This window comes from Vidua macroura, chromosome 6, assembly GCF_024509145.1.
Source record: "Vidua macroura isolate BioBank_ID:100142 chromosome 6, ASM2450914v1, whole genome shotgun sequence".
Classification (NCBI taxonomy): domain Eukaryota; kingdom Metazoa; phylum Chordata; class Aves; order Passeriformes; family Viduidae; genus Vidua; species Vidua macroura.
The window spans coordinates 24,795,439-24,867,527 of NC_071576.1; the positions used below are offsets into that span (position 1 = coordinate 24,795,439).

At 38.3% G+C, this 72,089-nt stretch overlaps 1 protein-coding gene across 2 annotated transcripts; it reads left to right on the top strand.

The window, feature by feature from the left end:
* The first annotated feature begins 25,123 nt into the window (after positions 1-25,123).
* On the top strand, positions 25,124-40,185 carry MBIP (MAP3K12 binding inhibitory protein 1). 2 transcript variants are annotated; one of them, XM_053980815.1, is made up of 9 exons: positions 25,124-25,267; positions 29,561-29,680; positions 31,350-31,562; positions 31,684-31,780; positions 33,236-33,301; positions 35,000-35,152; positions 36,699-36,796; positions 38,102-38,140; positions 39,244-40,185. In XM_053980815.1, exons 1-9 carry the CDS (start codon positions 25,145-25,147, stop codon positions 39,352-39,354), a joined length of 1,020 nt encoding a protein of 339 aa, XP_053836790.1. In that variant the 5' UTR covers positions 25,124-25,144; the 3' UTR covers positions 39,355-40,185. The 2 variants fall into 2 exon arrangements, with proteins under 2 accessions (XP_053836790.1, XP_053836791.1); XM_053980816.1 differs by having other exon boundaries at positions 39,247-40,185.
* The last annotated feature ends 31,904 nt before the right edge of the window (positions 40,186-72,089 follow it).

Consider the following 72,089-nt stretch of genomic DNA (forward strand, 5'->3'; position numbering starts at 1 on the left):
ATTATTTTCCCCCACATTTAATTAAAATAAAATTCTGTCTGGGTGGAATAGAAAGCCTATTCATGGCACAGAGGAGAATTCATTGTCCCTTACACTTAGGAGCAGTCAGCTTTTTCAGTGGTCACACATGTTCTAGCCAGCCAGTCAGCATGTCTGTGCCAGATGTGCTGGCTTTTCCCCAGCTGGCAGGATAAAATGCAGAGGTATAGAATATGGAAAGAAGAATACAGAGAGCAGGGAGTACATTGAGCTTTTGTTGTGCTGGACATTTTGTACTGGAGATGGAAAGGAGCTGGGGAGAAGGACTGTATCAGAAATCAAAGACACTGGAAGGAGTGCGCAACAGTGGTGTGGTGAGCTAGGTGATGTGATGGAGGAGAGCTATAAACACTGAGGGGATGACATGGTAGAACTGTTTTGGGAAAGATTTAGAGGATGTAGACAGAGTTGGGATGACAGCAGTAAGTGGGTGGAAGATAGAACTCCAAAGAAAATAATGTTTAATTATTTCTACTCCTCATGGAACAATCTTTTAAAAATATTGTAATGCTCTCAAAGTTTCAGTGACCTGGAAAACATCTAACACATTATCATTTTTCAAAAATTCCTACACATTACCAAAGTAAGTAAAGATCTAGTGACCTTATATTCGTTCCAGACAAAATACTGGGACACAGAACAGGATGGGACCTAAGCAGTAATGTTACAAAGACAGTAACATAATCCATTTCAGTGAATGAGTTTTCACGGAAAATTAATGGTAGAACTGATTATATCCTTAGATGAAATGAAAAGTTCTGTTGCTGAAGGAAGTTGCTCAGTATAACTGAGCTATTTTACCTTGTACTCTGACCTTCTGGTTAAATATGACACTACATAAAATCTGTGTAGCAAATTTTAACTGGCGTGAAAAGGCTGATACAGCCAAAAAGTAATTGCACAGAGGGCATCATTATATAATGGGGTTCCACATAGATCTATTCTTAGTTCAGTGCTATTCAATATCTTTATCAATGAGATGGAAGAAAATAGAAACTTGTTGTTGGTAAAGGCTGCAGATGCCATATTCATATATAAGAAGTTAGTACGTGACCTGATTTTTAGACGCACTAAACATATTTAGGCAATGAAAAAGGAAGATTTTGGCTGAGAAGCTAAAGCCACAAAATATGTGGCTATTGCAATGCAAGCTTTAAAGCACCTTTTGGGCTAAACCCATCTCAAAATGGACTTCATAACAGGTGGTAAGAGAGAAATGCCCCAACTAGCCAGTACAGAATGACTCTGTCCTTCAGTGCATAGCCACCGATTTCTGATCTGTCAGATGAGAAGGAAACTGCTTCATCTTAAAACCCTCACACAGAATTAAGCACTTAATTGTTCTTTCATACAACCAAGCTATCTAGAAGTGAGGGTGCTCACTTGGCCATGTGGACTGCCAGGGCTGGACATCCCTCTTTGGCGTCAGCAACTGTACAGATCACTTCTCAAGTTCTGGAAAGGTGTCTTTGCCTACAAGTTCATTTGGATGGAGATGCTTTCCAACTCTCCTATTTAAGCTTAGGCATTATATAGAAGTGCTAGAAAAACACCGCCTATGCTAAGACAAGCATTAGATAATGTAATAGCTACTGGCCCTTCTGCCCTCATCAGCTGATGGTGAGAAACAGATGACCCCAGTTTTAAAATAAAATTATTCCATGCCATCACACTTGTTTTTGAGACAAAATCTGGTGCAAGAGAAAAAATGTGAATAGATAAGCTGGTGCTGGCGATTTCTCTCTTTCTATGCATTTATAAGTATAAAAAAAATAACAAGCATCAGGATCCTGCACCTTTGTGGTCTGCATAGGAACATGACCAGAGTATCCTACCAGCACTGTTGGTTTTTCCATAAAACTTCACTTTCCATGGAGATCAACATAAAGAAGACGATAGACAAAAATGGCATGTCTCCACCTCAGGGACATCCCATACCTAGATCAGAAGATAGAGAAATATCCCCAGATCTTGCAGTTAAAACATGGCCTCAGAGAACAGAAGTTTTTACTCAACCTTCACTGCCTCTCTCTATCTTCTTACATGTTCTTATTTGTCCCCTCTTATTAATTTCCTCTTTTGGGTAATGAATGAAAGACTTTTCATTCATTCAAAATTTTGTTTAGGCCTAGGAGTAAAGAAAAGGCCTGGCATAGTCATTGCTGCAGACAGCAGATATAAATGTACTGGAGGAAAGCAGTGAAAGAAAAAATCCCAAGCATTGTTATTAGTTCTGATAATTAAATTGGTGATAATAACAAAGCATGTTAACTCCTTTGTCCAAACTACAGGTAGCTAGGGACAGGGGCTGTGCAGACCTTCCTGAGCCACAGGTTTATTATAGAGATCCTGGGCAGATCACTCTCCAGACGTACTCCATTTTTGCACTGCTGGAAGTACTAACAAGAGCGCTACATGCAGGTGTATTTTCTATAAAGTAGACCATTACCAGCAAAAAATAAAGTGTAACTATCAATTCACTTAATGCTGAATACCTGTGAGCATTCAGTTGCTGCCATTTCTGGGCACTGATGGCTACATTTGATTATCTGTAGATGCTTATGACCTGCATTGCGTGGTGTGACTACCTGATGAGCTGGCCTCCAAAGGGCTGGCTAAGCTCCTCTGTGGGCATTGCTGCAGTGCAGGACAGGGTCCCTCTGTGCTCCTTGGATGAGCCACCAAGAGCTGCATCTTATCCTGCCTCTCAGCTTTTGTAGAAGTTTTAGAATCTATAAAGTGATTTTAGATGTTGTTTTCAGGGCCATTTTATAGCCCTGTTGGACTGAAGAGCAAAAAGACCCTCTCCATGTTTAGAGTATGTTCCTTTATTTATACCCATCTTTATTTTTAATAACTTCTGAACCAAATTGTCTTAATGTCCTGCAATAACAAAATAGCACATAACTGTTTAGTTGAAGTGAGCCCTCATTGCATAGTGCATGCTGTGTCTGGGCTGTGGTGCTGGGTGAGATACCCGAACTGGCCTTAAACGACTTAGCTGCAGTCTAGCCATTCCAGCACAGCTGTCAGCTTGGATCAATTTTCCCTTCCAAAAAAATGCTGCCATCAGGAGGAACGCTTTGTGGCTGAGCTATCTTGATCCCCCACTACATTTGCAGCAGGGATCTAGACTATTTATATTCTTCAGAAAACAGCAAGGAAAGCGCACTCCTGAACCGGGAACCAGTGTGCACCCCATTTCTGTCGTAACTCTAATGTCAGGAGGAGTTGGCTAGTCCTCTGAAAGAGTTCCTCATCTAGATGACTGGCGTGGATGCACTGTGGCAAACAGCTGCAGTCTGGTTACCTGTACAGCTCCAGCAAAAGTCAGATATTTTATTAGAAATTGTGGAGTTTGAAATAAAATTGAAATAATTTTACCTTACATGATTTTCTGCCAGTTTATGTATTTAAATATTTCTTCAACAAAGGATAGAGTTCTCCCCAGAAAAGGTAATTAGTAGCTATCAGTGTGCAATAGAAAAATGTTTTTATCATTTTGCTCCTACAAAGAGCACCGCTGTGTATCACATTAACACTGTCTGATAGCAACAGCTGACAGCTATAAAAAAATCCAACAAGAAAATTAACAGTAATGCTTAAAAAATCATCACTAAAAACCTGATCTTGCTAATTGATATTTAGGATGAGCCATCAAATCAGTTCTTTGGAATAGGGCTGGCTGCTGTTCTTACATTATTGAGATTGCTATGTTGTAGACTTGTGATGGTATCAAGCTGTCAATAAATGCAAATTAATGGCCATTGACACACAGATGCAGAAACAACTACACCTATTCCAGGAGTGTCCCTACCATCTACACTGTCTAGTCACTATCCATCCCACTTTGAGCTCTTCAACTGATAGCAAGTGGGGCACCTCAGAGCACCCAGCTTTCAGAGTATTATGGATAGCTCAACGGTACATGGAAGCCTGACTTCATCCTGTCCTACAAAACCACAAGTTTGGCCCAAACTGCAGTTCACACTCCACCTCAGAGTGACTCTGCCTCAACACACAAAACAACACAGCAGAAATGTTTCATCTTAATAGTGTCAAATGGCTGAGATAGGGACACACAACTTCTCATCCCAGTAGGAGGCTCATCTGCTTCTTTTCAAATGGAAATTGGATGGAAGAGACTACTCATTTAAACCAGTTAGATCTGTGCAGAGATCACTGCCTGTTCTGGCAAGCTAGTGTGCAGGCCAGCCAGGGAAAATGCTGAGACATGCCTCAAGCAAGGCTAAAGATGGACAGTTTGTAGTTATGTACAAGAAGGTACAGCATCACCCACTGATGAAAGAGGAAAGCATCAGACTCGAACACAGGAATACTCTCAAAACAGCTGCAAATTAAATATTCAACCTATTCATCCTGTGCAGGCCCTATGGACTTACAGAAACCTCCACTGTAAAGAGTCACCACATAGCTACAGTGAGACATCTCATGCTGGGGACAGAGCATCAGATCACTGCCAGCAAGGGGTAACTATACAGCACTTGATAGCCACGGCCAAGAGCCACTCTGTCCCTAAAAAAAGATGGAAGAACAATGTTGAGTGGGGCCATGAGAGCAAATTCACGGGGGAAGGATGGGAGTAGACAGGAAACTAAGAAAAAATTGTTTTCCAGAGAGATGCTGGAAGCTCTCTGGCAGGTGGGGGGCAGGCAGTTGCATGCTTCCCCATACATTTTTTTTGTGCCCTTGTGAAGTGAATGACTGTTGCTTTAAATCCTCTTTGCTGTCTCCAAAAAAAAAAAAAAAAAAAAAAAAAAAAAAAAAAAAAAAAGAATTGAGAAAAAATGTGTATAATTATACACAGAATATTAATCTTCTTCCTGGTGATCTACAACTCTAGCATATTCATCACACTGGAACTGTGCTCAAAAGTATTTTCATCTGATTAAAACCGCTGATTCATCGATGCATGTAATCCTTTCCTAATAGTATGTATATAAATGGCTCTTAACAATTTGCACGTCAGTTTTTCCTCATTTTTCATTGTTATGTGATTTTTCTTAAACACTGAGTGCAATTCTGAACTTTTATGTTTTGATTGAGCTTTTTGGAGAAGTAAGGTGCAGTGATCTAGGCTACAGATTGAAGAAGCTTAAAAATCTAACATCTGATTTTAGCTCTGGCCACAAATTCTCTCTATAGCTTTGGATAATTCAGTCCAATCTTGCCTGCTCTGGGATTCTACAGTCGCCTTCAACTCTGGACCCCCAATTTTTTTAGGAATTGTGAATACTTAAACTTGATCACGAGCCATGTACCCCACTATTGCAACCTCTGCCACAGTTCAGGGTATGAAGCTCAATCTGACTCCCACTGTACCCTGCCTTTCTACACTTCCGCAGAAATTCACATCAGAAGATACTTATACACTCTCACCACAAATGTAGCCATTTCTATTCTTTACTTCTGAGTCCTTCTGTACCTCCTTCCTTTCTTTACTATTTATAGGTGGCAGCTTGCCTAGGAGATGAGACAAGGCTGCCAAATGATTTCAAAGCAGTATCCCACAAGGAAACTTGGGATAAATCGTACCTCTATGCTCATGAAATAGAAATCCAATGCTAACAACTTTTGTTTACAACAAACAGCCCATAGATACATGATGCAAACATGAAATAATGGCTCATGGGACTTCAAATGTCTGAGAATAACTATCATATCTTTAGGATGAATATTTGTAGCAGTCTCAACACCATTCCTGTCAAACCCTTCAAAGCTGGAACCCAGTCCTATAGGCCAGAGATACTACCAGTTAAAATCCTCTCTACTTAAACCTCTTTCCACACATGTTCACAAAGGCTCAGCAGCAGCCCACTTGCAGCAGCAGCAGCATGAGGCCCTCTCGTGCCCACTTTCTCTTGTTCACAGCAAGAAACTGGGTGCATCCCACCTACGCCTTTTCAGAAATCTGAAATAGTAGCTGTGTTCAGTGCATGTGAAGTGTGTACCTAGGAGACCGATTCTGTGTGCAAATTAATGTTTGATACTTATTTTATTAAAAACAATGACCTGCTTTTCATACCTTACCCTGGTGATCACAGCATTTCTCCCAAGTTCAGATCTCTCAAGCTGAGAGACAAAGCAAGGGCAAAACTACAGCTCCCAAGAGCTTCACTGTTTGGCTGAAATCTCTTCTTGGGACACAAATTCTACATTGACTGTCAGAGCTAAATGTGCACAGTCTTGTGAGTACTTGAGGAAATAGATCATACTCCATTCCCCAGTTCTCTCTATCTCCTTTTTCTTCAGAAATTACTTAAGCATTTCATGCCAGGAAAGGATGCAGAGTTCTTCAGCCCACGTGGAAAGATGTTTGTAAAGGGTTATTTATACAGCTGGAATTGTGAGAATCTGGAAATCAGTCTTTCTCTTGTGTTAGCTCAGGCAGCTTTGTGCTCACCTGCTGCAAACATTCTGAGTTAATGAACTCCTCCCATATCTTGATCCTGAGTAGTTAAAAACTTGTAATGCTCAGTAATATGATATCCAAGAGTCTTTATGAATTTAACTACTAGGACAAAAGTTTCCATTCTGAATATGCAAATGTCTTCAGTGCCTCTGAAAATTAGATCAAGTCTCTATCTAGTCAGTGCCTAATTTTACAGTTGATGTTCTGAAATGTTTGCCCAACCTCTGTATTTTCTGGTTTTTGTTTGTAAAAATGGAACATTAATACTTAATTGCTTCTCAAAACTTTGTGGGAATTAATGCTTCTAAAGCATTTCAAGAATGAAAAGGACCACATAAACTGACAACTACTGTAATTAAGTATGAATTATTTAAAATGAAAAATTTGTATTGCAAATGAAGTGCTGGAGGAATGTATTGAACAAACCACCAAAAACTTCACAAAAATTACTAATCAAAACACAAGGCTTAGACATCTTGCAGTACCACCTCTTAACAAAGTACTGAACATCAACTGAGCTGTAGCAGTTGACCATATATTGCACATAGTCTTATTTTGATGGAAAGCAGTTTCATGTGAAATATTTTACCTTGCATTTGGTTCAGCCAGGAGGATGCTTATGGTCACTCAGTTAGCACTGACTTAATGAGGAGCCCTCAAAAGTAGTTTCATAGCAACTGCTAGCAACTGACAGCCAGCTGTTGTATCCTCTTTTTGCAGTATCCAGACTTTTTTCCCTTTCAGTATTCCAAAAAATAGTTTCTATGGGGCAGTAACCACTATTTTATATGAACATAGAACAGTTAGGTTTAAACTCCTGTAGTGACATATGATCCAGTACAGAGAAATGCCAGTGTCACTACTGTCACTACTAAACTTATTTGAAAGGAATGTAACACTTCAGGGGCAGAGCTACCAAGCTTTTGGCTTTTGTCCTGTGTACATAGAGCATACAGACCATGACACTAGAAGCATTGTTAATATCCAGCTTTTCAAAGCAGTATTGTTGTACATGCCCTACATCTAATTTTTTTGCCCCACTCATTTAGTATCTTAGTTTTGAAGCACTTAGAATGAAAGGGATATAGAATAAATAGCAAGGATATCTCTTTAACTTTCTGCTAGTTTTCTTTCCAAAGTGGTTCTATGAACATTGTCTTTCAGTTTAAAAGACAATGCAGTAAACAAAGTGATTTAGCTATTTTACATTATTGTTAAATTTCTTATTGGATTTTTTAATAGCTCTTTTGCTATTTGTAAAGCAACACCTGTTTTAAAGAACATTTACTGTATGCAAATAGGATTTACATTAAATACCTCAAATGAGTATATTCAAGGTGAAACATAGATGGTTTTGGGAAAGGGAAATTAATAATTCATCTATAATATGACATAATATACTCACATTTAATAACAACATTCCACTAATAAACAGCTAACAATATTCAATATTTCTGAAACTCCTCACCTCCAAACAGGGGTGTTATTACTTCAAGTTTTGCAGACATTTTGCAAAGTTGTTCTAGTCAGAAAAAGGCCTGATGGCTGGAAAATAGCCAACCTAATGTCATTATTGAAGATGGACTCAGGGAACACTTCAGGAAATTATAGACCATTTAGTTTTGATGCCTTTTGGGAGGAGGGAATCTTAAAAAGCATTTTTGGACATTAAATGGGAACCATTTAGGAAAGCACAGCTTGATGAAGGATAGCTAGGATTGCCTCAGGAATGAAAGGTCATGCTTCACTACATTCTGAATTTCTTCCAGGTTATACATAATCAGGGGACAAAAAGGTACCATAGAATTTGTTTTCATTTTCAGAAAGAATTCAGAAAATTTTAAATCAAGGACTAATATATTGTACTATGATGTTTGTAAGGGAATAAAATAAGTAATTTTTTTAAGAGGAAAACTTTATTATTCTGAAACAAATAGTTGTAGAGAAACACAGGTATTAATAATAGGGGTTTGCATTTCCACTTTACATATATTTTGTGACAATGGAAATAACAACATTAGGCTATCCAAACCCACATCATTTAAGTCCCAATAGAGTACTTAAGCATGTATATAACTCTAAGCAGATGCTGGAGGAGTATTGTTAATATAAGTGGAATTACTCAGGTGCTTTAATGATTTACAGAGGTTCAGCCCCTTCGAATATAAGGTCCTAGAATCCAGATTAAAAATAGTATTTTTGTATGCAAAAATAAGTAATTCCTGCAACATGCTCACCAGGAAGCTAATCTGACAATTACAGCACACAGTTTCTTAACCTCTCCCTTCTCTTACCTTCTTAATGTCTACCACTAAGAATTCACTTACAGGTTTCTGATTCATCCAGCATCATGATGCTACCCTCTACAATCTGTTGTACCTCAGCTCAGAAAATTTTGTGTGCTTTAAAATATGAATATGTGGTATCATCAAGATTCTTCAGAAACAACTGAAAATTTTGAGTGTCTCTATGCTTGAACACCAGAGAAAGAAACCTTTAAAATATGTGCTGTACCAAAACCAGGTGAGTATTTCCACATCTGAAAATCAATCCCATTTTAAAGAAGACCCAAATTTAACTTGAAAAAATGGAGACACCCAAGACTGTGAGAAGTAACCATTCTTGAAATCCTTAACTAAGGTAAATGAATTAAAGGATCTAAGTTTAATTGTGCAGCACACACAATAGAAATATATTTCCATGATGTGAAATTATGAAATTTAGAATAATATAATATCTGTTCAGTAAGTTTCATTATTGGGTCAATTTTCATTAAACATATAACTACCAAAAGACCCAACTATATAATATACACTGAAGCAGATTTAGCTAAAAAACTTTCTTCTATTTCTTTCTCTAATCTTTTTCTATTCCCTCTCCAATATCAGTAACAGTTTGAGATTTCAGTTTGAATGTCAAGTTTCATGTTGAAAATTTATAGCTGACTGCAATCCCGGAAATATTAGGACAAAACAGAATTAGTTTGCACAGAAGCATTTTGTTTTTCATTTGTTTGAGGCCTATGCTATAGCTAACATGTTATAAATGTGTTAATGCCAAATTACCCTTCAAACTGTTATCTTTTTTTAAGTGTCAGATGAGAGAAATCCTAACCAGGATAAACAAGGGGAAGACTGACAGAATTAAAGGAATGTGAATATGCAGGAAGATTTTAAACAATTATTCTTGACATAGCCTTAATCTGAGAATTCAAACATTCTCCAAATCATGTGCAGCGGTCTGAAAATAAAGCACAAGAAGAATACCAGATAGACCTCTGTCTCACAGAAATCAGAGGAGGTGTTGCCTTTACAGGACAGAGTGGAAGACAAAACAAATGAGCCCTTACACAGTACAAAACACAGAGATGTTGGGAACAGGATCAAGACTTTGAAGAGGATGAAAAGAAAAAATTATGGAATTTCCGAGGCACCACTGCTAAAAGCCCAACTGAAAAAAATGGGGGGGGGGGGGCGGAAGGGGGGAGGGAAATAGCTCATTTGTGAGCCCAAAAATCAATCTCATTGGTATTAGCCTGCTCAGGCAAAAGAGCCTGAGAAGAAACCAGACACTGAGTCGCCTGCATTGTTTGGTAATAGGGTTCAAGCAAACAACATATGGGTTTATATGGCTTGGTTTGGCTATGGAACACGGAAGCTGAAAGGAATTCTCTCAATAGGATGCCCAGAATCAAAAATGGCAGAAATTCAGGTGACATTTCTCCCTGAAGCAGTGTGCTCAAGCTGAACTTGTAGCTCTTCAGTTTCTCCGTTTCAAGCATTTTTGAAGGATGCCTTAAGTTCAGATCAGGAGTTACATCAAGTTATTGATGTAATTAATATTTCTAGTTAAATGATTAAAAATCATGGTCAAGCATGTATTTTCCACCTTTAAGAATGCCTATCTTAGGAACAGCATATTTAGCTCAGCAGGGACTCTGTCCCACACCACCTGTAATTCATTTCAGCAGTGGTTTGGACAGACTCCTGAAATAATATGATCATGCTGGTAACACCAGCTGTCCAAATCAGTATTTTACAAAATTGAGTTGTTGAATCTTTCTAAAGGTTTGCTTCTTGGGGGGAGGGGGCCCTTGTCATCTCTGGTCTTCAGCAATAAAATACAGATTTTCAGTGTGGGACTGTGAGCTCCCCTCACCATGCAATTCCATTCAGTCACATGCCTGTCAGTAGTTCCATGGTCCATATCCATAGCCAAGCTACTAATTCTGTGCAACATGTCCCAAGAGACAAAATGATAGCAAGATTCCCTTGAAATTCTGCTGTACCTATATCTCTTAAACCTTTTCCTAGTTTCTAATCATTTCCTTGAAGGTGAGGATTCCATTGATGTCTTTCTATTAATAATGAAATGAAAAAGATCTTGGCATCAACTGTTTTCCTTCCCTGACAACTAATTCACTTGAAGTCAATACATAAGCTTTAGGAAGAAACCAAAGTACAGCTATAGCACATGTGCAATGCAGACTGTCACTCAAATGATACAATTCTGCTTCCTGACCAGACCAGATGGAAGTATAAACATACTGAATATTTCTGAGAATACAAGTTTAGCCTGGCCAGATGTGTATATGACACATCTAACTGTGGCCTCATGTGATCTGTATGCAGATGTATAAGAGGAGTATTGCATAATATTGAATGATATTGAATAATAGGGGAGAGCTTTTTCATGTGCTATTGTTTCAGCCTTTTCAGAGGTAATTTGTTAAATTTCAAAGATACATTAAAAAAATTCAAGACATTAAACTAGTCTTTAAGATGAAATAGTTTGTGTCTTGGCTACTTAAAGCTGATTGGATGGGTATGCCTGGCAAGCCAGAGCTCACGAGTTCAAGTACTGTAAATTTATATGCTTTTCTGTACACTACCTTCTTTCAGTAAAGAAGCCCAGAAAGCAAGTTAAAGAATGATTTGTCCAAGTTCTGTGAGGTTTTTACTAAAGAAAGATGAAGATTAATCAATGCCTCTATTTTGGGCAAATCAATGTGTAATGAGACTCAGCAGTTTAAACTAAACTCTACATAAATCCAAAGTAGAGGACACTTTTTTTTTTTTTTTTTTTCTGATAATAATTGAAACATCATACTCAGCATTTTGGTAGATTTTTTTATCTCTGGAAATTTTATAATCAAGACTACATTTTTTTCTCAAGTATACACTCTAACTTCCAAAGGAATTAATCCCAGGAAAATCTTAGATATATGTTATGTGGGAGGTCCAGCTAGAGAATTGTAATGGTTTCTGCTGGCTTTATACTATACAAACAAGCTAAGAACCTGTGACTGAATAGTTGTTGCTACACCACTCCTGTTTGGGGAACAAGCATTATGGTCACAATGCTCTTTCAGTGGCAAAGCTCTTTTTAACTGCAGGCTGAAGTATCAGAGCTTAAAAAGAGATTTCTAATTTGTCAGGATCACCCATTTTGGCTCTCCGTATTTCTTTAATAATTTCACATTTCTTTCTCATTTTCCTATATCTGTGTCACTGTATAAAATCACAAGAAAATATCAACACCTTGGTAAATTCACCAATTTATTTATTATCTAATATACTGATCTGTCATTTATAAATCAAGCTTTAATTTCTAGTAATTCAGGGATCAATATATGATTCATACGTTTGTCCAGGTAGTGAAACTGAAAAATAAACATTCAGTAATATATCTTGCCCAGTATTACAATTTGAAATAATACTGTGAGAAGCCTACAGTATGAAGAAGATTGACTATCACCTAAGATACAAATCAGGTGTCTTAGATGTCTTTTGATCACAGAAAAGTAATATTTAAAGCTAAGTTTCAGTAGTTAAAAACTGGAAAATGAGACTATTACAGTATTTTGTGGCTACAGAATAAGAAAGAGTGCTCAAGTATATCACTGTATGCAGTTTAAATATCAGTCTTCCACTTTTTGTTCCAAGACTGGTGCAATTTCACCTTGGAGACAGCTTTAAGATAAGGTTTATGCATTAAATCAGCTTTTCTACTTTTCAAAAGCACAGATGTGTCAGGATCTGTCACCCTTTTATCGTTGTGAAGAATGCTGTGCTAAACTGAGTCTGATTCTTGAGCAAATGTAAAAACTGATGAGGATGCAAGGGATCCCAACCTTTGTAAACACTGGCATAATCTGCAGAGGGACAAAGAGAGAGAGAAAGAGAATGTGAGACACTGGTGAAAGAATTCACAGTGCTTAGGAGCCCCAATTATGGACCAAGATCCTGTTTGCATTGTTTAATAACAAAAGATGGTTCTTGCCCCAAGGCACTTACAATAAATGTGGATTTGAAATTAATTTTCAAGGAATGCTAGGGTAATTGTGTATGCACTGTGTTTAACATATAAGGCAACACACTGTTGGAAATGGCATGTATTAGTGGAATAAAGGCAGACTGAGCCTGTGTATTGTTAAACTCCATTCAGAAGATACAAATTATTGTATGATATTGGGCAAAGACATAATCTTTCCATTAATAAATTCCAATTTTTAAATATCTTTCTATATTAGCTATAGAATTTATGCACCTAGCAGTATCTGAATGAGAAAAATAAAACATTTTGCATTCTGCCACTGAATGACCTTGATAACCAGAAGAGAAATTAGAAAATATGTTCTACATTTATTACTGCAAATGTATTCTCTAAAGTATTACAGTAATCATTTTTAAGATCACAGTAATTTAACAGTTCCTCAGTTGTTCAAGTACTCTGGCCTTGGATGATTGCTTGAACCTTCACATACCCATTACCTGCAAAGTCTTTTTAAACTCTTTATTTTCCTGAATATATGTTTAAAGGCAGTGTGGTTTATGAAAGGCCAGATGAAGATATTTCATGATCTTTCATCCAACAACTGAAGTAAAATGAAACTATGTCCAAAGACATAGTGTTTACTCTTCATTTTATGAAAATGCTTTTATTTTCTTCTTCAACAAAAGAAAAAAAGTGAGCTCTTACATTGAGCAGGAAGTACCATTGTTTCACTCATAGGCTTGAATCTAGGAAATAAATTCTCTGCCATTAGATCCCATAATTCTTCTCAGTGTTGGTAATGGATGAACATGTCTCTGTATCTCACTATAAATCATTACAAACAGTCTACATCACTCCTGGCACCCTTGGGATATTATCATTCCCCTGTGCACCAACGACCTTCCTGATAGCTGTAATGTTTGGCAGAATTCTTTGGGAATTTTCAGTTCTTCTTTCCCATGTGTTTTTCCCTCCCACTCTCTACCCCTTTCTGTAAGCTGATCTTGTGAAGCTGCTCAAAGAAATGTCATTCCTCCCCAGACCTCCCCAGCTTCTTTGACCTAGAGCATTGCAATCAGATCCAATGTTTCATGCAGATAATGAAATAATGTTACCTATAAAACTACTGGAGAAGCACAAAACCTTCTCAGACCTAAGGCTTTGGCTCCATTTCTGGTCCCTAAAAGTGTCAGTCACAGTAGACACCATGCCCAGAACTCCTTCTCACATTCCTACTTTCCTTTGCTCCCTGAGCTATTTCAAGTTCTTGGTCCTGTACCATGCAAACCTCTTCTTTCTAAAACTGTTTCTTATGTAAACCAATTCCTGGTTCCTTTCTTCCTCAGATTTCTTTCTCCCCTTCAGTCAAGGTTCCCAATCTCCCACCTCTTGCACCTGGCTGCACACAGAGACCAGCAGCATGAGGCTGGAAGGACTTGTATCTGCACTGTTTATGGGTGTGTATTTGCAATATCTACAGAAAAGTGCATCTCCCTGTGGGATAGTCACAGGATGGTGCATATATTGGATCACACCACTTCCCTCCTTGTGAGACCTAATTTGTGAACCTCAGCTATCAGAAAGGAGCTGTTGGACATATCTAGCTCTATCAAGAGGAAGACAGTTTCACAGAGCTCAGAATGACATAATACTGCACTCTCAAACGACAAAAGTCAGTTCTTCTCTCCTAGTTATTACAGGACTACAGGATTTCCTCCTTGGCTCTAAAGATTCATCTTCCTTTCTCTATTGGAGTCTGTCAGCAAACTTGAGCAGGTCTCCCACAGACTTTCTCTGAGTATAGGTGATTATTTATATATTTTTATATTTATAGGTGATATATAGAGTCTACACTTTCCCAGTGCCTTACATCCTTAAGCCCATTCTTTGCATCCACAGCAGAAAATGCAGGAAGTACTTCTTTCTTCTGAGCATTCACGATGAATTCAGAGCAAGACTTCCTCTGATTTCTGCCTGCCAAAGTATTGTGTACTTAAGTACACTCTAAAATTTCCCAGAAGTACTTCCAAAGGTTGTGCAAGGCTGTGATTCAGAGAAATGGTGCTGAACATCTATGTCAGAAAGTGAGCTGTGCTCAGCTGTGTACATTGGCTCAGCTGTTATGCAGACACCTGGCAGATAGAGACCTTCAGCTGCCATCTGTGCTGCTTGTATTGTGCAATCACATCTCTGTAATCTAAGAGTAAAAATGGAGGGGAAGGAGTAGCAATAACTGTGGAGAAAGGAGAGAGCAGTAAGTTTCATATAACCTCTAATATCAAGAAGTGTAGGTCACAGAGCAGCTGATTTTGCTTGCCACAAAAGCAATTTTCACAGCAGGTAACATACAAAATTATCCTAGACACATTCATTTTTTTAGAATAATCGAGGAGAATTACACACACATAAAACTCTTGTCATATATAGGGCAGTAACAGTCATTACCAGAGGAACTGTCAGAAGCCTTCTTCCAAAGAATCCTTAAGAGACATCACAAGGAGAAGTTGTTAGGTTTGTGTAATCTGTGGAGGGCAATAAATTTTGAGTGACACTATTGGTAGCTACTTTTTACAGCAGCACCTCTACTTGCTGATAACTATTCCTTACCTTCTCCCCTAAAATGAAAAAAAAAAAAAAAATTAGAATGTCTACTGGCAAGAGGAGGTTTTATTCTTTAACACCTAGCTCTGTATCACATGGACAGGGCACATTCCAACACCAGAAATGTAAGGCAAGGGAAAGCAATAGTGCAGAAGCAATGTAGTACAGTGGTGGTCTCCTCATGCTTTTGGGCTAAAAGGAGACAACCAAAGGCCCAACTAGACTGACAGTTCTTGCAGTTAACTTAACAGCTTCTTTACCTTCCCAGCCTTTCACAGAACTCCTCAGAGCTTTCCAAGTTGAGCTGGCTTCTCTCAATACTAAAAGGTTTCAGAAAGGGTCTATGTGGAATAAATGGGGTAAATTAGTAAATTAATTTATGCAATGGCAATCATGCCTTCAGCTTTTGTAATTGGGCTTTTGTTACCAGGCCTTTTCATATGTCTTTTCCTTAGAGGTAACCTGATGTCTGAGAGCTAAAGCAATTCTCCTATAGACAGCCCTCTGCTCCCCAGAGGCCAGGTACAGATTAGCTAAGAAATTATTTCTCCCTTAATTTTCATCTCTGTACCTTTGTGTCGGTTTCTGTACCTGGTTTTGACCAGGTTTAGATGGATTACATGTTTATTATTGTATTTAGAAACTTTTTTGAACAATATGTGTATGTTAACCCAGAAACCCATGTATACTAATATGAATATATAGATAATTTACTTTCACTTGTTTTTTACAAATTACTAGTCTTCAGACCAAAATCAAACCAAACTCTTCCTACATGTTAGTACATTGAGTCTGTAATGCAGTAAGATTATACTTTAAGATTATACTTCAACCTATTCTGTAGTTCTACAAAACATTAAATAATATTTCATAATCTGTAATGGTTTTGGGGTTTTTTTACATAGTTGCTAAGGTAACATGCTGGAGTTTGTGATTCAGCTTTATTCAGCTGACTTGTTATTACATTTTAAAAATAAAATACTTATAACATTAAGTTGTATTTATTATTTCTATAACCTCTGCAATTCTCCATGGACATCTGTGTAAGAGACAAAGGCAGCCTGGTGTTTTGGACTACTTTTTCTTGGAGGAGATGATGTAGAGGAAGGTAGATAGCACTAGACAGTAGTTCATTAAGTGTCTTATTGCTCTTCCAGAAGGCTCAGATATTGGGGGAATTTATCATCTGTCAAATTTCCTTTGTTTTGCTAGTAGTACATGCTTGTCCCTCCTGCATGATTAGCCCAACATTTGGCATCATTCTTTGCTGGCACCCCTCTCCTCATCCTACCCCATCAGGAGAAGCATCAAGCTCCCCATGGCCTGACCCTGCTGTTCTGTACTGAAGTGTCTCTCGTCTTACTGCTTCTCAGGCAAGCTTGGGAAGCATCTCTGTTGCATGCTGGGCCAAGCACAATCAGCCAGGAAGGTTTTTCTGCCTGTGCTTTTCACCCTGCCATTTGTGCCTTCAATTCCCTGTGTTCAAGGGTTTCTGTGTATGCAACACACATCAGTATTTATTCTAATGATTCATTAATATTTAAAAACACAAACCTCTTGTAATCACAGAATTCCATCATTTATTTAGGAAGACAGGTGAACATCAAATATCTACAGATTGTAGTTTCACCACAGGCAGGCTATTCTGAAGATGTAATTTTCAGGATACCTCAGTTTTGTGGCTTAGGAAAGACCCTTCTCACCAATCACTTCAGTAACTCAAACTTGCTGCTTCGATTTGAATTGGGAAAATAGTATGAAAGCATGAAGGGCTTATTAAGTTTAATGTTTTTGTTCACCTAGTTTACTGCTTCCCCATCTACCCTTTACTTGCAGAGGACTTAAAATAAGATAGAAGCTAAAGGAAGCACACTTATCCTGCTGTTGTCTATTTAGCTTTCATTAAGTAAGTTGGTGCACAGTTCACTCTCATTCTCAAAACCAGCCCATCATCTAAAAGTATTTATGTAAGACTCTTTGCATTTTATACCAACCTCTGCAACACTAGTATTAACTACTGACATCTGCCATGGCTGACTAGCAAGTGCTTTACAGTATCATTCATCCCAAGCAAAAAGCATGTTTGAGTGCTGCAGTGCTCTTGTTAACACCAATAAGAAGTATCGGAGCTCATATGACACCTAGCAGAAATTAGTACCCACATTCAAAGAAAAGCTTTTGTTATTTTCCAGAGTATTATGTGGACTTTATTGAGATGACTGCATCTGACACCTGCTGTAATATAAAATGCAGCTATAATTAGCCAACTGATGCTCTCCACAGTTTAGGTCGAATCCCTTCTGTGGGAATTATGCTTTAAAATATTCAGAACTCCAAGTGGCTCTCATTACATTTAATTTTTACTTAGAATTAGGTGGTCTAGAAAAAAAATTTAGGATTGTAATAGCCCCCCGCTGAATGCCACACAGCAACGTGAAAACCCATAGATTTTTTTCCAAATAAAAAAATGAGAACAAGCAGACTACACTACAGCCTTCAATTGAAGTCTGGCTTTGCTTAATTGTACTTTTTGCACTCATCAGTCTCTCCTCTTCAGAGCAAGCTACAAAAATTGCCTGAATAGCCAAAGAAAAGTTTCCCACAGTCACTGGTCACAGAAAAACACCATTGTCCTTCCTCACAGTTTGATGGACAACATTTCTATAAATGGGTAGCCAGTCTGTCAATGGTACCCTTGCTGAAAAGGCAAAAGAAGAGAACAGATTCTGCCAATATCTGACAAAGCATGTTAACACATAATCAGGCATTCACTAGTCAGGCAGCTGCCCCTGGGACCTTCATAACACAGGTGCCTTTAAGCCATTTCCTATTCACAGATAAAGGAAACAAGCAGGAGATACCTGGGAAAGGAGCAGTCTATTGTCGCCTGTCAAATGTCCATCTCCTAGGCTGCCTGTACAAAAACAGAAAGAACACAAAAGAAACTTCAGCCTGAATTGCTAAATTATAAAACAGCAAAATACTCTCCAACTCCATAACTTTAATCTTCATTTAAATAATAAGTTAAAAGATTACTAAAGGACCACCACATCTTATAAGATGTACCTTCCTCATTCTTTTTCCTGCATCAAACTGAGCAAAAGACCAGTCATGTCCCCAAGGCCAACAACTAGAATAAAGTCAGCAGTGGCTATCCCTGGACTGTCACCTTCACTCTCTGCAGCTTTGGTATGGTTTGTCCATGCCTAATCTGCTCTCTGCTTCACCCAGCTGAGATTATTAAATTAATCTTTAAACGGAGGAAACTGGAACTTTCTGTGGGATCGGTTTAGAGGGAATAAAAGTCAATTAAACTGCAGAAAAAGACTCCTTGTTTTTTAAAATCAACTTTAACTTAGTGAGCCTAACAAACAAGTGACATTTCATAGTCAAGGTTATCTAAAGGCCACTAAGTAGAGTGACCATTTTAGCAGTGAATAGATCATGATAAGACAACAATTAGCTTTAAGTAAAGGAAAATATTTGTGTTTTGTAATGGTGCAAAAGATGTCTATTTCATACACTCAGCATATTAAATGCTAAAACTATAGTCCTAAGCAGGAACTCAGTTTATATTTAAGTAATTTCATTTCTTTTTCATGGTAATTTTAGTAGCACTGCCTGTGTGTTAAATGTGAAATATATGAAAAAGCTTTATCTAATTCTGTGGAAATTCTCGATGGAAGCAATACCTAGAAAATGGTTTCAGGAGATGCATCACAACAACTGGAATTGCCCTGATTTTGTTGGAAAGCTCCTGCAGGTAATGCACTGTCTCTAGGCACATAAAAGGCTGCAGTGCAGCACAAAACACTTGAAGCAGTAGACGGAATACTGCATGGTATGAACAAATAAGTGTGCAAAACTCTTCTGTACGCTTCCATATGAAACAGTATTGATGTCTTGCCTTCTCCTCAAGCAAGCTTCCCAAAGAGCCTAGTTATGATTTCTCACAACTACAATCCTCTTAGGAGATCTACTCTTTGATGCAGGCTATGTGTGTGTGTATATATATGTGTGTGTGTGTATAGATGTGTGTATATATACATATACACCTGAAATTTAAACAGGAAAGTATGTAAGCTCCTTCAATAAAGTTATTAAAATTGAATTAATAGTAATAATGAAATTAAGAGGAAGCCAAGAATTAGTAAGATTAAGGTAAAATTCAGTATGATAAAATGTAAATGAAAAAAAGATTTATGATATCTTTTGCCATTTTTTCTTGGTCAGTTTTTAGAGTTCTGTACTATGAGGTCTCCTAGCACTGCCCATAACTGTTCAGCTTAGCTACAGTGACACTTTTCAATTTTTTAGAAGGTCTGCTTTTTCTCTGTTGAATCAGTTTCAGGTCATTATCAAATTTACAACCTAGGCCCAGTCTTGCAAAGGCTTTTACCCACAGGCTTAGTTTTATGCACATGAATAGTTCTTTAGAATTCATTAGAATGATTTGTGCACAAAGTAAGCAGGTGCATGGCCAGCTTCACTGAAAGTTTGGGACCCAAACTTCATATTCCCTATTAACAAATGCCCCTTCTGCTTTAGAAAAATATTGACAGTGTAAAGATGAGTATGTTCCTTTGTTCACTTACTACAATACAAATAACTTGATAGTTACATTATATCCAAAAAGGGCATTATTTATTTACTTGTAGAGGAAGTCAAAAAATACTGCAGGTGGAATGAACACAGGAGGACATATCCAGAGAAGCTTACAGGATTCAGGTACCTATCTTAGTTTGTCATATGGATATATGAATTCCTTACAGACTAATTTGAGAGGCTCAACACAACTACATAATACAGGCCCCTAATTTCAACTATTAGTCCACAAATCTCATATCTAAACTAGATCTGGTTCTGTTTTTTTGAAGTCTGCCAGGGGGCTGCCAGAACATGGAATAATCGATCAGACCAATGATGACAGATGTGGTCTATTCGATGATAACTGTCTAGCTACTGGGGTACTGAAATTTATAAGTTGAACTGTTGAAGCTGGAGATAAATTTAAATTTTAGCAATATAACTGCTCCACAGAAAAGGCTAGGAAGACTGTCATGTTCAGAAAAGGACTTGGCTCCCAGATAAGCTATGTGAAAACTTTGCACATAGAACAACTGAAGAAACCTATTTAAAATATTCCTAAGCATCCATCACTATTATTTATTTTAAAATAATAGTCAGATTATACTAATAAAGATGCAAGCTACAGCTATTAAAATCAAGCACTCAGTAATCAAAGAACCCCAATAGTTAAATTTTCTCTGAAATAAATATGCTATATTCCTGTTTCCCTGTTAAATATAGATTTTCAAGTGTCCCGTTAAACTTGAGTTAAATATATAATACGTACGGCATGTACATATTAATGCAATGGAAAATTATTAATTTTTAGTCTGTCTTCAGGTATGAATGCTTAATTTCACAATGTTTGTGTCAAATTACTGACAGTTTGCAAAAAGGGGAAACACTGTGATCATAGACACCTACTCTGCAAGGCACCTTCTACATTTTTATATGATAGTCTCACAAGAAAATGATAGGAAGGAGATTTATAATCAAATCTTTCAAAGTAGCTATAGAAGTCTAGAATTTGCAAACAGAGAATAATTATAATAATGGTTCACTGACTTCCTAAGAAGAGATGTTGAGCTAGGACTTGCAGGGGTCAGTTCTCAATCCCAAATTATATAACTGAGCTGAAGGATTTTGTGCAGAGTGCTAATCATATTTGCAGATGGCAGCAAGAAAGAGGGGAGGCAGGTATATCAAATTTAAATATGTTGTAAAATTACTAAACAACAACAATGAAAATAAAGACCAAAGTAAGGAAGAACATGAAGCAGTATTAGAAAATCACAAGGGTAAAAAAATTCAGAAAGGAAGGGTCATGGGTACATGTGCATGCCAGGATAAGGACACTACACAGAATGCAGGCAACAGCATCACAAATGTTAGGAATGATCAAATTACTGCAAGTCAGAACTGTAAGAGACTTATAGGTTTGTTGGTTTGCCTTTTTTCTCTAATGGCAAATACATCAGGGATGTATTTCCGCCAAGACATTTTGTACAAATCCCATTCCAATCCTGTCTGAACAGGGCTTTCTAAACTTTGATAAAGTGAAGGAAACACCAAAAGGTCAGCAGAGACATTTGCTTTGAAGGAATGCAGCTCCTATTGGAGAGCCAGATTTGCAATTCAGAGCCTTATTTGATGAAGTTAATGAGCACATGACTACATTTTAGGGATGCAGGCTGAGGTTTTTTCCAGCTAGGCTAGTGCTTAAAATTAGGCACCAGCTTAAGTATCTTGTTGAACCAGGATTTATAAACTTCATTGGAGCGATGCCTTCTTCTGGGTACTTGGGAAGCAACAGAAGTGAAGTGCTCTTAATTCTGAAATTAATGCTTGGAAAAATAAAGAAAAGCTTTTATTTTGGAGGGACTTGGTCATTTCCTATTTTAACCCTATTTAACTTTAATGAGTACGATACTATCAATTTTCTTTTTATAATTGTGTTGATTTAGCCCAGCACTGATAATCTGAATATTAGGAAAAACTCCATTTACAGCAGGGTGTCAAACTGAATCATTTTACTGGGGCTTTGGACAGAATTCACAGTATTGTTTTTATCTTTGAAGCTCCAAATTATTTCAGGGTCTTTTTTTTGTTGTTTTTTTTTTTATTTTTTTTCTGAAGCATTGCCTCTTTTGCCTTTCTCTGTGCTACAGCTGACATAAGCAGAAGTACACAGCATGAACTTTTCAATTCAGGAGAAAAATCTGCTTGTACGTTACACAGCCTCCTTAGCTCAGCACTTCACTCTTTGGCACAACAAACCTCAATGACTGGTGCATTCTGCCAAGCACCCACCTTTCTCTGGGTATTAGTTAGAGACAAAATTAAAGTGCGAGTTCAGAAATTATGGCACTGTAATATTCAGGAGAAGAAACAGTGCTAGCAATTATGACAGTAGTGACCAATGGAGAGAACTTGTGTCAATTTACTGAGGTTTGCTGTGATTTTAAATTGCTTAAAGACACCTAGACTTGGAAAGAGGTGAATATGTTTATCATTTTACAAACAAAATAAAAAGAAGCAATCGTCCAAAACCAAAAGAAAATAGTTTTCTATTTCAAAATCATTTTACTCCAACCACAATATTTGATATTTAAGAACTTAGTGGATTTGTGCTTATATTTTTCAAGGTGGTTTCAGTGGGAGAGGGTTTTATATGCCTCAATGATCCATTCAGGGATCAAAGCTGCAGAAGATTTAATATTATCATGACAACTCTATCCCTGAGTGTTGAAAGCAACTCCAGATTACTCCCTCCCTTGTTTGTCATATTATTAAAATATCTGGACATTACTGCCAAATTAGACATATTTAAATCTTCTGAGTCCTCTTTCTAAACAAGTGTCTCTATCTCTGGCAATCCACTTCTTGCCAGTTTTCTATAAATTTATTCCAAATTACCAGAATCTTTCCAGCAATTAGAGCTTCCAATATTTTATTGCTTCACCAGCTTTAGTGAGCATGCCATGTAATTTCCTCTGTCTTTACGGAGGCCTGGATTTACTGTGGCTAGCTTTACTTCCAGAGGCGATTACAAGTGAATTAATTTTTACTGTGCACTACATCCAGTGAGTATATAATCATGTTCTGGAACCATTCTGCTCTGGTCTGTCTCTTCCATTAGATACGAAGGTTTAACATTTTTGCCTTAGCTGTTTGTTTAACGCATTGCCTAATTTAATCTGTGAAACTTCAGATGATACCAAATTTATGCAACTAGCAGCTGCAACTCAGATCAAGGTCTTCTGAGACAGAGCAAATAGGAAGAAAGTCTTTTCCCATAGGAATCATTACTGTTTCTCTAAGAGGAGACATTTGCAAACAACAGGAAGAAGGCCAAGATCCAGTTTCTGCTTAGTAAATAAAAGGTGGGCATCAACAGTTCTACTGACTACTTCATGGTCTTTTGCCTACTCTTCTTGTAATGAGCACAGAATAAATAATGGTGTATAACTCCCACTGTCTCTTGAAATCCTCCACATTCATCAAATCCCCCTTATATTTCCATGTATCTTTCTGATATTTATATGCTTATCTATTTCTTTTTAATTCGAAATGTTTTTTACCCCAAAACAACCTCTGGCTACAGGTAAAGAGAACATGCTCAAAAGCAAAGGAAAGATCTTAGGTCTGTCAGCTAGGAAAGCTACACGTACCCATTGCTAAAGTAGGACACATCTGCTCCATCACTCTAGGAAAGCTGGAATCTATCAGGTAGCTGAGCACTCATCACTTGAAGTTAAAAACTGGTTCAGACTTGTTCTGTCTTATCAGGTCATTGGGAATTCATTCAGGACAAACCATTTCCTCTGACACCAATGCCAGGTTGTTACGTCTGTGCTCTGGGCAGCAGATCACTTATGTGTTCATTCAGTGTTGTAGTGCTGGTGGGGAAGGGGAAAGGCCAGTGTATTTTCCTTTATTCTTGAATTCTTCATGATTTGATCCAAATTACATTATTACATTTTGCAGGGTTGCTGCAGCTACCTGTCCAGAGACAAAACTGCAAGAGGCAAGGTTGGTTGAAACAGCCCTTGATCACAAGCTGGAATTACTGTTGTTGCACAGAAGTGCAAAACATAATTTCACAAATTTTCTTAACTGACTATAATCTGTGCATGTGTTCAAAATGCTATTTGACAAAAACTGTGTGTTTTCAGGAATTAAGTAACTTCTATGTTTCAGAGCTCCTAAATCACGAACACATTCTGCCATAAATATTTCTGAATCCAAAGAATGGTCCTCATCAACTGAATCCAAGCAAATGCCATCTAGTTCACCCTAGATAAGATATTCTTGCAAAATGCAGATATCCATGCAATATATTTTTAATCATTAAACACTGAAGTTCTCTTTGGAACTAATTTTTCTCTGGAACTGAGCAGAGCTTTCTCTGCTTGAGTCTCCTCAAATGTTGTGGGTTGCTGGTGCTGAAAGCCTTGTTTAGTAGCACTTATTTTCACTATATCAAGGTACATCTTAGCTGAAAAAGAACCCTCAAAACATCAGTCAAATAAATTCATCTGTCTTTCTAATATTTTTATTTAAGAATGTTTTAACATTTGTATATACAACTGTACTCACCATTTTGCAATTGAATTAAAAATATCGAGGGTCAGGGAACAGAAAGAAATCACCAAAGATCAAAATAAGGCTATCAAAACAAACATCGGGTAGGAAACCTTTGAAAGCATTTCTACTTAGACTTCTTAAGAATTTCTACTAATTTTTTCAGGAAAGACATTTACAAGTAAGATGTCTTACAGGGAATAGAATTTTGCGATCCCCATAATCAAGAGTACTCTCACAAACCTTGTAGCCTGATTTAGAAACAACCCTGCTGCAACCAGAAGAGTCAAGGCTTTGAACAAAACCTATGAGCGCACAAAAGTGAAGGGGTAACCAGAAAGGCCCGGCAGAAACAAGGGCAGCAATGTGATGTACAGAAATAAGCGCCGGTGCTCCTTCCCCCGCGAAGGAGCCCCCGGTGCAGCCGTGCCCGCGCCGCAGCTCCCGCAAGGCGCGCGCGCAGCCGGGGCCCCGGGAGCGCGCCCTCGCAGCGGCCCCGGGAGCGCGCCCCCTCAGCGGCCCCGGGCCCGCCCCCGAGCGCCGCCATTGGCCGCCGCGCCTGTCCATCAGCGCGCGGGGCGGGGCCAGCCCCAGGCGTTCGTCATCGCGGGGCGACGGCGCGGCCCGGCCCGGCCCGGTGTCATGGCGGCGGCGGTGGTGGTGCCCAGTCCGCTCCCCCCCGGCGCCCGCGCTCCGGAGGTCGACCCCGCGGCCTCCGAGGTAGCGAGCAGCGCCCTGCGCTGTCTGGCCGGGCTGGCGGGGCAGGTGAGTGCGGGGCGGGCGGAGGGGGAGGTCCTGGGCGGAGCTGGGCTGGGCGCCGCGCCCGCTTCACAACACCTCGCTTTGGGGGCTCGCGTAGGGCTGGCTCCTGCCTCTCCCCGGCCTGCGGGGCCCTTGTGGGCTCCAGGAATAGGGCAGGGCGCTCGACAGGACATAAGTCTGCCACAGACAAGGGAGCTGCCTCTCTTCTGGGAGTGCCCGCCTCGTTTCTGCCGGGGCTGGGGCGGCGGTGCCGGCTGCCGGCCCCGCTGCCTCCGGCCGGGGCAGCCCCTGCGTGCGTGGCTGCTGCTGCTGCTTCTCTCCCGCAGCCGGGACCGTGCCTCGGCCTCGCAGTGACGGGACGTCGCGTGCCACTTCGTAGTTTGACGGATGAGATCTTCCATGGGAAAGTGCAATTTGCTTCATTGCTGTATCTTAATTAATTACTTTGAGTTGAAAAGCTACTGAAAGCTTACAGTGCATTAAATCAAAATAAGTTTTCAGGAGCTTGAAGTTAGCCCTGCCTTGGTAATGACAGGCTATGAAGCACACAGTGCATCTAAGGGTCAGAAGTTTTAAAGGTGCTCTGCTCTATGGTACTTAAATTGAAACACCTACTTTCTGTTCAGTAACGTCTGTGAGTTGTGAAACAAATGTTACAGTAGTGGTGAAGGCCCTTATCAGTAGAATGTTTTAGTAATAACTTATTTATTGGTATAAACAATTTACAGATTAATTTTCCACTGTGGAAACATTAATGTAGTTCTGTGAAGGCAGTAGAAGTACGCTCTTACTTCAAGAGTTAGCAGTTTGAAGGTTTGGGGCCAGATGATGAACAATATCTGCGGGAGCTAGTGCAACTCAACGTACGTTTGGTACAGAAATGGGCTCTTAGATGCAGAGGCCGTTTAGGAGTAGCTGCTGGCTGATCTGAAATGATTTTTTTAGAGTGTTTCACCTCTCATCTGTATAGAATTCTATTATATTTGCTTCTCTCCTTCAACTATGCTAGCAGTTGTCTCTGTTTTCAAACAAAAGGCAACCAAAATTAAGGGCTTGATAATTCAGGCACTTAGTGAAGAGTCTCAGTTTTCCTGTCTCTAAAATGGTTAAAAACTAGCGTGGCTTTTGAACAGGAGTACAGCACTAAACAGTGTGATGTCCAGACACAGCTGACTCATAGGATTACTGAGGCATGAAGACTATATATTGAGGTTTAAAGGCCCCATGATTCTTCCTGGTGAAAATTCTGAATGTGATCAAAGAGCTAGTGACTATCAGTTTATCTAAGTGGGAGGACAACACTAGGAATGACAGTAATAGAACACATCAGAGAAAAGCTGGAACTCTTGTATTTATGAAAAACACAAAGGAGAATAAGAGGAAAGTTTCCTAAGATTTTAACTAGGGTATTCATCACAAGTTTATTAATTGTTTCTAAACTACATTAAAAACTCCTATTTTCCCTCTTGACTTCAGCAGCTTACTTTTTCTGCAAAGCTGGCTCTACAACTAGCATGTCATTGGAAAGGCCCTGGTGATTTTTAAAAATAACTGTGTGTGCACAGACCATTGTGAGAGAACTGTTTAGAGTTGCTACATCCCCTAAGTAAAGTTACAGTAGCAATGGTGCAGAGTAGAATTGTCTTCTTTGGTGTTTGGAGTGTCTTCTTTCCATGACAACAGACGCCTTTCACTGTCCGGTGCATTGGTTGGGTAAGGGTCTGGTTGCTCCATCTTAGCTGTGAAAGTCCTTTTAATTGTTCAGTTATGATCCTTTCCAGTTGCTGACACTTGTCTGCCAGTGCTTGAGTACTGACAGATTTAACTGCTGTATTTTACCCCCTTACAGATTCTAGCAAACTGTCTTGCATTTCTGAGTGAAACTACTGATTCCCCATTTCCCTTTTAGAGAGATGACTGAGCATGTGCCAAATTGTTAGCAGTCACAGTTTAATTCATTATAGTAGTTTAGGTTGGATTTATGCTAGTAAATTGGGCTGTAAGCAAGAATATTTCTGGCACAGGATTTTTTTTTTACTGGAGCAATCAATGGCAGTACATGACCAGGAGGACATCTGAGAATAACAGCTCTTAAAACCAATAACTGATCCTGAAAAGTTCTTTAAGATTCAAGTGATAGCCAGTGTTTATATAAAACAAATTTTAAAGGGCTGAAATTACATATGATCCTGTTAATTGAATAGGCTGTGGACTTGTAATTAGTCAAAGGCTTTGACTAATGAAGTTATGAAAACATTGAATTTATAAATCTGTCACAGTTCTAATGAGTAGTAGAATGTGAAAGACTGAGAACTTACTCTATTGTACTAGAAACTTCTGTTGATGCAGGAGGGCTTTATACTTTTATTTAAAAGCAGTGTCTATGAATTAAAAATATGACTGTCCTCTACATTATTCTAAGTTCTGTTGCTTTTTGTGCCTTGAACCACCTAGACAGGAGTTGTCCATTGTGATATGAAGGCACATATCAGCTTATTCTTTTTGAAAAAGGAGGCTTATTAGGAAATTGCAGTAGCACTTCTATTTTGTTTAATTTGGATGATTTAATCTACACCTTTCTTACCCTGTCAGTGGACTGTAATATAGCATATAGGAGATATTACTCTAGAAACTTTGGGCAGAAATATGTGCTTCAGATGATCACATCCACAGTGGCTTAATTCCTAAAGTAAATTTTATTCCTACTATGTTCTAAATACATTCTTGATTTTGAAACTTCTTCAAGATTAGTATATCCAAGAACATTACTTTTCCTACATCCTGTGTACTTAGCTTAAATACTAAACAGGGATAACCATTTGTGAAAATTATCTAAAATGCATTCTATATCTAGTCAGACTGTCTCCTTTGCTATGTAATTTGGGAACTAACCCTGAATTTAGCAAGGCTGGTCTTTGACTAAAGGAGGAAGGTTCAGGCTTATAATTCTTTACAAAATTGTGTTAATGCTGGGATTTGAAACTAACATGGGACAGCTTATCATCCACAGCTTTGCCTGCAGAGTGATGGAGGCATTCTTGTGTCCAATTCTCAGTGTTTCATACACTTTGTGGTGGCTTCAGGACATGAGTGCATATGCATTCTGTGTTCTTGTGTATAATGTTTGATGCTGTTGGAAGTTAAATGTCTCTAGACCATGAGTTAAAGGTCACTTTTGTCATCTTGAGGTACCTTTTTCTGTTTCCACCCCCACTTTTTATTTTAATGGAAGGAATGAGGAATAGATATACAAATATGCATATCAATTGGGAATTCAGTGTTGCAAGCAGAGTACCTGTAGGTCTTCTTGATTTCAAACAAGAATTTTATCTGTATTTAGAATTTGAGGTATCACTTGCAGGATGTTTGGTTGGAAAACAACCTTCTTAGCTTTGGGAAATGAAAGTGATCATCTCTTTAAGCTTTTCTTGAGAAAAGCCTTAGTGTAACAAAAAGGGCAGAGTTGGGTATGAAAGTGTGTTAGCTCATTAGAGTTTAATGATAATTATCTTTGTATTAGAAAGTATATTTATAGCTTGTAGAAGATACATACTTCTTTTAAATAATAATTCAAATTTATCATGTGTTTTTTTCTTTATTGTCTTGGGAGTTAAATATTGCAATTCCTTGGCAGTGAGAATAGACTGTGGAAATTGTTCATTTCAATATGAATGAATATACAGGAAAATAGTGTGATTTGAAAATAGTTGTAATAGTGATGCTGTGTAATCTAGAGTTTGTTAAACTTTGAGATATTAAAAAATATCCCTTTTTTTTATGCACTTATTTTTAATATAAAGCTTCCTTTGGATTAGCAGCAAGTAAAAATTCAAGATTGAGCTGTGGTGTTACATCAAGACATGGGTCATGCAGGCATAGATAGTCTTGCGATCTTGGAATAAAATGCATGAACTTACAGGACTCTGGTATCCTGGGTCATGTTCTTCATACTGGTGGTTCTAGAATCCACTAAAAGAAAAGATGGTTTGAGTGATTAACATGAACAACATGCTTTCATACAAGAATTAATTAAATAAAGCCAAGGATCAAATTAATACAATGAAAGTGTGATGACTTAGGAAGGAGTTTTTAATTTTATAATATATTCTACAAATACTAGCTTACTTGGAAAATGACAGCTGCTTGGACTATAATTAATATCAAATCTTTCCAACGTTCTCATCTAAAATTGGAATGGGTCTATATGAGACTGAGCATAATTCTTGTCGTGTAGGAGTCTTGTATACTTTTTTGATGTTAATACATATAATTTTTTATTGTTTTGCCCTGTTGAAGCTTAATCTTGGAGAGGATATTGTGAAAGTTGTAATCGATTGGAGCAAGCTTCAGAGCACATCAGCACTTCAGCCAGCCTTGCTCTTTAGTGCACTTCAGCAGCATATTTTATGTTTACAGGTAAATATCTCATGGGACACATTTGGCTTGACAAAAGTGATCAACAACTAAAAGTAATCTCAACTGTAAAATTCCAGTAATTTTGTTCTTACATTGCTGTGTTCAATAAAAAAGGATTGAAAAAGTATTAAATGCTTGGGATTCCACTATGCTCCATAGGTACTCACATTTACAGATTTTTCAGATTAGTGGTGGGAATAGCCACTGTAGGTGAGCAGGCTGAATAACTGCAGCCTCATTGATTTCTAGACTAGCATTGTAAATGTGATACATTTCCATCTATGGTGGGTTATAATTAAGCAATAAGACACGGCAGGTGTGTGTCATGCTATGATAATGATTCCATGCGTTGGGTGAGTTTTGAGGCTCATGGAGTGCTTTCAGTGGTTCAAGAAGTGGCATTATCCCAGCATGACACATCCTGGAGTGTCTTACTGCAATTAAATATATTTTCAACGTAGGTTTTTTTTTTTTTAAAGAGTAATTTCTTTGACATTAATGTCTCATCTTGCCAAGTAGCCAGTCACCATTACTGTCATTTCTTTTAACTATTTGAAACTTTGCAACCCTGCCAAAAGTAATTTAGTTGCATGGCAGGGAGGGCTAGCAGTTTGTCAGCTGGTAACTGAGCAGTGTTTTGACCTTGATAGTTCATATGTAGAAGATGGGATTTGAGTACTACTATTTTGCTTTAGCTAGTCAATGAATTATTTGAGGTGCCTAGTACTGAGAGGATGAAAAGGGAAGTCTCTGTATTTTCTTGTCTGTAGGTAAAAAAAAACCCCTTTGTTTTCCAGACATCCACCAGATCTTTGGTGTGATGAACAGAAAGAGAAAATATGTAAGATAAAAGCAAATAAAATCTACATCCAACATGTAAGAATGCTGCAAGTGGGAATTTGATTCCATTTCAGAAAATGTGACTGCTAAAAATCATGTTGTCTTTAAAAAAATTAAAATAATTTATTGAGACAAAATAAGCAGTGAAATTCAGACTAGATGAAACTGATGGAAATTAAAAAGAGACAGGGACATATATATGTACTGACGTTTTGATGTTACATCGTATATAAGAGTTACTACAATAAAATAAGCATTTTTCCTGCCAGAAATGTCAGTGCCTTTTCTCATTTAATTTCATGACCTAAGTAGATAATCAACTGTGTCAAGCAAAGCATGTGTTCATCATAATGCCTATGTATTTCATGTCTGTGTTCTCTCATTCACTTGGGCAACTAGGGTTTCAAGTGGTGAATGTAGTGCTGATGTGATAAAGGCTTTACAGTGTAAGAGCACCAGATTTCATGTTAAGGAGGAAAAATACTAAGCCTTACAACTGAGTAAGCATTTGAATGACATGTTAATTAAGTGGCATTGAAGCTTTGATTTAGCTAGTAACACAGAAGTATGGGCAGATTTTCACAGAAATTTGGGAGTTTTCCTCTACAAACCTCTAAAAGACAGATCAAAAAGGTCAGAATTGTGGTGTGCACAATATTTGGAACTTCTTTTTAATCTTATTACTGTGTTCCATCAGAGGAAGGTGTTGTAATTACCAAAATTATTTCCATTGGTTGGGTTTGGAAATTGTAATAGGACTTGTCTTCTTGGCTTTGGGACTTTTGGACTTGTATTTTTTAAACCCTAATACACTGTTTTCTTTGTTCAGCCTCTCTTAGAAAAACTCCAGTCACTGATCAAAGAGGAAAATGTAGGCCATGTTGAACCTGGAGGTAAAACAGAAAGCCAGACAAGTTTAGATGTTTATGATGGTAACAGTCAGATTGAAGAAAAATATGGAAGTTATGACTTGAGAGATCTGAAGGATGCTCATTTTAATTTTGATCCAGAAGTAGTCCAAATAAAAGCTGGAAAAGCAGAAGTAAGTGATTTTAAAAGTTAAAAGAAGTATGTGAGTTTAAAAACAGAAAAATGAAAGACCTTTCTAAATTTTAAATTTAAAGAATGAAATAGATATATGCCATCATGTTTATTACCTGCAGATTGACAGACGGATATCAGCCTTCATCGAGAGGAAACAAGCCGAGATCAATGAAAATAATGTCAGGGAATTTTGCAATGTTATTGATTGTAATCAAGGTAACTGGCTAGCCAGACTTTAATCTTCATGGCAATTTAAGTTTTGTGGGGGGTTTTTTGCTGGTTTGTTTTTGGGTTGTTTTTTGGTTTGATTTGTTTTTTTTGTTTTTCAAAAGCACTAATCCATATTTAAAACAGAACTTTTTTCAAGAGTAACTTTCTTTTAAAATTTAGAACTTGCATTCACGTCAGAAAAATAAATTGAGTAGTCACTGGATGACAATGTTTAATGCCTCCCATGCAGAAAGATTATATCTATTATTATGTTAATTTTAAGAACTGCTGTCTTGGATCAGATGATTTTGTAGCTATTGTTCCCAGTGTTTTAACTAGGTGTTCCTCCACAGTAAATGGAATCGCAATTCAGAAATGTCTTGTGAATTCCATATTCAAATTGAAGTTAATTTAATGCTAGTTAAATTGTAAGTAAGTATTTTTTTCAATGAATTTGAATTACTAGCTACTTGAAATGAGTTTTTCTTTTTAATGTTGCTCACATTGTAGTACAATTGGCTGTATCTGTAACCAATCTTAAATCCATCTGGCAGACTGGATCCCATTTACAGGATCAGTAACTATAGCCAAATGCATCTTGGAAGTTAAGACAGTTTTATATACATAACTACGTAAGTAGTACAGAGATATTTTCGAAGTACCTGTGAACCCATATGTGCATTGTCTCTATGAGGTACTTAAGCTCTTAGAGATCAAAGCTTATTGTTCAGTAAGCTTCGTAGAGAGTTTAGCTGCTTGAATATTAGTTGGAATGCAAAGGACATCTGAAGTTTAGTAGAATATGCTAGATCGTGAAATATTTTTTCCCAAAATTGTTAATTTTGTACAGAAGAATTGATAATAAGGCTTGTCTCATTGTTCAGGCATAATAAAATATGTGTAGAGCTTTGGTGTAATGATCAGAGATTAAAATAAAAACATTAGAATAAATTAAGGTCGTCCATACTATAGGTTGTATGGTTAGGCAAATGGAAGAAGTCACATGGATCAGAATAAATGCAGAAAGGTTTAGGAAAGAATGCTGACAAGTAAACTAGATCAGTCGAAAAATAGGAGTTTCAGAAAAGGACATAAAGCCAGAATAACCATGGTAAGCAGGAAAAAGGCTTCTGTACAGGAGGAAGGAAATAAGTTACAGAGAAATGCAGTGAAAAGTAAGAACCAAATAAATTTGGTCCTGATCCATTAAACTTCTATATACACGTGTGAGTACATTTATATGAACAACTTGTCCAATTAAAAGCAGTAAGTCCAAGCAAGTGTTTCAAACTATTAATGGGCAAGTGTTTATAGAATGAAATAAGTATTCCTGATTTTTTTTAAATTATTTGAAGCATTTTAATTAGATTTGTTTAAAGCCTCAAAGTTCATGGTGGTTAGAATATTTTCAATTATAAATACATAATTTGAACCTCACTTGTTATATCATTATTTATTTAGAAAATAGCTGTGCCAGAACAGATGCAATTTTCACACCCTATCCTGGATTTAAAAGTCATATAAAGGGTAAGCAACTCTTTTAATACCCATTTAAGTGTCCAGATATAACAGCACTGATAAGTTTTTGATACCAAAACTTTTTATAGAATGCTCAAAAATGCAAACTTAATGTGTTGATTTTTTACTCTAGTGAATATTTTACATCTTCATTTATGTCTTCAAGGTTTTAAATCACTTATCTGCTTCACTAAATGAATGGTTAGGCACTAAAGACCGAAACAAAATAGCCTATTTTCATTGTCTGAAAGGAAATGTGGAAAACATAAAGCAGGACAGAGAAGCTGAACAATATTTAGTTTTTCTTCCAAGGCGAAAGAAACCATCAATAAGGAATTGAGATTAAATAGGATTATCTTCTATTTTTCATTAGTTGTTGCAAGTGTATTGAAATAGAATATAATTTTGGGACAGTGGAAGTTCTAAGACATAGATTTAGAAGAAGTGGCGAGCTGGGGAATGAGTTTATCACTGCACTACTTTTTGGAAGGGAATAAATAATATAGAAATTATGTCCAACAAAAGTCCAAAGATATTGGTTGTTCATCTGCTGCTCTCTAGGTGTACACAAATTACCGTTCTTTAAAAACAAAATACCCGAAATGAGAATGAAAGCAAGCCTCTTCTGCATTTTTGAGAGTGGTCATATTCAGTTATCCACTTGATATTGGTCCTAGAAACCAATTAATTATTTTTAATTCTGTAATTTAGAATCATACTGTAAAGCAAAATAATAAGTATTGAAAGGTATGGTAAGCTAAGAAGGAAATGGGGAAGTGAGTTTGATTTTAGAATCTTTCACAAAGAACCTCTTTGAATAATCACTGTTTAAACTGAGTGTTAATTTGTTGGTTGGATGGCAGCATAATACAGGAAAAAAGGGAAGCTTTCACTTCAAGGAGCAGTTCGTAACTGAAATGTGAAAAACACTTAGAAAAGAATTGGAAGTAAAACCAGCATAAATACATTCTTGCTTCTTAAAGCAAGAATTTAGCATGTTGCCTTCATGAAGTATTGAGTAGGATGGTGTATGTATGTCTGTGCTTTAGCATCTGGAGCTGCCAATATAGTCTTTAAATCTGCTGTACATCGCAGTAGTTCTATGAGGAGAACTTAAGAAATTACTCTGATTTAATGAGAAGTGAGCAAAATCTTCTCATGAAGACATGACTCAGCATGGGTAAAAGATAGTCCTAGATGCAGCTAAAAGTCGCTAAAGCTTTTATCCAGATGACAAAAATTAGAAGTGAACTTCCTTGCTGAGGTTTGTATTGGTTCTTCAGTTGTGTACCTCCCCTCATCTTCATGTATTTATGATGCTTCCTGTAATATTAGGTCTGGCCTCTTCTTTGCATTCACAAAAGCTCTCATGTGCAACTGCTGACATAGATATCAAGGTTTCTGCTGTTTATCAGCAGCTGATGATAAATTCTTGACACTGCCGTTCTACATGAATGTATGAGTAATTCTTATACTTTGCATATGTAAAATACAGGGGTTTTGTTAAGTTTGGTTACTCATGCAAAATAATAAGAAAATGCTTTTACTTGAACTTTTGATCTTGCTGTGTGTGGGACCCTTCACATGCAAGACATCTGTAAAACTGATTTTACACAGGTTTTCATGCTTCAGTATTTTGATTCTTTTAGTTAGATCTGCTTTGCGTTTCATACGCATATATGTGAAATTTATTTTCTCTTTACCTAGTTTCTAGGGTAGTAAATACATATGGACCTCAGACTAGATCTGAAGGAATGCATGGGTCCAGTCACAAAGCCAGTGTACCCATTCATGATTGTGGAAACCAAGCTGTTGAGGAGAGATTGCAAAACATTGAAGCACACTTACGGCTACAAACAGGTTTGTATGATGTTACAATTTTGACATTGGTGTGCCATTTTATACTACAGTTATGATTACTGTGGTGAAACTAGGCAAGCCTATAAAAACTGATACTGTAAAAAAAGTTAGTAGATCTACTGAAGGGGTTTGTTCACCCCAAGTACAGTGATCTAGTGTTTAGGGTTTCATGCCCAAAATGGAACCCAGGTTTATGCCCAATTTGAGATGCTGAGTTAGCAAATGGACACTTTATGTGGTGGCAAATAAGAGAGAGGCACATTAGAACAGGATTTAAAATAATATGGAATAGCTGGAGATTGGGGTTTTCCATAGCCACTGGAGTCCTGCCTTGACCCACTTAACAGGAAAAGCTGAGTTTAGGACTAAGGGCTGCTTCATGGACAATTTGTGGGCTGGTGGTAAAATCAACAAAAAGGATGACCTGAAAGCTTTTCCTAAAGATGGATGTTTCTTGAAATCCATTTAGGCATAAAGCTTATTTCCCAGAATGTGGAAAGCTTGTTGTCACTACTTCTTTTTAGGCCTGCAAACATGAGTCCATACATTTCACTAAAATAAATGCCATAGTTGTCAGGCTACTGATTTTTTTTTTTTTTTGGAAAGTTGCTTTCTTTACCCCAGCCCCAGTTTTCCATAATATGGCACTGAGGCACAATAAGGCATTTATCAAGGAGGAATTAGTATTTTTCTTGAAAATTATTTTCAAAACAGAACAGAAGCCCAATCTCCATCTAGTTAAGCGAATTTTCTACACATGACACTGCAGACACACTTGATTTTTGTCTTCTGAATACTGAATAGATGCCAATCCATTATCTTAAAAATATTTGGAACATTGACTAGCTTGCTAGATTCCTGTGACTGTGTAGTGGATTAAAGTTCTCTGGTAGCAAGGAGAATAAGATATGCATAGATACTCTTGAGGCTGCAGACAGAGCTTGTCTCAAAAATAAGCTAGCTTTTGTGCATAGAAATAGAATTTGGAAGTGGCTAGCCAGCATTAGGATTACAATGTGCAGATTTGGAGTTTATGCATATATCACATATCAGGGACAATGATTGGAAGTAGCTGAGGAGGGGTCCTTGCTTCCAGGTTGTGCCTCTAATAGGTGATTAAATTTTGTTTAAAGGAATAGGTCGGTTAAACAGTATAGGTTAAGAAGATGGAAGCATACAACACCAGCTCAACTCCTGTTCAAACCAGCAGTCATGGGGAGCATCTCAATATTATTTGATGCATACCCCATGACCAATGTATTGCAAAGAATGATCATTAGTTGTTTCGGGGACCTTGACAGGCATACTTCAGCCAACTACATGAAGTTGTCTTACTGCTTTCATTGACTACACTGGCTTATCAATCAGGTTTTACCCCAAATCATATTAATTATCCTTCCTTGATATTATCCCATCCATTTGTTTTGTTCAGCTACTGGTTGATAGCTAATCTTGAAGAATTCAAATGTCAGACTTGCAGTCTTCAGTTAAATAAATCATTCAAGCGCTTTTCCTGATTTCTTTGCATTACTACTGATGTATTTAGGTGGTCCAGTACCAAGAGACATTTATCAGAGAATTAAGAAGCTTGAAGACAAAATCCTTGAGCTGGAAGGACTGTCTCCTGAATATTTTCAATCTGTAGTAAGAAATTTTCTTACCTTCTTTCAGCATATTTAAATGTGTTTATGCCTTTTGTGCTTGAATCTTTGATGTACAGAGGAAGACTTAGAGTTGGAGGGCTGACACTTTTAATATACAACTCTGGCTTGGTGTAGTGGTTATGTTACACATGGACCATCTAATCAAGGTCATATTTACCTAATTTCTCACTCAGAAGAAGAAAGTATGTGTTGGGGGGCGGGGGAAATTGCTGCCACCCAAGCTTAACTAATTTGTAAGAAATGTGTCAGAGAGTTTGTATTTGTCCCCCTTGCCTTAAAATCCGAAATGCTTCTTATGTCAAGAAAATTGACTGAAGTTTTGATTTTTGATACAAATCATTAATGGCTTGAAACAGCTGAAATAGTTTGGGCTTCTGTACATGATCTGATTGCTAATGATATGTGAATAACTTCCAAAAGGATGAGAGAGTAAACTGTCTGAAAATTGCTTCATGTGATTCTATGACTTAGTTTTCTTTATTTCTGGTTTTGAGGCAGAGCTCTGTCTCTCTGAACCTTAACCTTCACTCACCAAAGGGTATTAGGACAAAGAGAGCATTAGTTGTTACTACATCAGGCTCTATTTGACTGTAGAAATTTCTTGTCTGTTATCTTGCTCTTTTTTCCCCACGTAACAGTAAGAATGTCTCTTTTACTGTTGATTGCGATTTAATCTATAACTTCTTTCTTGAGACTAGCCAAAGAAGAGTCAGTAAATAAAAATCAATAGCAATAGTACACATTTTTGTTTAATTTTTTAAATTTGTGTTGGAGACCAGTAAAGTTCTTTATTTGTGAGGCTGTTCCTTCTGGCTGAAAACCAGAAGTTAAAACATTCACTTTCATTAGCTGAAATTTCTATTGAAAATGCTTTAGGATCTCTAGAATGAGGATCAGGTAAAAATTGTGATGGTGGCAATAGTAGTGCTGCACAGTAATTAGCACATTTTATCCCAACTTTTGCGTAAATATTGGTGTGGATATAGGCAAATTTTAGGGATGAAAATATTGACAGTTTCAAAAGCTGAGTTCTGTCTGAAGGAAGCTTCAGATAAATTGATAGTTGTTGACTGCCAAGTGTGGAGAAGCTTCAACAGCTTCTGACTGCTCTCCAGTAGTATTTCTCATGATCCAGAGTACTTAATTAGAAGAAAGGTTTCTTTAATCCATGAATGGATTAAATGGAATGGCAGTCAGTGGGGTTTTTTATACTTTAAAGACTCTTAACAATTTGTAGTCTTCTGTCAGTGCAACATTAAGTCTGTTTTGATTGTCTTTTCTTCAGAGCTGTTCTGGCAAGAGGAGAAAGGTTCAATCTCCCCATGTAAGTGCTATTAACTCTTGTTTTTCTTAAGTTTAGGATGTTTTGTGTGGAAAGTAAGCAGGAGTTCTATGAAGCAAGTATGTAAGTTCTCAGAAGTAGCTGCATCAGTATTGGATAGCTTGCTGTCAAAGAGAGAAGGAAGGAGACAGAAAGTTAATAGATGTTATGATGAAATGAGTCCTCTATGAATACATACTAGGGTTTTCACCTGTTAGGAGGATGATAGAATAAAAGAAATCTATAATGCTGTTAGTCAAGCTGAGAGTAACAGGCAATTTCTGCATTCTGATCAGCCCTCTATTAATGTCTTCTGTTTTTGTTTTGTAGCATAGTGGTTTTTGTTGATTTAAAAATTATTTTTCAATCTGCTTTATCAGTTTATGAAAAGACAAAAGTAGAAATGGCTGGCTTGGTGAAAGGACTGCATTATAGCAGATACTAACCTGTCAGTAAGGCTTGCCGTTTTCACAACACCATTACATAAGGGAATGCATATACCACGTACCTCTTAGGCCACAAGAGAGAAGTTATCATAGGTGAAGGTGGGACCATGGCTGGATCCTTGCTATCACCCTTGGAGACAGATGGATTGGAGAGAATGCTTAGAATGAGATATGGGCATTTGAGACTTGACAAAGTAGGCTTGTTTACGAAAAACAAGGGTGAAATATTTTTATAAAAAGGATGATGACCAGATTGTGTAAGAAAACATAAAAGAATTGTCAGGTTAAGTGGCAAAGAGGAGCTTGATGTTGGGCAGTAGGGGAAAAAAACCCTTTAACTGTAAACCCAAGATCTGCAAAATCTAGGTAGTCTCATCCAGTGTTTTAACAAGAAGGGATTTCTTAGGGTTTTTTATGAGCAGACTAAAGAAGTACCTAATAAAAATGGCATGAACGTATTGATCCATGATTAGGACTGTCTTGCAAGTTTGTATTCTTTTTCCTTTAAATTTAAATAGGCAAAGACTAGATTCAGACAATTCTGCAGAAGGAGTTCTATCACTTAGTACAATATGCAGCGACCTCAAGTATCAAGTGATAAGCCACTTCTCTAGCAATTACAAGATGTAAATGATTGTGATTTTTATTTTGTTCTTTTAGCAGAGCTATTCACTGGCTGAACTTGATGAAAAGATCAATGCTATAAAACAGGCATTACTGAGGAAAACAAAAGAAAGCAAGTTCAAGGAGGCTGAGCAGCTTCTTCGATAAAAATGTTTTCAGAATTCTCATCATGATTTACACATACCTAAACCATAGACCCGAGCAGTGTTCATCAGAGATGACTAGCAATGAAGACAAAGCAGGCATATAAGCTCCCTTTGGATGATCTTCAAAGCTTTCTTTCAGAGTAACTTGTTTAAAAGCATCCTTATTAATGACATAGTTACTTTAAAATTAAGAATGTTTCAGGAATGTCATTCTAATAATCTGTTCCCTTCTGTTATAAAGGAGGACTGCAGCATTGTTTGTATGTGAAAGGTCTTAACCTGCACACAAAAGCTGTCACGTGTTATTCTTGGTGACTAAGTATTCAAAAGGACTATCTTTTGGATACTGTTCATGTAAGTAGTTTGCACAGACTTGGAAATTAAATTAAATACTTTCTCAGAAATACACTGACTTTGGAAAAAAAAATTACCTAAACCTTGCAGAATGCATGCTTGCCTGTGGTTTTTTTTCTGTATTTGTCACTGTTTTCACAGATGTTAGAAATGCAGCAAATTGCATTTGTGTTACAGGTGTTTATGGAAACCATATATGTGTAAATAAAACCAACTGTTCTTCACTTTTTCAGTGTCTTGTGGGAATTCAAATTTTGTAACGTGTTCACAAACAATGTATTCTAAAAACCATCCCAGAGGAGATTTTGAGGAGCATGCCAGCAAGGCATCAACTTCCCTTCTATATGCTTGCTTACATGATGGAAGCATGGATACTAGCTTGAAGTCTGACCTTTGGCCAGACAATGAAGCGAGATTGTGTTGTGACTTTTTGTTCGGTTTTGTTTGTTTTTTAATAAATCATTTTCTATTTATATCAGTTTTATTTACTGTCATTATTTCAGTTTAGAAGAAAAGTAGCTGCTATGGAGAAAGCTTTTTGTAAACTGCTCTACTTAGAGCAGTCATATTGTTGATGTCCCTGTATTAGTTTCTGTGACAGGTGTTATGAACAGCACTGACTTGACACCGCCTTTGAAGAATAGTAGGTATTTTCTGTGACCTTGTCTTTTTTTCCAGAATAACATTTGTTATAGCAAATGCAGCTAATGTTTCTCTGGAGGTGAACCAGCAGAAATGGGAGAGAAAGCTGCTTGAGTTCTTGTCCTGGCTCCAGGAAGGATGACAGTATGATGGTAACCTCTTAAGGTGCTGCTTGTCCTTCCCAGAAGAGATCTGAGTGCCTCGGATACAACTGTGAAGAGGTACTGTTGCAGGTGAAGATTGTCATGTGTGTTACAGTATCCTACAGAGACAACTTTTGTTACATGAAGCATTGCCATTGTTGAACATCCTAACAGTATGTTTTATGAGGGTGTTTTGGTGAAGCAGCACAGTGAGCTTCAAGTAGATAAGCTTTAGTTCTTTTTATGGTCCTCTGGCCCAGGAGCCGTAGCTCGATAGAGTACAATGTAAAGTTGCCACACCACACACTTCAAACAGTACTTGAAGAGTGGTAGGAGGTGGCTGTTACAGGGCCAGGAGGAATGGCCAAAGGGATTTAGCTTTTACAAGGCAGTAGCTTCCACTCATCGTACAAGTACTGGTAGCACATGGTAGCATAATGAATAGCTGAGGAAACAACAGCAACTGTACTCTGGATGGTAATTTTTTAACCCTATATAATCGATCAAATGCATGTGACGGACAAACTTGATAAATGTCATGTGGCATTCATCTTGCTTTGTTCTTAGTCACCTTTTTGCCATTATTTGGTTTCAAGTTCTTACTTTCTTGAATGCTTAATGCCAAAGTGCCTGTACTGTAAAAATTCAGGGGGTAGATATTCTCTGCTTTGAGCTGAATTTAAACATACTTGCATATTTCAGAGGTCTGCCAAGCTGTTGGAAGTTTCCTGTCCTCTGCTATATGACTTGATGTGAAAAGGCATAGAGGAACAGGATGCTGTGGTTCATCACTGTGGTTCAGTGATACTGGTCTTACCAGTTTATCCTTCCTTGCCTTTTGTCTCCTTGGGTTTTACCTTCTATGACTAACTTCCACTGTCAGGACTGTTTCTGCAGAAAGATGAACTCTCACCACAACCCCATAATAAAGTGGATGCAGCTTTGACCTCTTACATCTCCCTTTTTCCAGAACTACTCATTCTGCTGTTCTTCCTCTGCATCTGAAACACTCCAGTACTTGCTGATAGGTGCAGCTGCAGTAGCTGTAGTCTGAGAGGTAACCAAAGATTAAGCAAAAGCAGAGGAAGTACTTACTGTACTATTGATCTCTCTGAGAGAGTAGGGGGTGGGTATTGATGCTGAGAAATCCTCTCAAATATCCACATGTTGAAGGTGAGACAGACTTTAAACAGCACACTTGCTTGTGAGCCTAAACCAATGAAGAATCTGCTCTATGCTTATTATTTTACTGGCAGTGGATTTGCTCACAGACAGGGATACAGTCTTACAAGAAAACCAGAAGAAAAGTTTCTCAAATTACTTGCAAATTAAAGATCTCTGGACTGACAGGCAGGGAGAATGCCTGTTGCTGTACAATAGATGTTCCTGCCATGATGCAGAAAAGTAGAGATGTCTCCACAAAAGCACTTACATTCTTTCACAGACAAACTTCAGAGAAATATACTGGTGTACTCACACCCTTCCATCCCAAAGAGAAATACAGCAGATGGAAGCTTAGCAAGAGTCAGAAGAACCCGAGCCTCTTGCCATCAGGCAGAAGAGGGGGGACCTAAAAGAAGGGAGGGATTGGAAACAGGTCCCTGTTTGGAAGGCAGGAGAATCTCCTACCAGCCTCTCTTGCCATCTCAGGTGCACTTGTGGAATTGGTATGAGATTTTAGAACTCGATAATCAAGCAAGTGATGGTGAAGGAGAAGGTCTACCTAGGGGCTCGGCCAGAGCAAGTCAGTCAACCAGACACATTGCAACTATGGGTTTTAGGAAAGAAAGAATGGTAATTGTAGTGATTTCCTGATCAGGGAAACTGAAGGCCCCGTACACTGGCTGGATCCATCCCAAAGTCAGCTGCCTCCCTGGAGTTCAGGTAAGAGATGTTACTAGGAGATGAGTAACATCTGATTATTACCCATTTCTGATTGATCAGGTTATCAGTGATGAGGCAGAGAAGTTCTAGGGCAGTTAAAAAGGACTTCAGGATGCTAAAATAACTGGTTGAAGGGATAGGAGCACAGGTGTTTCTCTCAATCCCTTCGATAACAGGGAAGAATGATAAAAGCGAGATTTTGCCTTTCCAGTTTTCACTGTAAATGACTTAATGGCATCCTTGTAGTCTTCCTGAATTTCCTGTCCCCTTTTCCAAAGGGTATAAACTCTTGTTTTTCCCCTGAGTCCTAGCAAAAGCTCCCTTTTCAGCCAGTCTGGTAGTCTTTCCTGTTGGCTTGCCTGTGAGCATATAGGGACAGTCTGCTCCTGCACCTTTCAGATTTTCTTCTTATAATATGCTAGCCTTTAAGCCACATGTTGATCAGGTGGGTTCTCCTGTTCCTTTTATCATTCTTCCCTGTTACCACCCAGATTTGGGTTACACAACATTAATTCTGTAGAGAAGGTGTTCCCATTTGGGAAACCTTGCACTGAACGTAACAGCAACCGGTTGCAGGATAATATATCACAAGGTTCAGATGAAATTCTGTGAAGCTTTCCCTCACATGTCCAATTAAAATTCCAGGTAATTAGGAATTGCATTGCTTAATTAACTTAGAACAGGGTTATCATTGTTCTAGTGTACAGCTATTTCACACTATCAAAAGCTGCAACCTTAGTGTGCTGTAAACTCACTGGAAAAGAGAGAATGACCATCATATGTATGTCCTGGAGAGAGATTGCAAAGCATTCCAGGTTGCCAAGGCACTTATCTGAGCTGCATCTCTACTGCCCTGGTGTTTGCAAGGAGCATGCTTTGAAGGAAATGCAAAAAATCCCTGTAGCCAACCAAGAACTGAAAGTATAGCTTTGTTTCCAGTGCAAGAACTCAAGACAGACTTTTATCCCAGCTTCAATATATGAAATTCACATATAAAATTCTGTCTCCTTGTTTATGTTTAACTGAAAGCTGATCTATTGATATTTCCAGGTTTTGTCAGAGTCCAATAGCCTGTGTTTCACCTCAGTTATTAAGGGCTTCCAGTTACAAGATAAAAAGGATAATTGTACAACACTGTAAATTTGGCATTAATTATTTGAGGAAAATGTCTAAGAGCATCACTATTACAGCAAGAACATTTGTCTCACATTGCTCTTTAGCACCTTGTGTGAGAGATGTAGTAAAATATTGGAGCTCATATTACTGTGCAGTTCTGCAGTGTGTGCATGATCGGTTTCCTTGCTTCAGGCTCCTCTGAGTAGGGAGCGATTCATCTCTAGGAGGCTAATTTCTTACAGTTGAGTGCAGGATTTTAATAAATAAACCCAAAAGTGAAGTGCCCTTTTGAACAGCCCTCATATCAGCAGGTAATATCAGTAATTTAGAAAACTCAAACCATTCACCATTCTATCCAATGTATTGTGATCAGTCCTGGATTATTTATTTATTTATTTAATACATCACAATTTATCTCTTGTTTTAATTAAGACCTTACAACAATACTGGGAAATTTTAACTCCAGAATGCTGAAAATTATTTTTTTTGAAAGACAAGCAGTCAAAATACTGAATAAAAGTAAATTTTTGATTGATCAGTTTGCAAATCATTTGCACTGGTGAGAATAAACAATGTATTTTCTACTGTAGCAGATGCTGTAGCAGTAGCCATCCTCTCCTCAATGAAAACCTGGAGAGAAGGCTTTGAAGGGGCAATAAAAAGTCTTTGGAAAGATTCCCTTACCTTTTCCCTTGCCCCATAAAAGTGGGTGTTTCCCATAACCCTTCCTGTTGAAGAGTTGTCAAATGCTCCAGGCTTTTGTAGCTGTAGGGCTCTTCTTTCAGCCATGCTCACACAGGAGCCCACATAACCCTCTCACAACTGCTCGCTACCTCAAAGCATGGCAGAAGGTGGCTGAAACTATCCCCAGCCCTGTGGGTTTCTAAGGATCCAGGCAACCTGTCCAGAGGGGCTGGGCTACACATTGCCAGCATTGCACTAGCCCAGATAATTTGCCTCTGTGATTAGGAAGAGGGTTTGGTGACATGTCAGATAATCCATCCCACCCAAGAGCAGTGAGACCCAACTCAACGGGTCTCCAGGAGTTTTCTTGACATTTCTTCATAGGATATATGAATTTGACTTCTTCTGACTTTAATGACTCTGATGGGGGAGAGGTGGGAGAACATACTGTAGAAAATCTAATAATTGAGAAACAGGAAAAAAGAAAGCACAACTTAAAACAACTACTTCTGTAGATCTAATGGAACTGCCTTGTCATGGACAAAACACTTAAAAATAACAATGAAAAGAATAGGCATTGTTTGAAGGTATTATTTAGAAATCATCTAAATTTTTAAAGGTTAATTAGTGTAATTTACCCATCTTGATTATTAAAAAGGGTTATACATGAACAATAAACATAAGAGTTCAATCCATTTTATTTCCACTGTTAATTCATCCAAATATGATTAGCTTTTTATGACCATCTAATTGATTTGTAGAATTCTGTCCAGTACAGATGGGCTACTGTTCATGACTACTTTCATAGCATTTATATTATTGTTGCTCTGATTTTTATTCAAGGCCAAACAGAGGGGAATATAAGAGCGTGATGTTCACCTAAACATAACAATGACATTAAATTTCTATTTGGCTCTGAGACAAGAATAGATTTGTGGAGACAATCTACTATGAATACAAATAAGTTGTTTATACATAAATATAATAACACTTCTTACTTAATTATGAATTATTTCACCGGTTCTACAATATGCTGTTATCAAGTTTTGTAGCGACAGCCAGGCTAAATCAGTTGTCACAAACTCATTTGACTCAAAACTAGAATTATACACCTACTAATGCTTGTGAGAGAAAAAAAGCTATGCCTTTGTAGCCTGTTCTGCAATAATTCTAATAACCCTCTAATACGTAGTCTCTTATACAGCTGTACATGCATATGCTACATTATTTCATACATAGTTAATACGTACAGAATTTTGCATTTAATGGAAACTGTCACTGCCCCTTGAGTCGTCAAGGCCAGTGGAGGCTGGATAGCTGCTTCCCATCAAGGAGTCTCGTCTCTTACTGAAAACACATAGCATGAGCAAGTCTTCACCAAGCTCTGGCCTATAAACCTGTCTCTTGCTCTGTTTTGTTTCTGAGTATATCAGGAGTAGTATGAAAGTTCCTCACTGTAGTTACCATTATACAGAGGAACTGTTGTCAACCCAGATCCTGAGTCATCTATTTAAATAATGAAGAAACTTCCCTTAACTTCCTAGTACTCTAACCACCATTTTATGTAGTTGGAGCTTCATGCATGTAAGCTGTGTGTGCATCAGCAAGAAAGCAAGATGTCTGCAGAGTTATTACAGTAATGAGAGGCACGCTTTATGCCAGTAATTTTGTACATCTCACATTTGCTTAAGCTAACCAGATGCTTCTATGGCCTAGAATGTATGTAGTATCCAACAAGCTCACATCCCGAGCCTTTGCACAAAACTCGTGAAAGAAAGAAAATATACAGATTGTTTCCTTTATGTATGCATTAATTTTGTAGAATTTGTTGTCACAAGTATAGCATCATAAAATGGGAGAGGAAGGCAGAGAGAGGCATCTGTTCAATACAGACCAAACTACCACTGAGGGAAGGCAGCCTGTTCAAATTACACAGCTAAACAGATTCCACTGCCTCTAGCTTCAGTGACAGGGTGCAACATCACACTTCCCAAACTATCTACCACGGTTTAGCATGAGACAGAACAGGAATTCCTCAGTGCAGCAGAAAACCTTCATTGCCATGTTGCAATGGCTTATGACAAAACCATTTATTACATTGCGGGGATGAGAGACCTTCTCCTCTCACACTCATAATTCTTCATTAGTATATGTCCCAAACAGCAAAGGAGGAAAAATACTGCAAAATGAAGAGTATTTAAAAGTCAGTACGTGAAACGTTGCTGATGCTAACTGCTTCTTACCCATGGAGAAACACCCTCCAGCAAAGGTTGAGGGATGTATCAGTTCCAAACTCACACTTGCAGGGAGTGTTTCATCTCCATTTTGGTTTTACAACAGCATGTATCAAATGGAAACTCTTCTGGCCTGTGAATTTCCCTTTACTACAGTACGTGTGTATATGGACTTGTCTTTTAGCTGTGCCAAAGTGTTTCACTGAGGGCCTCTAATGCAATTACAAGTCAAGCCAGCAGTGAACAGAAAAAATAGATATAGCAAAGGTGAAAAGCTATTTCAAATGCAATTTGAAACAAGACAGAGAGTCAACAAGAGACAAAGTAAGGTTGTTCCAGGTATTGGAGCTGCAGAAGAGAAGACACTTACCCAGCACAGATAGCTATACAGGTAGAGAAGAGACCAGGGTGTTACAAAATGTGCCAAAGGAGAGTGCCAGAGACTGACCTTGCAGGATGCTACACAGAAGGGCTGTTAGCACAGAGGAGATGAAAACAAAGAAAAGCAGTCTGAGAGGAGAGCAAGGAACCAATTCTGGTTACGTGACTCTGACAGTTTGCTGCTGCAGGTTGCACAGACACCAAGAAGTCTAAAGGTTATCAGGTCATTAAATGCATACAGGAGAGCTGTTTCTGTGCAGAAGAAAACCAGACTATTAGTCCCTCAGAACCTCTCAGAAAAAGGTGTTTCTGACTCCTAGCAACTCAGAGCTCCATGATTCTGCCTGCAACGGCTACAGGCTTCAGGAGCCAATTTTCTCTCAAGTAATATCAATGTTGCAGCTTATAACAAGGGTACAGGGTTCTTGGAGGATTAATTAAGAAGGAAACAGCTTCACAATCTAGTTTTTATGGAGATTGTGTAGTCATTTTTGTAACTCTGTTGAATTTGTTTATTACAAAATATTTGTTATATCCTTTCCCTATGTCAGTCATCCAAAGACTGCTGTGTGGCAACAGTGAACATTACTTCCTCGTGTTCTTCTGAGGGAAAAAATTTAGTACAGCAAGATTTAGAAAAACAAGTTTAGCAGGTACTAATCACCAAGAACATGGCATACCTTCATGGTAAGGAAGAAACGCTACCATCCTTCTCAGCCTATCCCAGAATGCCCCCTGTGACTCCAGCTGCTTTGTATTTATTTTAGTCACGCCCATTCTTGACAAGTTAGCTATGCAATCATGGGTCCCTTTCCCACCTGCTCTCCCTTGCTCAGATTACAGCCCTTGTCCTCCACTTTTCTGCCAAGCTTTTGGTGATCTTCTCGTTATTCGCTCCTTGGAACATATGAAAAATCCCACTGGGATAAGGGAAGTCCTTGAACCGCTGCCAGTGTGTCATTATAAGGATGGCATGTTGGTCTCAGTTTTAAAGCAACATGCCCTGGTGTCATGTGGGGTTCTATAGCTGAAGTCAGCAAAGGCCTAAAATACAAGGGAGTAGAAACAATGAAAAACAAAGAATTGAATTAGATGAAATACAAATGTCTATATTCTGGGAGAAAAGATATTATCATGGTTACAGCTCTCTGCTGAGATTTAGCAGGGACTGATCCAGTGCTTTCCCCATCCTCACGTTACTGGTGAAGCTCTGTGCAAGCCAAGTGATCTTTCCATGTTTTATCCCTCAGTTCCCTGTAGGTAAATGGGGATCATAGAAACCAGCTGTCTTACAAGGTTGGTGTCATGATAAATCAAGGAATGTTCAGGATACATTTAGGTGCTTTCATTTAGGTCCTGCACTTAAAATGGTACCTGGAACAAGAATAAGCAGACTTTTCAATATGATCTTTTCTTAGCAATGCTGCAGAGTAAAGACACCTGAATTTTACTGTATTCTGCTGCTGCAAGACTTTAGGTAAACTGGTCCTGCAGCTGAATCCAATCAAGCAGAGTTTTATAGCTGCTGAAACCAAAGAAGTGCAGGAAGAGCTGTGCATGCCAGCAGTTTCACCACAAAATGTTGTCACAAGCTCCTTGAACCACCAGTGCACTCTGCTTTCCCTTGTGGGTCCCTGCCTGGAGCAGGCTTCCTTTCCTCCTTGGGCCAGTCCCACCACTTGGCAGCACTGCTTGTTCACTGCCCTTCATCCAGGTGGGTCTGAAAGCAGAAGCAAGGCTTCAAATGGGAAATCCTAACAAGCAGCATAGCAGAACTTTTGTTCTGATTTGAACCATTCTGTGTGGCTGCTTAAGAATTTATGATTATTCTGTTCCTATTTTTTGACCCAGAAAAATCAGTAAAAAACAATTTGGAAAAATGCGTTCACTTAGGAAGGCATCATTTCTGAAAGCATTTCTTTGAAGGAAAATTAATTATCAGTCTCTCTCTCACCTTAATACTTAGATGTCTCAAAGAAAGAAACAACAACAAAATCCAGAAACATATACACTGTTTTCATCTGTACTTTTTTCACAGAAATAATGTTTTCAAATTGAAAGGAATGAAGGGGTGTGGGAAATATTGAAAAGTCATGAATCAATTTCAATCAATTTTAATTCCAGTATAAGAGGAAGTAATGCCACTTGTCGAAAACAAAGCAATCATTTCTGACAGCTAAATTTGCAAGAGATTTATTGCTGTCTGGAGAGAGGTAAAGCTGAATGCTTCCCTGCTTCTACCTCTTCATTAATTGACTTCCAGTGCTGTTTGATATATTCAAGTGAAGTTTCTCTGCATCCTGTGACTCCTACTTTTCTTCCCTTGAATCACACTCCCACACAAAGAAAATTACTTTTTCTCCTAGTGTTTTAACTTGAAACTTGGATTTTGTATGCAGCTGTTTCATAAAAATATTTTTATTAATGAAAGATATCTTGATTTAAAAGAGTTGTTAGGAAAATTTGGAATGATCGATTAGAATAAAATTTAAAATAAAGATAAGACTGGAAAGAGCATCAAGTCCCTCTTTTGTGTAATTTTACTGTGGTTTTTTACAAGCTGACTTTTCTGACACTTTGTGGTTGAAATAAGCCAAAATCCTCTGACAATGCTTACTCATCATTTAGCACTCAATAATAATTTCAACTGGTTGTTGCCTAAATATTTTACTAACTGATTTCCCCCTGAAATCTACGAGTGTTATGGTTTTTACATGGATATATTGAAAAGCTGAACAATTTTGCTTTTTTTAGTACAAAGAAAGGCAGGAGCCTCCTCCTTTGGAGGCACACCACGAGGACTCAGCCCTCCTGGAGGTTTGCAAAGAAAACACTCTAGTGGACATTTTCCCCAGAAGGGGAGACCCGCGATGAGGAACCCAAGTATCTTCAGGTTATTATGAGCTTTTGTCCTTTAATCCATTTATAAACTGATTCCTCCACATACAGTGACCTCAGGTAAACCACGGAACAAACATCTGGATGACAAATGGCACTGGACATCAGCTTCCTTAACAAATCTATTTAACTCCATTTTTCCACTGCTGATTTCAGGTTTTTGAACTCAAGAGGAAAAATTCACTGCTCAGCAGAGCTGCTACCTTACTAACACACTCAAGACCATGTCTGTACCTAAAGGGTGCTTTTTTCTAGACTGTGCTGTTGCCTTTGGCAGCAGTAGGGCTTGAGAGACATGTGTTTGCTTGACTGTACCAGAATTGTTATCAGCAGTGATCAAATATATTTTTTAACTTTTATATGCAATTCTGCACACAGATGTTTTAAAATTAAAATGTATTCATCTTTTCTTTTTACCTGCAACATATCTTTTCATAAGACAGTTTGAAGCAAGTCACATTTTCCACTAAAATTTTAATCTTAAGAGGTTAACAATGTTTAATTTCAATCTAACAGGTTAACAAGGGTCTAGTATCAAACTTTCATTCCACACGCTAGGACTGCTACAAACACAGATCTCATCCACATTCTTCTGGCGTGCCCAGGGTGTCAGAAGCCCTGGACTCAGATGAGCATTGGAAAATCTCCAAGATAATAGCAGTGGAAGACCCTGGAAGTTTTGAATTTGGCAGGAGATGTAAAAAAAAAAAAAAAAAAAAAAGAAAAAAAAAAAAAGAAAAAAAAAAGAGAGAGAGAGGGACTACAGAAAGCCCACCACAACAAAACAAACAAAAAACCCCACTGTAGTGTGTACTCCATTTAAAATACACAGTAGCAGGAGAGGATTTAACTTGGTAATTTAAAAATTTGAAGACAAATTCATTTCCTATTCTTGAGCAGATTATACCTCTGCCTTTTCTACGAGATATGTTTAACACACTTATTCATACACACGAGGGAAGAAGCTTGATTGGTGCTTCTACGCCCATTACTTGTGTAATTCCCTGGAGCACAGTGAAGGCAGCTGTAAGGGCTCCTTGCATCCTTAAAGACCCCTAGGACCCATAGGCCCATCTTTTGTTACGGATGTTGAGACTGAGATCATTGTAATGAGTAACTTTCACAACTTTCAAAATACTGAGAAACAAGTATTTCATCTTAGATTTCACCCCTAAAGTCCGTCATTACCAGTTAACTAACTGTTCCCTCCAAAGAGAGCACACAAAGCAAAACTATATTTTTAGACTTTCAAGAGGCTGTCAATGTGACACCCAGTCTTCCAGGCAAATTCATTAGGCCAGAATGAAATACTTACTGTGGAGGAAAATATAGGAAGAGAAACTTCAGCCTTTGTCACCCATACTTTTGTTAACCTAGACTTTGCCAGATTTGCCGCATGTCACAACCGGTGCTTGCCGGGGCCATTGAGGCAACAGGAATGCATTTGCTTTGTGAAGTAGTTTCCGCTTGCATGTGACAAAGCAGCTAGCTGGCTAGTCAGCCCCAGTCAGTGTCTATTTATGGCAAAATGTCAAAAAAGAATGTCCTGCATTTGTGGCTCAACAATAATGAACATGGCTAAATCTGAAAATGAACAAAGGGAAGTGAACAGCTTTTTAAATCCTGAAGAACATTCGATTCTTGGTGTCCTTTTTGTCCCGATTGTTTGGGCTGAAGGCTATGAAAGGACCACCTGTTGGGCTGCCATTTTGGGATTGTGCTAAATGCAGGGATTGCATGAAAGAACACTTTCCAAAATAACCTGGTATTATTATTCACTTATTTTATAGTAAATCTGCATTCAGAACCTGCAGGAAAGTATAAGGCTTTTTTTTCCTAAGTGAAATCTAAAGCTGTAAGTTCTCTATAAACACACTTACTGTGGATGCATGATTTTATAGTGACAATCATGATTTTTTTAAAGGAGCTCAATTAAGCCTTTGATACAGCAGTAAGTTCCTCTGTAATAGAAAACCAACCTTGTAAAGTAGTAAGTATAAGATGAAGGAGTGATTAAGCTATGAAGGACTGAGTATCTCTAAATATTAATTTAGCAAGAACCACTTGCACAAAATATAACTTAGGTATTTATTTTGCTCCTGGCACAAACTTGAAATTTTTAGTGAAGGCAATTATTTTTTAATATCCATGAGAATGTGCTTGGATGTAATTTGCTTTTGCTCAGAGGATGCACTAAATTATGCTAGGATTTTACTAAATTTTGAGATAGCTTACCATAAACCAGTATAAACATTTTATTTAAAAACATGAAAGTATTATTCTGGTTTTTATGGATTTTTTTTTTTTTTTTTTTTTTTGCATGGTCAAATGATAATGATTAGTTACATAGTAAAATAGGGAGAAATGTTACCTAAATGAAAAAAAAGGAAAGAATCATTTGTGTTCTATAAACATCAGGTCATCCAGCTCTAAGTTTTGAAGTAGAGATATTCATACATAGAAACTTCCACCTGATTCCAGCAAACACACCCATTAAAGTATTAACAAAGCAAATCTTTCTATGGCTCTTGAATAATCTCTATTTAGAGCCAATGTTAATAACACGTAGAAGAGCAAGAAACAAATGTGTTTTCCAAAATGTTTTCTTTTTACACCCATGGTGAATTCTGAATATTTTGTCATAGTGTCCCATTTATTATCTTACTTTTTCTTAAACATAGATGCCTATGTAAATTTATTGACATGTGTATGGTATTTACCAGGATGAGCAATGAGCCTTCTCTGTGTGTATCTGAACTTACATTCTCATCTCATGCTACACAACACACATTTTGAAAAACTTGATATGAATTTTATCTGACTTCATGATTGGAGCTGGTTTACACAATTAATTGGAGGGATAGCAGAGAGGGTTTTCCACATGAGTAGCTGGATATATTTCCAGCCACTTTCACCAGTTTCAAGCACAAAAGTTCTAACTAAAACTCAGGCAGTATATCTCTTGGGGTTTGCTTATTTTTCATCCTCAGAAAATTAAGGGCAGTTGTATGACTGAAAACAAGCCATAAATATATTAGTGTAGGTAAAAGAGACCTTGTTTCCTAGAAACCTCCTGTATATCTCAAAGTAGCAGAAGCTAAGCTTAATGTACCACTATTTTTGAAAATTAAAACAGGATTTTAAATATATCACAATCAGTTAAAGTGACTCTTAGAAAATAATTTTTTTTTTGGTCAAGCAAAACTGCTAGTCAAGCAGATTTTTACATGTGGATTGAACTATATTTCCTCCATTGAAGAAGAATGAGATTTTATGTGGCTATCAATTCAGAGAGGGAAAAGGTGAGGTGGAATGGTGTACAATGCATGAGTGTAAATTAGTGTCTGGGTTTATTGTTCACCGTGCCGTAAAAGGTATGTACTACACACAGCTATTCTATTAGAGAATTATGGAAACTAGCAAGCAAAAGAAGCTAGTAAGCAAAAATTACTTATCTGTGAATAAAAATATGTATCTTTGGGAGAGAGGCAATATGTTTGGAACCCTGAGGGTTAATGAGAGGTAAACTGGTGAAGGGGGGAGAGGAGATAAAGGAAAAAACAGAAGCTGAATAGATGAAAGAAGTGATTCAGTGGGAAGCATTGTTGATAACAGCTAGGTGTCAGAAGCAAACTAGAAAAATGGGAAATGCTTTAACATTGGCAGGAAAATAATATTTAAAAAAGGGAACTTATATCACATAGTAAAAAGAAAAAGAAAATAAAAATAATAAAAGGCTTTCAGGCTTTCTTTGCTACACATCAATGAAAAATAGTGCAAGCATGCAAGAAAGAAAGCATTGAAATGGAACCTCTCTGAAGGTATCTTGGGGAGAGGGGTTCATTGTCCCATTCTTTTCACATCAAGAATTTAATTTTGCATTCTCTTTGTCTGTCTTGAGATATACTTGCTGTTATTCTGTAGAATGGTTACTTTTTTTCCCTTTTCATCCACTTAGGTAGCCTACACTGGAAGAGAGAGAGACAGAATGGGAGAAATCTAGCCACGAATTAAATAATCTGGCTGTCCCCTGCCAATGTGATTCTTGAATAAAGTTTGAACTGCACTCAAATGCAGAGTGGCATCCTCTTTCCTGAATACTAGAGGGAACTGCAGCTCTTTAATTTCCCTCATTTTCCGTTCCCATTTTAACATCTGTCTTTACAGAGCAATTACATGTCTGTAGCACCCAGATTTCATTATGCTCCTGCTACGCAGGATGCAGATATACCTTACAGAACTTGATTACCTATACTTCACTTTAAGCAACTTCTACAAAAAGGTACCGACTTACATTGTCCCTCTGAAAAGACCTACAGTAAAATGTTATTAGCAGAACATTAAAAAAAAAAAAAGCCAAAAGCTATTTGCTTTTTAGCGCCAGGGACATTCCGGTTCTTATGTACGTAAACTGTTTACACCCAGCCCCCATGAATTCCTAAGACAGTTTCTCTTATATTAAGCTTCCTTTTGGTGCCCATAGCAACACCATCTAGTACTGAAATGTTCCTGCAGGGTTTGCAGGAGTCCTTTCAAAACAAGATGCTGATTCTGCAGTTATTGCACACCCAGCTACTTGTATCATATTCGTAGGCTGAATCCTCAATAGGACATGGAAGGCAATTCTTGTGGCCACTGACTGTCCTCATCATCACTGGGGACAAAACATGTTATGTAAGTTTCGGTTTGTTTGGATTTTCTTCCCAAAACCAACTTGAATTTTTTTGAGTTTTGCATTTTAAGTCTACTTAACTGTTTGAAGAAATGGAAGAAGGGGGTGGGCTTTGCAGTTTGAGATTATTCTGCTATTTTATTTTCGTTTATTTATCTCCAAACACAGTGACATGCAAATTGATCTCTGCCCTCTTGTATGTAGCTTGGGAGCCACTTTCTGATCTGAGGATAATGGTGTGAAGGCAGAAAAGGTACACTTGGTTAAGAACCAAACTGGGAGAAGTTCATGGGAAGTCCCCATGGCTGGCTCCTGCAGCTCAGGAACTTTTACCCGAGCTAGTGTACTGGGAGCCCAGGTCCTTAGGTGGTGGGAGGGGTCAGAGTCACCTACATTGAGCTGGAACTCGGCAGAAGCCACAGATGTACATGGTGGGGCAAAAGGGAAGGGCCCGTGTCATGGCCACTGCCCCGTCTACCTGTGTGCATTGGGATTGAGGAGGCTCTAAAAGAGCTGTGGGAGCCTGTCTGCTTCCATGCCTTGTCCCTGCACGCTGGACATGCCAGCAGATTTCCATTGCAGTGCAGAGGGCTGAGGAGGTTCCACAAGGTGTGCTCAGAGCCTCATAGCCCCGCTTCCAGATCGTCAGGCTGAAAAGAAATTATGCTGCTTTCAACCACCAGAGTCATGCCCATTGTCAGTGCCAGTCATCTATATGATTCTGCCTAAAAAATGGAAAGGATCAGGGTAGTGACAATATGCACTTTGTTCGTTCATTTTGAAAATTGTATTTCATTTAAATTCTGTGTTGTGCCATGCTGCGTGCAGAAAATGTACCCTAGGATATTTTTAAAGCTATGAAAGTTCAGTAAATGGAGACTTCTCTGCAGGACTCAGCTATTAAATCTTTGCTGGAAAGTGGGAGCCACGTCCATTAAAAAAATTCATATTCTGGTAAGACTAATCACATCTTTGTACTACTAAAGTATGCTTGAATTCAGATGTTAATCACATAAATATTTGCCAGTTATACATTGTGTAGAACAAACGCCACAGTTTGGCAGGGTTAAGTAACTCCTTATCTCTGAAGATATCTTGAGAACATGGAAATATTTGGGACATGTGTTCAGGGTGAAGGCAGAACACTTGCCACAGTGAGGCAAAAACAGTCCCTTCCCTTGCCATCATTTAGCAAGAGAAAAGTTCACCTGGAGTGCAGCTGCAGGACCTGTGCTGCACACAGCAGTGCAGGCTGAGCTCTGCTCCCTGCTCTGAGCACAGGGCCCTGCCTGGGGACGATGGCAGCAGCACCCCGAGAGGGGCAGGGATGTTGCTGGTGGATGTAATATGGAAATAACATTTGGCCTTTGCACAGAAAGTGGGCAAGGGGTGGCAAAGCCCCCTCAGCCCTGCTGGTGCTCTGAGATGCCTTACGTGTGGTGGCAAGGAATCAGGCTCAGGTATGCAGCAGGCTTGTGCTCCGAATTGAAAAACAAGGCCTGGTAAAAGGGAAAGCCTGAAACCCCTTTGGAGGAGATGGGCTACAAATCACCCTCTTCTGAGCTGGCTTTAGCAGTCATTTCAGAGCCGGAGTAAAGCTGTACAAACAGTGTCTGGAGGCACAGCATGCCCATGTTTCTTCCTTGCAACCTTCACATATACTGTGAAAAAAGTGTGATTCTGAATAATTAAGAATTTGATTCCAAGTTTAATTTTGAATTTACAGTTCATTAAAAAGATAATAGGTTTTTTATGGGACAAATATCCTTTTCAACTCACAAGGAGATGTGAATGACTCCTAACATTACTACTGGACAATCATATTTTTATCTGATGCCTTTCTTCCTACCCAGCATTAAATTGCCCATTACTGACAATTAACTCCTTGTATGGTCATTATGATATTGCCTTGAGCAAAATCAAGATCTCAGGAAATTTCCTTTGTTTCAAGGCTGGCAATCTGGTAAGTATATTTAGCCCACTGGACAGCTTCTTCCACCCTTCTGGGAATATAGCTCGTGCAGAGGAAAACAAAATTGGGGGTAGTATTGTCTGCATTGCAGGAACAGAGGATTACAGTGGGGAGGAAAGGATGAATTTGCAGCCCAGCATGGATCTGGCAGGATTTATTTGGTAATTTGATCAAGAAGTGCTACATTAACATTTCTGTACTGGACAGGGTCAGAGCACAAGGCTGGAGTTAGAGGTAGCATCCAAACATACCAAATTGCTTGATCCCAGCTGGCACATACAGGACTAGACAGGAGTTTGAAAAAAGAGAGATAAAAAGTCTGGACCAGTACATTTGTTTATAAACACAAGGGCTAGAAATATAATTTTTACAATTGCTTTACACTGAATCTTAGGTTATCATCCTGGGTGGGGTTCTGCATTTGTTTATTTGGTTTTCTGTACTCATCTTTCTATTTTTTTAGGGAGTGTTTCTCTTATGCAAAGGAGTCCTGATGCTACGCTAATCTTGAGAGAAAAAAAACCATTTTTGTTGTGATGGGTTTTATGTAGAAGCAGCAATCTGAAAACATTTTCTTCCATTTTGTAAGAAAATTTCTCTTGTGAAGATGCATTAATCCTGTCATGTTAACAAAATATCCAGTTCACACCAGGCTGCATATTCCCTGTATTTGTTTGCTATTTAGATTTCAGAAAGATCCAAGATGTGGGGTCCAATTCATAATTTCATTAATTCTGGTTTTTGCTTGTATAAATCTGTTTCTTCTGAGTTATTTTAAATTCTTTTGGGTTACTTTAAATTAAAAAAAACCCTCAAGACATATGCTGCCTCTTTCTGAATGTCTAGAAAGTTCCTAGAAATTTTTTTCTCAAGATGGTTTCTAATGATAAGAAATCACATGCAGGGCTGTGTGCATGTGAGGAAATGCATACTTTATTAAAAAAAAAAAAAAAAAAAAAAAAAAGAAATAAAGAGAAGTAAAATTACTAAATGCAAGAATTCCTGTGTATCTCATGGCTGTCAGGTTGCTCTCACTGCTAAATCTTGTCCCAATTCTTAATCCAGACTGGTAGTCTGTGTTTCTTGCAAGTGAGATCCTAGCCTCCCTTCCAAAAAACTGGTTTGCTACATGTAGCTGCTACTGAGAGGAAATCTGGGCTTGTGCCCAGCTATCGTTAGCTCTAAAAAATTCTCTCTTCTGATAGTCAGAATCAATATTTACCAAGTCAAGACATGCCACTCCTCATCTGAACACCTTGAATGCTTGTACCCGGTCATAACCCATCCCTTTGTTATCATTTTGCTCTGTTGAATGAACATAGGTTCTTTTCCCAGAATTATGAAAAATCATAATTGTTGATAGAAAAAATAATTTTTAACAACTAAAGCAGTAATCAGATATCTGATACAAAAGTTTGGAGAATGCAGCATAGTTAATTTAAGAGAAATTATTAATTTAATCCCCTGAAACTATAGAAACTGTGAAGATTAGTTGCTTTTAATCCCATTTAACTACAGCTGCCCATTTCATTCTTCTAATCTTTCCTCACAAAAACATCCTTCCAACTTCTCAGTCATGTTTTCTATCCTCCTTGGAATTTCTCTCTATTTGTCTACATATTTTGAGCATAAAGAGAGGCCCATGGAGAATGCAGGATTCTAGGAGGGATTCTGTCACCATTGTGCTAAATCCGTAATTAAAAAGGGTTAAAGTTAATATATTTAAGCTACAACAGCGAAACCACTTGATCACACATGACAACAGAAGTATTTATAATTACAATGATTGTCTTACCTCTCAAATGGTCAGACTTAGAGTGTTTAATCTGTATAGATTTGTTTTCTATAATGAAGATTTTAAGGACATTTCCAACACAGTGCAATTTCCACTTGAATTGTGGAAAGTGAACTATTTTTAAAGGGTTTTAAAAAAATCTTGATTTTGGTCTGCAAATAACAACCTCCTTCCTATCCACCTTCACTTTAACACTGTTCTTTCTATCTCAGTCTAGCAGGACCCCTATGTTACAGCAGCACCCTCCGTACGCAGCCACAGAGCAGGCAGGATGATGCACAGTAGGAACCACAGCTGCAAATAACATTTCCAAAACATTTTTCTGCACTTTTACTGAGATGCTTAAATAACACAGTTGTGATGAGGAAAACCCACATGTTCAATCCATCAAGCATTAACTGAATGCAAACAGAATTTGCTCGTGTAAATTTTATTATTTAAATGCTGTCTAAACTGTGTTGAAAAAAGCCCAGCTGTGTACAGGAACCCCAAAGCTAGTGATTGCCAGGGTGTAGTATTACACTCTGAGACACCAGAGATTACAGTTATACAACCATAATGTCTTTGGTTTATTACTTTTCTGACCTATAACTGAAGCTGAGAATAATTTTAAATTCAAGAGCAACATTTGTGCCACTGATGGGCATGAACACACTGCCTTGGAACCCCTCTCATGCATTGGGACCCCAACAGGGTAATGACAGCTCCCACCTTACAAAAAGTCTCTGATCTGAAAGGCTTCCCCCAGGCGAAATTTCTCAGCACTTTGCATTGTCAGACTCACAGGCATAGGGTTCAGGAAGTTTGGGGGTTGGGGGTTTGTTTTGTTTTGTTTTTTGGGCTTCTTTGGGGGATGGGCTTGTGGGTTATTTTGGTGGGGTTTTTGTCAGGGTTTTTTTGTTTTGTTGAGTTTGTTTTTTTTTTTTTTTTTTTTTGCTTGAGGGTTTTTTTGGGGGGTTGGTTGGTTGGTTTTGGTTTTGTTGGGGTTTTTTTTTGGAGTGGGATGTGCTTTTTCTTGTTGTTGGCTGTTTTGGGGTTCCTTTCTCAACCAGTGATGCTGTGGAATTAATCCAAACCAGCTAACTTGTGAAAATAAATTGTGTTCTCTCCAAAGACTAATTTAGTGGTACAAAGCACATATGCATGTGTACCTTACCCCACCCAGACACACCTGCACAATTACACACACGCACACACACATACATTTACATGAGTAGATTAACTGCATCTAAAAATTAATTACTTATCTGTATGCACACGTGTTATTAAGATTTATAAAGACTATGCATAAATTTAACCACAGGTTCTCCTTAGTTTTCTAAAAATTTGAGTCATAGTATGGTCCCGATGCTTTTCATCCCTCTGCTCTTTACCCACACACCATCAGCGTGTGATGTTCATTTGTGTACAGTACAGACAGGTGTCAGGGGAAGATGTATACAATCTATGTATCTGTATATGGCCATCATGCATTATTTATAAAACGAGTTTATTGCATATACAAACAATAATTATTCTAAACATGCAATTATATATCCATATTTGTATGTCTATATAGATTTTTTTGTCCTTAATGGAAAACTTGAACTGCAAGCAGCCATGTCAGAACTCAGATGGTTAACATTCACTTCTTGCTGTTTTATTGCATATTACTGTGCGCTCCTGAGCAGCAGGAGCAGATTCAGGCAATTACAATCAAGTCAGGGCACACGCCGTGGCTGAGCAACACGATCATGATGAGGATACTGATGAGGCACTTATCGAAAACCCCACATCATCCACACTCATCAGCCACAACATGTCACCCCAAATGAGGCATCAGCTGCCTTCAAATGGCTCATTGCACACTGTTTACAGCTTTCTTTGGACCCACTTTTGATTTTGCGGTCAGGACTTAGTTCAAACAGCAGCTGACTGGCACTGGCAAGCCTCGGGATTCAGCCGAGCTGACTTCCCAGGAGTCGGGAGTGTTTTGACACGGGGCCTGACCAACGGAGAAGAAAGGTCCCAGTTCAGGCCCCCCCCCAAACATCAGTCCCTCTGAGAGTGGAAGGATGAGTTATTTCAGAAGAGTTTGAAATCAGAAGAGGAGGGGCGGAACAAGAGAAGGGAAAAGCAAGCAAACAAACAAACAGCCCAGCAGCACTTTCTAGTATTTTTTATTTCCTGCCTCCACCTTAACAAGCAGACAGCAAAGAGAAATCTGGCAGAAACACTTTGGACCAGAGCCCTGTCGTTTCTGGGACCCCTTGAGTCACTTTGATGGTGTGAAAGGGTCTTTAAAGTGGGGGCACAAGTCATGGGTTCTCTATTCAGAAATGTGTGGGACTTGCTCTAAGCTGGTCAGAAAACTTTTCCTGAGCTGCAAACTCCCCATTACTTACTTGGATTCAGGAGACCCTTCTTTCTTATTTAGTTATTACTCCATAAAGCAAGCAAACAAGAAAGAATGAGCAAGGAAAGATGAGAACACATGAATCGTTCCTTGGGATCAGCCCCCTGCTTGAGTGAGGGTCAGGGATGAGCCAAAAAGGAACAACTCCAAACCAGAGAGGCAGACAGAAAGTCCCTCCAGCCAGCTGATGGGCACCCAAAAGAGGCATTTAGAGATTTACTGGAATAGCAAAGATCATGTCCAGACCCTTGCCTAAACCAAGTGAAGTGAGAACTCTGATTGGTTACTGCCACAGAGCATCACCCTGGGCTGAACTGGAGCAGAGATGCTTTCTCCTGCCACCACTGCATGGAAGCAGGCATTTCTGCAGCACAGATTAGAACTAATTTGTTTTGACAAATAGAGATTTTTCTGCTGAGAAAGTGCTGTGTCATGGAGTCCCTGACACTCTGCCAAAGAGAGGTGAAACAACCTCAGGGTGAATAGAAATCCAGTCCTTGGACGTAAGATGTTAGCTGATGAAAACATGTACTAAGCAATTATTGTCAGTTCATATCTGTTTATGTGAGAGACTGGAAAAAAAATGCAGCTATTTTACCTTATCCCTCTTTCTTTTATGTCTCACAGTAGCTCATTAAATTATTTTATTCATTAAAGACAAAGATCAAAATCCCCAGACAATGGGCTTCTATAGCAGTTAAAAATCTTATTTTACAAATAGACAAGCTTATGAACTGAAAGCTGATTCACCTGATCTTCCAGGGCCATCTTAGGGCCGTAAAGCAAATAAACCCTCTTCTGAGTTTTGAATTGAGGTGTAGGATTTTACATATACCTATATGTAGTTACCTTTATGGTTACAGTGCAGACTGCCTCAATAGTTCTCAAATTCTACAAGGCAGTACGTTACCTCTGGATATCAAACTGTAGCAGCATATTGCATGGTGAAAACATTTGAAGCAAAAATAGAGGATCCATGAAGGTTTTCCTACATTTATACATATATTTGAGGGCTTTTTTTGTTTGCTGCTTCCATTTCTACCCTATGTTGCCCAATGCTTTTTCTCTTAAGGACAGATTCTTTCTGCTGCTTACAGAGATTTTATTTACTGCTAAAGCAAAGAAAAATATTTTATAAAATGGCAAAAGAGATGGTTCTAGGAGGGACAGAAAATAATCTGTACCATCTGTTTATCAGTCTTATTTACTAAGAGCTTTTTTTTTTCCCAGAGTTAGCAAATGTCCTACACAAGTCCTAAACCCACTGATAACCTCAGAATAGCTTTAACTTATTGTTAGGACTCCTATCATGCTATCTTCTCTGTGGTGCTCAGCAATATGAGCAGGAGGAGGAGGAGGTAAGAGTGTGCATGCGTTAGGATGTCACAGCATAAAATCCCTGAAAACTGCTTGACCGAAATAAAATTGAGCTGCTCGGCACAGCGCTGCAAAGACACGAAACTCTGTGTGAATGATGCTAGATAAGAACTGAAGCACCGGTGGTAAAGCATCCTAATTACAAACCTGCGGTGCAGGCGGAATAATGGACAGAGTGGCAGCTCTTGTAGCTGTGTAAAAAGGAATGGAAGTTTGCGTTTTGGTGGCTGTATCTTGAATTGAAAGCGGGGCGGGGGGGGGGGGGGGGGGAAGAGGGGGGAAGGTGAAAGAGAGAGTAAGAGACTCTGTGTGTGTGTGTGTGTGTGTGTGTGTGTGTGTGTGTGTGTGTAAAGAACTGTTTTTGGGTCATCATCTTACGCTCTTTGTGATGCACATTCTAATTTAGGCAAAAGGGATGCATCTTTCAAATGCAGATCATGTTTGCATTAGAAGAGCAATGAGAACACTTGTCACTTTCAGAACATTTATGTGCTAGAAGTACTGTTAGCAGAAGAGCAGTTTAGATAAATTCAAGACTTTTTTTTGCTGATCACAAACATTAAGCTTCACACCTGAAACCCTCAACCCCCTGCTGTGCTCTAATCCTAGCACCATTCACCCTTAGAGACTCAAAGTGCTGTGCCACTGCTCTCAAACATTTGATTGCCCTTACTTTGAATGCCACCACCTGCAAAAATGCCTTTTTATTCCCTTTGAGCCTCTTGAGAAGGAAGTAAAAATGATAATTCATGACAAACATTAATTAATTGTTTACAAGATGATCTTTTCTTTTTCTAACTTCTGTTCAGCAGACATGTTGAGCTGCAAGACTCCACGCTTGATGCCAGAGCTTGTCAAGAGGTCTGCATTGTTGTTTATCACTCAGGCATAGGATAGACTGCAGGTCATTGTTTCTGCAGTTCAAGTAGGACTGTCTAGCTCTTGTTTGAAGAATGGAAGTGCCATGCATGAGTTACCCAGCATAAAAGAACTACCGGTTCTAAGGAGGAACGGGGATTTAGCTTCTACTGCAGAGTAAATAAACATTTTTCACCATCTCTCACTCCATGTGATTTTGGAAAGGTCAAGAGGTGCCATTACAGTATTTTAAAAGCTTCAAATTATGTTTAAATAACGTATCACTAAACTCAGAGAAATCTTATCAGAATTTAGGAACCTATTGTCGTACTTTTAGTTCTTGAATTCGCCATCAGAAGAAGACGTGTTTTGAAAGGAATGTGCTGTTGTTAGGAAGGCTGAGATTACTCAAGGCTTGGACACAGCTTCTCCCCCAAGCTAAAGCATAAACCCTTCCCCCCGGCAATGATTTAACTGAGTCCTGAAATTCAAGAATTAGATTGACCAAAGATGTTACAGTTGTAATAACTGACATGAGTACCCCAATAACAGACTAAAAGAAAAAAAAAAATACAGTCACTTATTTAAAAATTTAAAACAGTGCCACCAAAATATTGAAATCTGGGCAGCAAAATTTATCTTGCAGAATTATACTTATGCTGCTAAAGGTGAGCTAATAGGTTTGGAAAGGATCTAAGCTGCCACAACCTGGCTGAATTCATCACAAAGTGTGGTGACCAGCACCTTTACAGCTCAAACCTTATATTTACTCTTATTTTTTTTTTACAAATATATAAACATATGCTTATTTACACACGTGTAAGCACAAATCTTGAAAATGTTGCTCTAATCCTCTTGAAAAACAACCAATTCCAAGAACTTTAAACCACATCAAAAGTATGGCAAAAAAAGGTAAAGAGAGTGAAAGGTCTTACTTGTAGGAAGTGTACAGTAATATAGCTTCTCGCTGAACTCTGGTTTCCACATTCCAAATTAGGAGCCCTTAGATCACGGCTGCAAGGCTAAAAATCAATGATATTTTCTGAGTCAATACTAAGGGTTGCACTTAACAGACGTGGAGACTAATAAGGTATGCAGAAGGAGTAAAAGCAGTGCACAAAAAATTCAGGCCTTCGTCTTGGCGACGATCCAGCACAATGATGTTTCAACCAGATTTGAAAAAAAAATAAAAAAAAAATCAATAACATCTGTGGTATAATGGTTAATTAAAGAAGCTCTTCAGCAAAGCTCAAGATGAGAGGCTCGGCCTGAAATTCAGACAGCTGAAGCTTGATTATCAGGAAAGAATGCTTTTTTAGCTATGAGTGGATAGGCCAAAAGCTGCAATGTGTGGAAATGGGGGAAAAATTGCTTTTATTTTAACTTTCTTTAAGTAATCAATACATGGTTTTCACCTGCATTAGGAGCTGTTCAGAGCAAAAGCCTCTTTCTATACGTCTATATAAATATAATGCATTCCCTTTGGAATCTATAGCTTTAAAAAAACCCAGCAAAGATAAGCAGATTGGCTGCCTGATCCTATTCACAAATTCTCCACTTTCCCTACCCAGCCTCAGCACTTGTGGCTGTGCTGCATGTACAAAATCTATCTTATGGCAGATCCCTTCAGCTACATTATCTTTTGATTTAGTTTAATTTTAAAGGCCTGAGCCTTTTAAATATCAATCCTGAAAGAATATAATCAAAGACTGAATATTAAAGCATGAAATCTGCAGTAACCAGATAATTCTACTGTCAACTTCTGCATCTTTCTAGCCTGTTCTTTTTTTTTTTTTTTTTTTTTTTTTTTTTTTTTTTGTCATCTTTATCTAAAGTATATATGCACAGATTTACAGCCAGAAGGAACTATCTTAATCCATGCCCTGTGTGATACTCAACAGTGTTTTCAGCTGGTAATTCCTGTGGATATTCTTAGAGAATCTCTTGTTTAGAGATTTCACATTACAGAAAATCTACTCTCTCTTGGCAAGTTGTTCTGAAAGTTAATTAGCATTATCATAAAACCACCTTTTTTTAGCCTGAATATTTCCTACCTACTTGTGTCTTCATCTGCAAATTTCAAGAGCCCAGGGCTATTAGAAATCATTTCTCTGTAGAAATTACAGATCATAGTCATGCCTAGTCTTCATGTTCTGGTAAAATGGAAAAGATGGTGCCTCTTTACACTCTTATTGTAGACAGACTTTCTTAATGGAGACCGATTTCACAGATTTTTTTTCTTGTAACTCCTTTTAACTTCAGGCTCTTTTTCAAGGGCAAAAACTCCCTCTTAGCAATTTCACCCTCCCTAGCAATGTCACCAATGCTTAACATCAGGGCTCCGCCTTCTACTTAGTTCTTTTCCCCATCCAAAAACTTCCCGGATGTGAACTCCCTCACTAAGAGTTCAATTATTTTAGCTACAATTATATCAACAATTTACTCCAAAATGCATGTCCCTTCCTTAAAAACAAGAGCAACATTCCTTCTTCCACAGGGTGAAAATAACTTGTATTCAACCATGTTATAACAAAACCTGTTAGAGTATAGCTCTGAAAATATAGCAACTCTTTCATTCTGCAATGCTAAGCAAAACCTCTCCCACATATTACAACTATTAGGAACACAATTTTCTGTTTTTCAGGAAATTACAAAATGCAATTCAAACAGATGGCAATTTTTTTTTAACTTATCCAACAGATGAAATTTCAGGCAGAAAAATTTTGTTGTGTAAAAATGATTTATTTAAATAATTTAAACATCTATTTCAAATGTTTATGTTATACTAATGTGGCATCTATTTATGCACTGCTTCTTAAAATGTACATAAAACTAACTATCAAGACCTGTTCCAAAATGTTTTAAAAAGTTATTTCAACACTAGCACAGTGTTTCCTTTCTTTTTGCTGGGTGCAATTTCTTGAAAGCATTACTTTCTCCAGTCTTTACAAATCTAAGGGAAGCAACATTGCTCATTAAAAAAGATTATAATAAATGAGCTTAATTCATAATAATAAGAATCTAAGAAGGCAAGTTGTTATTTTTGAATTTTAAGGTACAATGTAAGAGTAGAAATAAAATCAGTAGTTCTGATAACTCAGAATTTTCAGGGCAGGGCTTCCCAAAACAATCAGGATCAATGTACTTACACATCCATTTAAATCAATGTTAGCTTTATGGCTGTTTTCAAAGGGAGCAGACCGAAGTCAAGAGAGAGTGCAAAGTAAAATCCTGCCCCCTTAAACTTTCTGTCAGAATTCTTCAGATTCCTCTGGAGTTCAAGTGGAATTTTCCTCAGCAAACAGCATACCCAGTGCAAAGATCTTTTATGTCATCAGCACTGAAGAAATGAAAACATCAGCAAGTACATATTTGGAAATATAACTGCATTCACAGTCAAGACCAAAGGAGACAAACATCATTAACAAATGGCTGCACCTGATTTACTCCATGTAGGACAGTGTCCATTGGCACATTTTGTTGTATGTGCCAAACTTATTTTAGCATGCAAATTCTTCCTGAGTAAAGTTTTATTTTATATCTATATATGACATCCAAAACCCACATAACAGTGTTTTCTTTCTGGGCAAGAAGTTCCCCCCATCCCCTCAAGACATATTGCAAAGCATCACATTAACTGTTCTCTGCCATGATTACAAGCTCCTGCAGGCACTGGACCAATTCCAATTGCCCCGTCTCACACAAGGTGAGAAGAGCACTGGCAAAGCCTCCTTGTTCTCCCACAGCCTCCAAAAGAGCCAAACACTCCATTAATAAAATAGTTCTGCCTTGTAGACCTCCTCACATGAATTGACAGCTCTCCAATCTACAGCAGCCCCCAGTGAGATCCCTTGCAAGGGTCGTCTGAGCAGGCAGGCTGCCAAGAGATGACACACTGAAATGGTGTCATTTTTAAACCCAGCTTTAATAACGATCTGGCATTCAGCTAGGTCCATCAGCCCTACTTCCCACAGTTCCATTTAGGTAATCAAGTAGCTCATTATTATTTGGCATGTGTCGTGCATGCTCATTGTTCCAGGCAGAATTCCTCCCAAAAGGAGCAGGGCCCTCAGCCAGATGAATGGTGGCTGTTAGGGCTGCAAGAGCAGGCAGTGGGCCCAGCACTGGGCTAAGGATTTGAGGCAGTCACATTAGCACTGGTCTTGCCAATCATGCTCTCAGGATCATGTAGGAGGCCCAGGAGCCAGATATCCAGCTGAGAAAGTGAGTTGGCATGAAGTTTGTATGTCATCCATACTGACTGAAGTGTGTCAATAGACAACCTTGAAATTCCCTGACCCTTGTGGACTCTCCAACAGGACCTCAACACCAAATTGCCTTTCCCCTCCTTTCTCTCAGAAGGTGCCAGTGGACTGTGGCTTGTAACTGATCTGCCGAGTACACAGGAAGCATCATCGCTTTCGCACCTCGTAGGAGCCTCTGTGAACCGGAGTCCCTGAATGTCTTTTCCTTATGATTGACATCTATGTCTGGCCCAAAACTTAATCGAAGGTAATCTTTGTAAATCTTGGCCCATATAATCAGAATATTTTTTCCATTTTCCCTAAAATTTGTTCCCTTGTGAAGGTTTCCAAAGTCCACTGGGCACGCAGACACCAGGGGTAGGATGTGCAAAACCTTGGACATGAGACCTGTGTCTAAATTATTGTGTCTGTCCTGTTGGTCTAAACACAGGACTGGTATGATTTGGATCTGGTCACAGCACCAGGTAAAATACATGCAGACTTTGCATGGCATTTCTTCCAAACTGAGCTTCAGTAAACAGACTGTAACCATGCTTCAAATCTGCTCATTTGCAATGCCCAGGAGTACAGAAGAAAGCTGAGCTGCACTTAACTGTAATTTCTGTAGTTCCTTCAGAACACTGAGACCAAACAGGAGCTTGCAGAACATTCTTGCATCCCCAGGAACCTTAAAAGACCAATGATATTCTTAACATATGTCTGGGTAAGATACTGAGATAAGGAAAGTCATTTAAGTGCCAACTTTAATGAATCTAGTAATAAGATTTCTAGTAACTTCTTTAATTTGGGTTTTTTTTTTTCATCCCTGTCTCTCCTAGAAGTTTGGTTTATAATGTGAAGTGGCAATCTTTGAAATATGGGAAACATGCATACTAAAAAAGAAGCAGACCACCAGTGTAATGCACATTCTTTAGCCCAAAAAAGAGATACCAGAAGAGATATCATTGAGTTGTTGCAGAATTGGGGCAGTGATGTAGAAATGTGAAGCCCCATATTTAATGCCTAACTTCTCTGAGACCAAAGAGTAACTACAAATACGCATTGTAGTTGGCCAAGCCTTCAGGCAGAGATTGCTCTCCTTTGCTTGCTTTGGTCTGAGCAGAGACACATCTGTGTTTCCTCTTCCTTCTTTAAGCTGCAGATGTCATGATAGATCTTTGTATCAAAAGAGGGAACAACTGGCATGGGATGATCATGAAATTCCAATGTGTTACTGGCTTGATGTTTTTCTCCTATATGCTGAGGGCAGGTGTGCCAAAGGAACACTTCTGATTGGCATTAACAAAAGAGACAAATTTCAATTATACTCTGCAGTTCAGCCTCTGAAGTCTAACCAGCAAAACATGATTCAGTGTGAGATACTCTCACACTGCTTCAAACATGCACACATTGATATGAACACACTTCTGCAAAGTCTGGAGCAACAGAGCAGCTGGCAAAATCAAGAATTAACAGACAAACTGCATTCCAAAAGATCTCTTGCTCAACAGCCTCTCTTTCAAAGTACCAAGAGCCACATGCCACACTGATAAAAGATACCTATTTCTTCCTGTTGTTTTCTTACCTCTGTTCTGAATTCTACAGGTTTGGAGATAATACTGTACAGACTGCAGTGCAAAAAAGACAGGTAAAAGCCGATAAAGGTGATACAGTTTAAATAAAGTCTACCTGAGTCAGAAGAGCAGTCAAGTAATGGATCTCTTTAAACAAATTAATTCAAAAGGCAGAAGTTTCAGTTTAGAGAATGTCTGATTCATCTATGCACCAATTGATGATGTCACCCCCCACCACCACAGAAGAAATGCAGCAAGAGGCAGACCTCTGGTATCTTTGCAAAAATTCACTCTTTTGACTTCTGGGAGTTACTCTGGGTTTACAATTAAATAAATGAGAGCAGAATCTAGCCCATGAAACCATAAACTCAGCTGCTATCAGGCAGTCTTAGAATTCACTATTAATATCAGCACTGAGAGCTATTCTGATTACAATTGCAAAAGAATATTTTATATCCACTTTTACTATCTTATTCAAATACAGGAAATGAGTCAATCTCCAGCGAACAGAAAAACCAGTCAGAAGAATTGAAGAGTCATATTATTCAGCATCCAGCTTTGAAGTGAAGGAAAGGAAAACAGATTCCTGCAAACAGTCTGCAAGTGGAACTGTTAACATATTGCTAAAGGTCATACCCACAGACTCTCTCAATACAGTGGTTTCAGTTGTTCTCTTCAAAGCACACACTGTCATGTGGATACCCTACTTCACTAAATGCCAAATGAGAGCAAAAACGACTGAACAAAAAATGTCTACCAAAGTCTTCCTGAAGTAATTCACTGTGAAGTAACTTGGATGAAGAAAAGTGAGGCTGATACCTGCAATTTGTGTCCTTAAGTATTTCTGTCCAATGCTAACTATAGTTCTCCTAAATTTGGGATTTTTGAGCACTAGTACATTTTGTATATTTCCCACTTAAAGATGCATTTTCTGTAATAAACAGCTAGACCAAATACACTTGTTTCTCATTATAAACAAAGTGTTAAAAATAGAAACCAAATCACTTGTCCTTCCTTGGTGTCAAGGCTAGATCTGGCTTTTCTCTTGAAACTCAGACTCTCTTCTCCTTTAATGGAGTATCACAGACAAAAAAAGAGAGGCACCATCTAGTTCTACTTTTGTCCCTTATTTTTCATTGAAAGCATGTGCCTTCTAACGCTTTTAAGAAGTTTAGTTCTTCATATCTAAATTATCTGCTAGCTTTCATGAATGGGGGAGTGAAGTCATGGGGGTAAAAACAGATTAAGGACAGGCTGTACAAGACTGTCCAGGACTTTGGATATGAATGTGGGTGCTTGGTCTGCTTCATGCTTGTAGAGTTTAAACTACCTGAGATACTTGTATAGAATATCCACAGCATTAAAAAGAAGGGATGCCTGAGCCAGGAAATGACAAAGAAAGTCCAAGGAATCATCAGGAAATAACCTTAGTGAGGTTCTAGCTGAGGAGTCAGGAACTATGAAGAGGAGCTCTTCCTCTGGGTTTGCATTCAGAAATTGCCACAGCAAGGAAAAAAACAAGTTGCCTTACCTGATCATGTGTCATTTTATTTTCTTACAATGACTGCCCTGGAGATATCCCAGGGAGTCAAGTATCTTACCTGTCCTCTGAAAGAGCAGTGTTCTTGCTTACTGGACTTAGTAAGCCATGCTGCCATCTCCCCTCCAGCCAGGCGCAGGAAGGCTGCTCCATGAGTTGAGTGAGAGTGATGGTGCAGCAGAGCCCAAGGTCTGGAGAAGGCCAAGCACAAAGTTGTGCCCTCTTCCCATTGGAAAGAGGGGACAAGACTTAAAGCGTGGTCTTTATAAGAGAGAATTTAAGTTACAGATATTCCATAATGGATAGGAATATTATTTCTAACATATGATTTCATATATTTTAAAGCATCGTCGTAGGGTACTTTGAGACGCTTCAGAAATCTTTTGAAAAAGTGTAAATTACAAACTCAGAGGATTCCTCCTAAACATCAATGTTGCAGTTATAGTAGGGTGTGTCTGGGTCCCTTCTGTAGGTCTCACAAATATTTTGCATTTAACAGGAGGAAGACTTAAAAATAATTGACGAAACAAATGAATAGACACCATCAACAATGTGTATTGATTAACTCCCATAGATGAATTATAAAATCATTTAGTATGTTAATTGTTTTCAAATGACATCTCAAACTCCAATTATTGAAGTCTGCTTTGCCTCAACAAACCCAGGTTACCAAGGTCTCCTGATGCCTGCAGTCATTGAGTGCTGGGTGAAACATACTACTCTTTTTTCTTTCTTTCTTGGATATGAATGTGGGTGCTTGGTCTGCTTCATGCTTGTAGAGTTTAAACTACCTGAGATACTTGTATAGAATATCCACAGCATTAAAAAGAAGGTATGCCTGTTTCATATCTGAACATTTTCTTGTTCAGGGTTTGGGTATTTTTAACCTAATGGACAATAAAAGCTTTCCTGGTTCATGGGCAGAGTTTAGGGCAGTTGCAACTCTTTAGCAGAAATAGGACTGTGATTCACCAGGAGAGGGGAAAGGGACAGGGGGCATAGCACAGACTATAGCAGCAAGCATGTGCACCCTCCTTACCCTCTGGAAGCACAGGGGACACCATGGCTTTGGGCTGGACAGGGTGGGGAACCTGTGCTTCACCCCTTCAAAGCAGTGACACTGAGACTGAGACTCAAATACCTTCATCTTGGGGCTGGGTGGGAGCTTTGCAGTTCTGTCTCCAGAAGCCTTAGGTTAACCTAGCTTAGGTTAGCCTTTTCCACTCAGGAAAGCTGAATTAACTGAAGAAAGAGATTTAAAGAAAATGCATTAAGCTACAAGAGCTCTGCTCTTGTCTGCTTTAGTAGTAAAGAAGTATTTTCTGTTTGTTTTCCATTAAGCTTAGATTGTCCAATAAAGGATATTGCTTCTTCCTTAAAACCTTCCCTGCATTCTTCACTTCAGCCCTAAGGCTCCTTAATTTATCAATGAATTAGCTCCAGTGTACCTGTATCAAGGCAATGACATAAAATTCACTTTATGACAAAACAGGAATATATCATTACCCTAATAGACAAGGATTTTGAATTGTGTATCTCTCTGGCTAAATTAAACCCTAGCTTCTAACAGAATTTAACAGTACATTGATTAGCTATTGCATAAAGCTGAACCCACAAACTGTCTGTGTTGCAGCTGAATTACGACAAACGTGACCTGACACACAGGGTGTTGTGTCAGTGCTCTCTGGCTCTGGAGGAGGGGGTTGCTTTCACACAGCAGCCTGTCTTCCTGTGCATGTGTGAGGGATCCTCAGTGCAGCATGTGCTCACCCACACAGCTGGAGGGGTTCAGATCTTTGCAGCAAACAACTGATGTGCTGCACACGTGCTCTCAGCACAGCTCGGCTCCCTGAGTTTCCTACCTTTCATCTGTTTATGTCACTGCCCTATTGTCAAAGCCTTTTTTGTTTGTTGATTATTAGTTTATATGGGGAGGTAAAGGAAATGGGTCTCTGGTTTATTAATATTTTTGA

Coding starts and splice junctions, on each gene's coding strand:
- MBIP (XM_053980815.1), top strand. CDS start 25,145: ATGGCGGCGGCGGTGGTGGTGCCCAGTCCGCTCCCCCCCGGCGCCCGC. Junction 31,563..31,683: donor TAAAAGCTGGAAAAGCAGAA/GTAAGTGATTTT, acceptor TATTACCTGCAG/ATTGACAGACGGATATCAGC. Junction 38,141..39,243: donor GAAAGGTTCAATCTCCCCAT/GTAAGTGCTATT, acceptor TTGTTCTTTTAG/CAGAGCTATTCACTGGCTGA.